Source organism: Juglans regia, chromosome 10, assembly GCF_001411555.2.
Source record: "Juglans regia cultivar Chandler chromosome 10, Walnut 2.0, whole genome shotgun sequence".
Classification (NCBI taxonomy): Eukaryota; Viridiplantae; Streptophyta; class Magnoliopsida; order Fagales; family Juglandaceae; genus Juglans; species Juglans regia.
The window spans coordinates 15,322,112-15,394,200 of NC_049910.1; the positions used below are offsets into that span (position 1 = coordinate 15,322,112).

Here is a 72,089-nt window from a genome sequence, read left to right on the forward strand (position 1 = left end):
CTTGAGTTACTAATATTGTGTCGACTCCTCTTCAACACCTACTAAAGCCACTTCCTCCAAACCAAAATGAGACTAGGACCTATACTCTCCGAAATCCATAAACACTCACCACTACTATGCATCGATCACATGCACCCTTAGCCCAAAACCAAAAATGCTCCAAATGTGCAAGTGGTCCATCACTACCATTTCCATCATCTAAACCTATATCCTCGAAATCAACAAGAATTATTTCCTATATTCGCACCATCTATTATCCTTAAAATTGATATGGATTAAATCCTTAACCTGTCACTATAACCTCGAGCTACAAATAATCATTAACCGAACTAGATCAACATCTTCCATCTCCAAAGAAATTCTCCCCTGAAAAAAATTTCTCACATCAGTAACTCAACTCTCATCAATCCTATTTTAATTCAGCCCTTCAACTCTGCAATTCTAAAATCTAAATCCAGATAAAAATCATTTTCCAAAATCTTCAAAGTCAATGACCTTAAATCTAAAACATTCACCTTATAAAACTTGTAAATTCTAAAACCCCAAATATTATCAAATTGCTTATCAAGGTCGACAAGATCGAAAACTTCTAATCTAAGTAATCCCTTAATTGCTTGTTGAACCTACCACCTTAAATCCTATAAACTTATTTCCTAAAAACTATGGAGCCTCAAACCTTAGATGAACTCCTCATAAATCTAACCTTGAAGTTCGTTGAACTTACGACCTCCTACCCCACAGACTCATTACATAAATTCTACGGAATCTAAAACATCAATTATCCTAGGCAATTTAAAACTATTCCCCTCCTTAGCAGCAACTTGAGTTCCTACTCCTAAAGAGTTCCCCCTGACCATGATGTTCGAGTCTTGATATTAAAACAAACCAATCACCAAGAGTTCAGGCCAACTACACCAAATGTTCAAGCCTAACAATGGCCTTCTCAGTCGTACCATCTTCCTGTCATAGCACAACCCTTAACCCGCCCTTTAATTTCGAACAAAACAAAACAAAACAAAATAAAATGAAATTTCATAAATAAAATAACATACGACAAAATGAATAAAACCAATGAAGTAGTTCACAATAAAATAATTGAAACAATAAAATAACTTACCATAAAATAAAGCAATAAAATACATAACAAACAATTAGTATACAATAAACTAATTAAAACCGATAAAAACCACATACTTTAAATTAAATAATTTCAATTTACAACTTTTAAAACTTTCTGGTACTGCACCTATGGGACATGTGGTTTTACCCAGAGCCGAACTACTCTGATACCACCTGTGGCGCCCCCAACCCCCATGTAAGGAAACACAGGAATCGAGATGCCAGGATGATGACAACACGGTCACGCATCCCAATGATATTGTCATGTGTGTGTACATGCAACAGTGTACAATAAAAACGAGCGGATTAGTCGACTAAGTACTAGAATTTAAATACAATCTAAACATCAGTAAAAGGGTTTAAATATTAATTATATAGTCATCCCAAAATAAAGTTTAACACATGTCCCAAAATACAAATGAGTGATCTCAAATCACTCCTCGGGCGGAGCCAACTCCTCAGGCTCACCCTCATCTTCATCTTCATTTGCATCAAAATCTACGTTACCATAAAACGGTACCGCAGGTAAGTATAAACCAAGCAATCCTTAGGAATAAAATGCATTTAACGCAACCAACATGCATGCATATGAAGAAATATGTATTTTTCTCAAAACATCATTTTCTCCGAAAATGATTATTTTCCAACACACGCCAAAATCCCAGTTGGCCCAAAAATAATCCGTAAAACATTTTCACAGAAAATGGTTTACAAAAAATCCAACACAAGCTATTTTCCTAGAAAATAGTCCATTTTTAACGTATGCACCATGATCTCCCCTATGGGTCATCCGCACACCCTGGCTTCGTAGCGATGCCCACTTCCTCGCCCAACACATTCGTGGTAAAAGATCAACTACACAACGAGCGATGCCCAGTTCCGCACCCAGCGCGTATGTAGCCAAGCATCCTCTAGTCCCCGCCAGCAGAAGGACCACGGAGTCGGCACGACTCTCTCGTCTGATCCCATTGTCGCCCGACGACAATCCAGGGGACGTCACTCAGTATATTACGCTCCCGAGTAACCAGAGGAGCTCCACCGAGATAATACCCCATCTTGGCTTGGGGTTCGTGATACACACGCACCCAACAAATCATTTCACATGAAAACCCAGTTTTCAATAAACACATGAACATGAATGCAATCCACGAAAACCCAATTTCCTTTACAAACATGATCATGCATGAAATCATGAAATGTACATGTACCAACTCTAATCCACAACCATCAATAACCAACCCAATCAAATCCAACCAAACAACTTCAATCACCAATCCATCCAACCCCCGTACTCCTCGGACTCAATCTGGCAAAACCAATCAACAGTTCAAATACAGTGAAATGTGTTAGTGCAAAAATACATTAAATTCACAAGAATTCTTTGGAAAATACTTACAGTGTAATATAGCAATTTCCAAAGGATCACGAAGCTGCAAGAGGTAGAAAAATAGCTGCAGAACAGTGTAAAATACACTGTGGATGTGGGTCATAGATACCCACTTTTCAACGGAGACAAACGAAGACCCAAAAATGATAGGGTAGGGCCTAGGGATGTCGGTGAAGTTAGTGGTGGTGAAGGTTGGCCGTGTGTGGCGGCGTGAGCGGCAGTAGAAGACCAAAAACACCCAAATCGGAAATGGGGTTGGTTGTGCTTCACCGGTGAAGGATCGAAGCTGGGGTTGGGTCCAATGGGTTGCCAAGAGGTCGAGGATGAAGTGGTGAGAGATGGTGGCCAATGGTGGTGCGACGGCGGCGCAGCGGTGGAAAGAGTGCTGCGGCTTGGAGAGGCTCGTGGTGGCTAACGGCGGCGCAAAAGGAGCTGAGATCGTAGGGGTAGCGTCGCCGCTGGCTGGGGAAGCTGGGGAGCCGGGCGGTGTCGACCACCACCGGCGCACGACGGCGGGCTGGGGGAGAGGGGCGACGCACGGGAAGAGAGAGGGAGGGAGTGCGCGTGCGGGAAAGGAAGAACCAGGAAAAGAAAAAGAAAAGAAAGAAGAAAAAGAAAAGAGGAACGAGAAAATGTAGGGAAAGAAATGAGATTCAATCCTCACATCTTGGGTCACAAAAATGATCAAACGGAAATGATTTTAAAACAACAAGTTAAATAAAATAATTTAAACGTAATGGTAAAGTGAAATTGAAATAATTAAATCCAACAGTAATTAATTGAGAATAAAGAAATTTTAAACGCATAACAATAATTAATAATTAAGAAACACTTCAAAATAATTTTCACAAAATTCAAAAATCATAAAATAAACCCACTAAAAAATCCAACAATTTTAAAATAAGAGAATCAATTTTTGAGTAAAATAAAAATAATCATTCAGTAAAAATACACTAAAATACGGGGTGTTACACATGTGTTCTTTGTTGAATCTGGCCAAGTACGCGTTCAGGCTTTTGTCCTCTTGCCGCTTGACAGTCAGGAGGTAGGCAGTCGGGTGCCTTCTCTTCCTACTAGCCATGAACTTCGTGATGAAGAGGCGAGCCACGTTCTCGAAGCTGTAGATTGAGTTCGATAACAACGACACAAACCACGCCCTTGCTGCACCCTTTAGAATCAAAGGGAAGGCCCTGCAAGCAATCTCCTCGGAGAATCCATGCAGGGTCATATGGGCCTTAAAAGTGTCTAGATGCTCCAAGGGATCCTTGGATTTGTCATACAAGTCTATCTGAGGAACTCTAAACTTTGGTAGCAGTGGCATGGTCATCACTTCTGCACCGTAAGGCAGGTTTGTGCTGGTAAGCATATGGTCTACCGAGGATGATGCTCCCACCTTCTTAGTCATCTCCTCTTACTTGCCCATGAGGTCGCATAACTTGTGCTGCATCTTCCTTTTCTCGTCATCATCTATATCCATCCCTCCTACGCCTCACAACTCGCCCTGTCTATTATGACTGGGTTCAGTATCTTCAGGTAGTTTGTCAGCGTCTACCCATAAAGCTTCATTTTCTCTTTGAAACGTCTCTACTTGTGCTATTAGCGTCTTCACCAATTGTTCTATCCCCACAAAACATGCTTCCATGTCTTCTGGTAAGGCTTCTGGTCCTCAAGTTGTTCGAGAGTGGGTAGTCGTCGACATACGAAGGACAAGCTATGTCTATAGAAATGCCACAGACAGCGCTCCTGTTAACATCATATTTTGTATGCCTAAATAAGATTCTAGCAACTTGGGCTGCTATCTTCACCTTCAAACACAAGGACGAAGGTGGGCTTAGGGAACCTCCGATGCTTAAGTTAGTCTCTCATGGATAGAGTAATGGCTAGAGAATAATTGAGTTCAAGGAGAGTTATTCGTACTTGAGATGCAATTTTTATATGAGGTTTTTTTTTTTGGGGGGGGGGGGGCATTCCATACCTCGTGTCAGGGGGTTCACATCACCCCTCCACAATAACCCCAATCGGGGCCTTCAGTGTGGCGCAGAATCGAGGGTGACGTCATTAATGCGACATGGGATTTGAGATGGTGCCATTAATGTGGTGCGACTCCCAGAGTGGCATCTCAACTGGATGGTGTTGTCACTTTCCAAGCCCATCTTTAGAGAATGGAGGGTTGTCCATTCTCCCTATTTACTTGCCGGCGTAGATCCTTTTAATGTTAGGTATCACAGGGGATGTCATGGTTGGCGTGTCCTGTCTGTCCCCCTCACAATCTGGTTTCCCACGTGAAGTGTCTTCTTTTGGTTGGCACACTTCGTGAGCCGGGCTCCTTTAATGATCCTAGGGTCGTAGGAATATGAGATATGAAACGAGATGAGCCTCTATGCCTTGCACAGGCCCAGCCCATGGGCTGGAAGGAAAATACCCCCTCCATTATGTATAAGTTCAAAAATTAAAATATTTTCTTTAGATTTAAAAAATAATATTTTATTACTATAAGATATCATTTAAAAAAACCATTGTCTTCGTATTATTTCTCATAATAATGAACCATATTGAGTAATACTTTTTAAATTAATATTATTTTCATTCAGAAAATATTATTTTTTTTAAATATAAAATTAATATTCTGTTTAAAATTTTATCATTCCAATAACAATTATATCATAGTTTTCTAAACAATTCAAAATAATAATATTATTTTTCATTTATAAGGAAACTATTATTATTATTATTATTATTATTATTTGAGGAATTCTTTGCATCAATAACTACTCATTTTCACACCTCACACCTATAATTTGTTTTTCATAGAGTGTGAGGTGTGAAGTAGTAAATAATAGCTGATGAGAATAACTTTATTTATTATTTATATGTCTAATTGATCTTATAACGAGTGGAGTAATGTCTATCCTATTATGATTTCAATATAATGAGTTCTAAATATTTGATTTGTTATGTGTTCAATAATTTTACATTTTTTGTTTCATTCATTTTTTTTTCAAATATAATTATAATCATTTGTAAAAATTTTACATAGATTTATGACTATCTTCATAATTATAATATTTTTTGTTTTAATTGATAGCCATTTTAAAATACATATTTACTATTAAAAAAAATGCAGTAGAAATACGTACCTTAGAGCACTCTCATTGGATTAGCTAAAAGCTAAATCCAATGAGAACTTAGCTATTGAACCATAAAATGTATCACATTGAAATAGTTATATTCCAAATATTTGGAATATAGTTACAGTAACTTCTAAAGTTATTTTCAAATTTGAAAGATACTGTTTATTCATCAAATCCATTTTATATCATTTGTTTCTCTCTCCCGAGGTCTCCATCAATGTCTTTCTAGTTGCTATTTTTAATCCATAATTTAATTAGAATAGCATTACTAATTAATATATAATATTATGAATAGTAAAATATGATAAAATAAAATAATTTCATAATTAAAAAAATTAAAATATTTTTGAAATTGATATATTAATTTGAGTTAGTGATATATTAATTTAATAAGAATATGATTATTAATTAATATATAATAGGAAGAATAGTAAAATATGATAAAATAAAATAAATTAATAATTAAAAAAATTAAATATTTTTGAAATTATTAGTTATTCATTACTATAGAATAAATAAATGTATAATCTAATGTAGAGATTTGATGTGAATAATTAAAATTAAATTCATTTTATATTATTTTATTATTATATAATGAAAAAATAGCTATTCCAATATAGAAATTTATGTAAATGAAATAACTATAAGTCAAATTTTTTTTACATTCATAAAAAATATTTTTTAATTTTAACTAATCTAATAAGAGTGCTCTTACACGTAAGCTGCTACCTAATAAATTAAAACATGGACAAGCAACCTGACCAAAGAGATTTGGGTTTGTGTTTACCCGAGCAAAGAATACAATTATCAAGGACGAGTGGACAAACAAATAGCTGTAGCCAAACGGTGGGATTAAAAGAAATCAGGAGGGTAGGCCGCTAGGGCTTCGAGTTAAAGCACATCCCCTATAAAATCTTCACTTTCTGCACCCTCGAGCTCGTCCCCTCTTCCCTTCTCTCACCCTCTCTTTATTTTCTCACCTCTGCTCTCTGATTTTCTATCATATTTCCTCTCTGTATCTCACTGAGCGTTCGTAGATTTATGAACGTGATGAAAGTAATGGACGGGTGATGATCAATTTCATATGATCAACAACTCCTCGCTACGTTCTTTCTGATTCTTGGTCTGTTAAACGATCTACAGTTATTTCTCTCTTGGATTTACTTTTTTGCAATGTTTTGAAGCTGTTTTTGTTAGCATCATCAAGATGATGAATTCAGAAAAAATCTTAGGACACCTTCTGAAACAGCACGAGCGTGCTGTTTATGAGAAAGATTTTTATGTTTTCTGATAATTTGATGCTGATAATCAATCGTCTTGATTAATTTTTTGTTTGTTTTATTTTGTTTTCGCTATTTTCTAGCTGATTTTTCTTCTTGTTTCGGGAATCAAAAAAGTTGTGCATGTTTTCTTTAAGATTTCTCCATTTTGTAAATTATTTATAAATCCTTCCGATGGAACTCGCTAATTATCTGTATTTTGGGGTGAAACTTGATTATACTTCATTGATAAAGATGTCTCTTTGGATCTGGCTATGGAGTTTGTGTATTTTTGTTAAAATTGGGCTAATGAGCCAATTTAGTTTGGATACTGAAGGTCTCTGTGTTAACAATGTTTATTTGGTTAAGACGTGCTTGGCAACTAGAGAACATGTGGTTTCGCTCTTGCCAAAAAAAATCATTCTTGCATTTGTATTATTTCAACTTCCTTTTTACACAAATCATTCAGCAAACATAGTTCACAGTTCACACGCGCATCATTCTCTGTATCAAAATGTGCTAATATTAGAAGTGAAATTCGAAAGGAATGCGTTATTCTTCTATGTCACGCAAAATGTTAATATGTTGTTAACCATAGACATTGGACGTTAATTATTCAAATGGACGTGTTATTAACCATAGACATTAGGGAAAAAGAGAATAAAATGATTCAAATCTAAAATGATTCAAATAAAAAATGGCTTAAAACTTGTAAAATATTGCCAAATAGCTATCGGATTAAAGAAAAAATTTGTTTCTAGCAGTGGCGGAACTGCCTAATTGCTCCAAAATATTTTTTTAATTAATAAATTTCACCCTTTTTCTCATCATATGTATTAATACAAAAAATTAATTAAACTAGTAAAATTAAAATTAAGTGAGCTTTTTAATATGGATTATTTAACTAATTCATTATAAAAATAATTAATTATAGTTATAGTTATGATGTTAATAGTTATTAACTTAGTACTTTAGTAAGAGTATGTATCTACATATAATAATATATATTATCATATGATTTATTGTATGATATATTAATTAATTGATAACATATATTATTTTATATTTTTTATAATAAATGGTGATAGATTAGAGAAAATTATATAATTAACTCATACAACTACTATATAAATAATATATCATATATATATATAATATATATTTAAAAAAATTATATGTTAGTGATTCGATCGGTTTTGGTCCAGTCTGATCCAAAAAAACCACATCCTGATATCGGACCAAAAATCAAATTTTGGAGACACCTTGAATCGAGAACGAATAGGGTGAATTAAGTTCGGTTCGGATCGAAAAAGTTTCAACCCTTTATATGGCCCAAACATTTTATTTACTTTTTTTTATATCATATAGTTTTTATGATGTGGCCCCTTCAAAACTAACTTTTTTGCTTCCAAGAGTTCTTTCAATTTGATGAGTAAATTCTAAAAAACTTTTAAATCTTAGATTTATGAGAATAATAAATTTATTAATATAGACCTAAATGTTCTTGATTATATGATATTAAGCTTTTTAATACGAATCTAAAGTGAAATAAACACTAGAAAGATCATTTAAAGTTCACATTTTGCTTGAAAAAATAGTTGATAACTTTTATTTTTTAGATTTCAATAAAAAAAATATTTGAGATCTCAATTGTAGCATTATATTCTTAGCCAAAATATCCATATTTTATTTGAAACTTGTATAAATAGCTTGCGTGGTTGAATAGCCTACGATGGTTGTTTGGGCATTGATACGATACGTGAATGCTCATCCATAAATAAATAATAAATAAAGCATACAAAATATAAATAAAAAGGAAAACAAATAAAGATTTTTGTGGTTCGACATAAAAATTGACATCCACGAGCCATTTTGTGGGCAAAATCTTCTATATTTGGTGATTGTACAATTTCTCATTTTCTAAAAACTATATAAGCAACTAGCCAGGGGAACCGCATCCCACGTGGCAAATTAAAATGACGTCGTTTTCATTTTTTCTAAAATTCCCTCCGTTTTATCTCCGTATTCTTTCTTTCCATTGAAATCCCCCTTTCTCCTTCATCTTCCTGAGCTCACATGAAATCCCCATTTCCTCCTTCATCTTCCACCTTCCCCACTCGTATCTACCACACAAAACCGACGATAAAACCCTTGATAGTACTGCATAGGTGATTGTGACGATGATGATTATACCCAAGTTGATGAGATGAAGATTAGGATCCGAGGTTCCTCTCAGCGCAATTAGTGAGTCAACTCAACCTTGATAATAAAACTAATAGGCTGATCTTTTGCTTCTAACATGATCGCTCCGAGCAAGCTCCTCTCAACTTTGCTTCAATGAAATATCTTGCTCTTTTTTATTTTTATTTATTTTTTCAGACTATGCTTTTGAAACTCCACCCCACTGTAATCATAAAATTCACTAAAACACAAAAGTAATAAACAAAAACTTAAGTAACCAGCAATGACCTAGATAAGATGACTAAAAAGGAAGGAGACAAATGGAAAATGATTTTTGGTTAGATTAGAGAAGTGACAGAAGACCCGATGTTTCCCGGATCATTCCAACCACTAATATTGGTTGCATTCCAATAGAGGGAAGGATCCAATAGGCTAATTTGCTTCATTTGGTTATGGCAAGAACCATTCCAATTCAGCCTGTTTTGGCCTTTTCTACTTTCACTTCTTTCATGGCAATCTAATGAGCTTCACTATTACTCACTATTTGCAAGCCTTCAAATGGCATTGGGCTTTGGAAATGATTGGGTGCGCGAGTGTCTTTGATACCATCATTGAAGAAATTTTGTTGCTGAAAGCTATAGAGGAGGCAAGCAGGGAATCGATGGTTGGAGTAGTGGTTAGTAGTAGAAGCTGAGGAGCCGAAGATGGAATAACTTGAGAGGAGCTGTATTAATGGAGCTGTACCAAAAGAATTCTGGAATTTTCTCTATGACTCGTTTGGATTCGTAAGTGATCTCAGCTCATCTCAACTCATCTCAGCTCATCTCAACTCATCTCACTACTATTCAGCAACTTTAACTCATAAATCTCACTACTATTCACAACTCATCTCATTACTATTCACAATCCATCTCAGCTCATCTCAAATCATCTTAAGTCATCTTAAGGGTTTTGTCTAGGAATGGAGCAGTGGTGGGTCCCCTCTCTTTTTGGTGGGTCCCCTCTTTTTCTTATTCCAATAAATGAAATAAACAACCGATTGCATTGCGGTTCTGCAGGCTGGTTGTATCTAGCAGAGCTGCTCATTTTCTCATAGTCTCATATTGATATAACTCTCAAGATGGAGAAAATAGAGTTTAGCAGAGAGGTGAAGAAGAAGTCATCCTTGTAGAAATCTAGAGAGTGAGTATGAAGATAATGAATCAGTCCTTTTAGTTTGTAGAGAAGTCTCTTTGAGAGTTGTTATATCCCCTCCTTTTATAGAGGTCGCCTTCCTCATTTGGAGTAGCTAAGTCATACATGTCTTATGTCGCTTTCACCTTTTTGTATGTCTATCAATCATTTTTGGCTTTATTTCTTCATTGTCTCATGTCTTCCTTTTATTATTTGCACTTTTGGATTTTCCCTTCTCTCTCTTTTTTTCTACTAGAGTGTGGCGAGGGCTGGAGGTGCTCAAGTGATGGCGATCCTACCTTGGCAATATGAAGATCCGGTGTGCCTGAGCAAGTGATCTAGGACGGCCTGGTATGGTGAAGATAGGGAACTAAGGTACCTGAGGGCGACCCCGCAACCGGTGCTCCAGATTAGGTGGCCAGGTTTCCAAGTTTTTTGTTTGGCGGGGATTGATCATTGTTGTGTGTCTTCTTTGTTTCGTCTATTTGCCCTAAGGTCTTCTTTGGGACCTGGATTGCATGAACTTGTTTTTGGTTAAGACCAACGAACAAAGTGTGTTGCTTATCCATTTTTGTGTTCCTGCTTATTCACTGCTTAGGGATCTCGTGGAGACCTAAGAAATCTTATGGGTAAACCTTGGCATTTAGCTACTACTGGAAATTTTAAAACTCAACTGATGCTTCAGGTGGAGGGTGGGTGGGGGGGAATGCTTACTCGGCATGGCCCTTCTTTATTGCTCAAGGGCGAGCATGGTTGCTTAGCACAGTCCTTTGTTGCTCGCCCACGATCCTTTGTTGTTGCTTAGATTGAGCATTGTTACTCAACCTGATCTTTTGTTACTCAGGGCGAGCATCGTTGCTCGCCCACCTTCCTTTGTTGTTGCTCGGGGCGAGTGTGATTGCTAGCCTGAAGTCTCCTCGTGTTCGAACGAACGCGATTACTCGCTCGAAGTCTACTCGTTCTCAAGTGAACACAATTGCTCACCTTAAGACTGCGTTTGAGTGCTAAGGCGATCTCATATTATCTGAGTTGATATATGAATAATAGTATTTTGTGAGTCCCATTGAAATGTGTTTGAATATATGAAGTAAGTTGAGATATATGTTTGAGTATATAAAGTAGGTTGAGATATGTTTAACTTTTTATGGGAAGTTGAAAAAGTAGTGAGTTTCATCAATAATTAGTTTGAGATTGCCTTTTTTAATTGTATTCATTTCTTGTCTGTCGTTCAGGCCAAGTGTTAAGATAACTTCAGAATCCAGTTCCTCACAAGACTTTTCTAGCTTATGAATAGAAGCTTATCTTCAGTTTTAGTTTTGTTATCTTTATCTTTAATAACAGATTGTATTTATCTTACTCATATAGCTTATCGTGTAAATAGATAACTCTTGTAACAAACATTATCTGTAAACATCTTTATATAGAGATCAATACAACAAGAGCAATCATTCTAGCCTTTCTCCAAATCTATCTATATTTTACATGGCATCAGAGCCCCTAGGTTCACACCACCCATCCATAGCCGAATCATCAACTGCTTCCACAAACTCCTTTTCAATTCCAAATATTGCTTATCTTGTTTCCACCAAACTTGATGACAATAACTATTAGATATGGGTCTATTAGTTTCTTCCCATCTTGCGCACCAATGGTTTCTTGAACATTGTAGATGGCTCAGAAATTTGTCCCCCAAAATACTTATCAACCTCAGATAAAAAGTATCCAATTGTTAACCCTGCATATATCACCTGGGAACGAAAGGATCAATATATACTGAGTTGGATTATCTCAACACTTTCTGAGAAAGTGGTATCTACTGTTTATGGTCTCAACACCTCACATCAGGTGTGGACTGTACTGGCCAACAAGTTTGCATCACCCTCAAGGTCTCGGATTAATCACCTACGTCGCCAGCTGCAAAATCTAAGGCAAGGTAACAAGGGTTGTTCTGACTTTCTTCATTATGTAACCACATTATGTAATTCTTGCCAAATAAGCAAAAGTAGGCATTTGCCCTTTCCAATGTCAACTCATGCAACAAACTCACCTTTAGAGTTAGTTCATAGTTTTATTTGGACCTCACCAATCATGCCAATAAATGGATTCAAGTATTATGTTGTGTTTGTGGATGACTATTCGAGATATACATGGTTGTTTCCTTTGAAATTGAAATCATATTTCTTTATCTATTTTGCTAGGTTTAAATGCCTCATTGAGAACCAACTTTCCACTAAGATTCGCCAACTCCAAACTGATGGAGGAGGGGAATACTTATCTCATAAGTTTACTGAATTTCTACCTTCTCATGGAATTCATCATAAAATCTCATGTCCACATACACCTCAGCAAAATGGTGTTGCCGAGAGAAAACATAGACACATTAGAGAAATAAGTCTCACTCTCTTAGATCAATCCAAACTTCCTACAAGTTACTGGGTTGAAGCCTGTCAAACTGCTGTTTATCTAATAAACAGATTACCCTCTTCATCCATCAAATTCTCCATTCCATATACCAAACTGTTTAAACTTAGAATAGACTACACTCACTTGAGAGCTTTTGGTTGTGCATGTTACCCTTATCCCATGTCATATACCAAGCAGAAACTTGAATTTCGCAGCAAGCAATGCATTTTCCTTGGCTACAGCTCCAGTCACAAAGGATAAAGATGCCTTGATCCAACCTCAAGCAAGATATTCATCTCAAGACATGTGATATTTGATGAGCTTCTGTTTCCTTCACTGGACAAGACCATTCCTGGATCTTCTACTAGTAGTCATCCTCCTCAAGGTACATTTCTTGTCAATAACTCTCCACTCCCTATTGATCAATCTATTGATGATTCTTCTGGTGTTACTATAAATGATAGCATACCTTCTTCAAGTCATTCACTAGAGAGCACTTCACGATCAATACACTTCCTGAACAACAATCTTACTCTGCATCACAAGCTCAACCACCAATAAATACCACCTCTCTGAGCCAAATCCTACCTCCTGAACAACCATCATCTCATATAGTCACTATGTCCCAAACTGGCAATCTCAAACCCAAAGATTTTTCAGATTTTCAGTTATATTATTCAACCAAATATCCATTAAAAGCCCTTACTGCAATCTCATTACCCAGTGAGCCCACTAACTTTCTTCAGGCTTCTTCAAATTCCCTTTGGATGGCTGCTATGGAGAGTGAATTCAATGCCTTGCTGGAGAACAAAACTTGATCTCTCTGTCCATGACCCCCCAACAGAAATATCATTAGCAACAAATGGGTTTACAAACTGAAAACCAAACCTGATGGGACCATAGACAGATACAAGGCAAGGCTAGTTGCCAAAGGATTTGAGCAAAGAGATGGAATTGATTTTACAGAAACTTTCAGCCCTGTTATAAAGCTAGCAACTATTAGACTTCTCTTAGCAGTAGTTTTTCAGTTCAAGTGGCCACTTAAACAACTGGATGTTTCAAATGCCTTTCTGCATGGGCAACTTGCTGAGGAAGCATGGAGCAACCAAAAGGTTTTGTAGACTCTACTTATCCACATCATGTGTGCAGACTTCACAAGGCCTCTATGGCCTTAAACAGGCTCCAAGAGCCTGATTTCAGAGGCTGTCTCAAGCCTTGCTAGCTCTCGGGTTCACAGCTTCTTGGTGGACACCTCCCTCTTCAAGTTGCACAAACCACTAGTTCATTTATTTATACTAGTTTATGTCGATGACATTATTGTCACAGACACTCATCTGACTCATATAAATCAGCTCATTCAGCAGTTACAGATTGAATTTAAGTTGAAGGATCTTGGGAATCTCTCATACTTGTTAGGTATACATGTACATAGGACTGATCAAGGCCTTCACCTTAATCAATCCAAGTACATTGTAGACCTTCTTCATCGGGTTGGTATGGTTGGAGCCAAACCCTATGCAACACCTTGCACTTCAGGTAAGCGATTGACAAAGTTTGATAGTGATCCCCTTGAGGATATCTCTCTTTACAGACATATTGTAGGGTCACTACAATATTGCACACTTACTAGGCTTGACATTGCCTTCACTGTGAATCAACTTTGTCAATTCTTGCACTGCCCTACAATAGCTCATTTCACTGCAGCAAAAAGGATTCTCAGATACTTAAAAGGGACAATAGATCATGGTCTATGGTTTACTTCTGGTCCTTTGACTCTCCAAGCCTATTGTGATTCAGATTGGGCTGGGGATCCTATTGATTGAAAATCTACAAGTGGTTTTGGGATTTTTCTTGGTAATTGCTTGATCTCTTGGCAATCTAAGAAGCAACCAGTTGTCTCAAGGTCAAGTACTGAGTTAGAATATCGTTCAATGGCTATTGCTACAACAGAATTATATTGGTTAAGAATGCTATTCAAAGAACTTCAGCTACCACTCTCTTCTCCACCAACACTATGGTGTGACAACTTAGGAGCTATTTCACTTGCCTCCAATCCCATCTTTCATGCAGGGACAAAGCATATAGAAATCGGCTATCATTTTATTAGAGAGAAAATTCTGCATAAGGATATTGAGCCCCAGTACATCTCCACATCTGACCAATGTGCAGACATCTTCACTAAAAGACTAGCATCTGCTCGATTCCTATTTATTAGAGACAAACTCATGATCACTCCACTTCCCATGAGTTTGAGAGGGGCTGTTAAGAAAACTTCAGAATCCAGTTCATCACAGGACTCTTCTAGCTTATGAATAGAAGCTTATCTTCAATTTTAGTTTTGTTATCTTTATCTTTAATAACAGATTGTATTTATCTTACTCATATAGCTTATCGTGTAAATAGATAACTCTTGTAACAAATATTATCTGTAAACATCTTTATATAGAGATCAATACAACAAGAGCAATCATTCTGGCCTTTCTCCAAATCTATCTATATTTTACACCAAGTTTCGAATGGCTCACTAGTGGGCCATGTTTGTTGCTCAGGGCGAGCTTCATTGATACAGGCGCATTGAGTGCCCCTATAGCTCGTTGATTTTTCAGTCGTGCCTTTATCCGATAGCTCTTTACTTCGTACATTCATTTGTAGATGATTCTCGATAGTGTAAATGATTCTCGAAATTGAGCGAGTAGCAGGTATTCAAGTTATGTTTGTTTAATTTTTAATTGAAGACAAGTCAAGTCTAACCTTTTTACCAAGTTACACTTGTGTTCACCAACAACTCAGTTATTTTTCAAAGAGCGCTCCATTTGATCGCTTGGTCAATTTGCCTTTTTTTTTTTTTTTTTTACATTTTAAAATATTTTAAAAATATATAAAAACAATATCAATAAACTAATAGTCACTTCTTTAACTATTAAGTAAAAATAAAATTTAAAATAAAATAAAATATATAAAATGTCAAAATGAAGAGACAAATTGAGTAGACAATATTATTTTTCTTTTTTAAAAGCCAAGGCAAAAGGAAGGCTTCTTCCATCTCCTGTCTGGGAGTCAGAAAAACCTTGCCTTCTGGATACTAGTAATTACATCCATAAAGATTCAAACAGGTATAGTATTAGAAATATTATTTTCTCTTATCCTTCTAAATATTCGAGATATTCTATAAAAAAATACTATACAAAATAACAGATTTAAAGTTGTTTGATTTTTTGAATTAATACGAATCCGAGCCAAACTATAACTGAATAGACAACTTATAAAGCCACACTATACCTATTTTAATTTTTTTTTTCCTATAACAAGTATTTGGTGTATAAATAATAGGTAGAACATCTCAATTAGTTTAATAATAATAAAATAAAATAAATAATAGTAAAAATAATAAAAAATAAAAAATAATTTTAAATTATGTAAAATATGTGGTGTAGAATGATGAGTAGCTCCCTCACTTATAAAATAGCCCAAACCTCGAGACAATCCATCGTGTCTCAAAACCATCTGTTTTTGGTGTTCCTACCTTTGGGTCTGAAGTCAGGCTACAAACACAATCAAGGATACAAAGAGAGATCTATAAACTAGCAGCCCAGGTTTGGGCTGAAAGCAACTATCACGCTCTCTGTGCCAAGAGCCACAGCAATGCAAGTCGAGGAAGAAAAAGACCGTCTGTTACAACATTATCTAACAAACATCCGGTATAATGCCAACCGAGCATCGTTCTGGCCATTATCCTCACCAAAAGAAAGACAGAAAGTTACACCTTCGGGCTCAAGCGTATAAACCAAACAACAAAAAATTCTAGCACGTCTTCATATATACAAATTGTAATATCCACCCCAAAATACTGGGTCCTATCGACCTTCCAATATTATTCAACACTTGAAGAGAAACAAACACAATCATCATCGGCATTCTTCGTCAACATCGCCACAAATCGTCCCTATATTAACCACCACCACCAGATCCATATTTCTTGCCAAATACAATTAACTGCAACTTGTCATAACCAGCAAGAACACCAGCACCTGCAACAGCACGCAAAATGTTTGCACCAGCACCCTTGAAGAGTGATTTAGAACCCTCTTTCTTGACTATTTGCCTAAATGCATCCAAAGAGCTCTTATACTTGACAGCTTCTCCAGAGGTCATCATCATCCTTCTACGAACGGTATCAATGGGGTAAGAAGCCAATCCAGCATTTATGGTGATTCCCCATCCCAACAAGAAACTAGCAAGGAAACTATCCTGCAAACAACAAACATGGGCAGTGAACATAAAATATTACAGAAACTAAAACAATGAGATTGGACAAATGCAGAAAAAAATATGCATAAGTCCAAAAGTTTGACAACGGTAATTATGACACTCGCTCAGTCTGAGTTGGAATAGTGTGGGCATGGAAGACTAATTGGAGAATTCATAGGTGTGCCTACTTCCAGTAATTAAAACATGATCAATCCCGAGAAAAGAGAAAACAATAAGAGATTAGTTAGATCCCACAGAACCAGAAGAATGCTTAGAATGAGAATCCAACTCAGCACCTTTTGTGGACAAGAGTGCAAACTGAAACCCTTTTTTTTTTTTAAGTTAAGAGGCAGGCACCAGTGCAAACTGCAACTTGAAAAGTGTAACGTACCTGTAATCCACCAACAAGAACCACGGGTTTCAGAGAGTCATAGAGTCCAAAATAGAGCCCACGGTAAACTATAATTCCTACGCATGAGATTGTAAATCCGCGATAAAGCCCAGCAAGGCCATCAGATGCAAGGGTTTTCTTGTAAACATCAATCAAACCATTAAACTGCCTCTCACCACCACCCTTCTTCACAGACTTTGCATCATTAGCCAGACGTGTTCGGGCATAGTCCAGGGAATAGACGAATAAAAGAGAGGAAGCACCAGCAGCACCTCCTGATGCCAAATTACCAGCAAACCACTTCCAGTATCCATCTTTGTCTTTCTTGAAGTTGAAGAGCTTCTTGAAGTAGTCCTTGAAAGCAAAGTTCAAGGCCTGGTATATGTGGAGGTTCACTATAAATTTCAAGCGAAGAGAATGAAAACAAAACAAAAGAGAAATAGTGAAACCTACAATCAACACTAAGTCACTAACATGAAAAAATGCAAGAAAAACATTTCGAGCAAAAAAAACCAAGAGAGAAAAAAATGACCTGAGTGGGGAAGTATCTGATAACATTTGCAGTGTTTCCTCTCCAAAGTGAAAGGACACCTTCTTCCCTAACAGTTCGGCCAAAGCAGTCCATAATTCCCTTATATGGTTCGCTTAATCGACCAGTCTTGATCATCTCATCCTGATTCTGAATTAGTAGTTTAACACGTTCAATAGGAGCAGCTGCTGTTTTGGAAACAGCAGCAGAAACTCCTCCCATGAGAAAATCTATAAGAAAACCTTTTGCTCCTTCCTCTTTAGGGGCTGGTACAAACACCGGAGACAAGGATGAGAAATGTGCCAAGCCAGTGCCCCTACAAACCAGCTGCAGAGAACTCTGCAAACCCCCATTGACATACACATCACAAGCACCATAAGTCCGAGAGTGCATGTTGGGGGAGAACCTAGAACTGAGGTAAGACTTCCCATGTATCTTTTGAAAAATTGACGGATGCTGCAATCCATCTGCCATGTTTGAGATTCAGTATGGTGACCTGCAAAGGAATAACATTATATATACACTGAAGAATGAATAACTAAATAGCTCCTTTAATTTACCATTATCAGCATCATTTTCTAATCACTCACAAACCTTTAATTAAATGTAGCTCCTTGGATCTCGTATTGGGTGAAGAAATAATCTAATAATTGCAATTTTGTTCTATGAATTCAATTAGGGGTGTAATCAGTCCGGTCTAGTTGGTCTTGGAGGAGAATTTCGGTCCAATCCGACGTTTTGGTCCACCAAAAGTCTGGACCGGACCAATAAGGACTTTGGACCGGACATGACCGTTTTGGTTCGGTCCGGTCGGTTTTATAGGGGTATTTTGGTCCAGACCATATTTTCTTTTCTTTTTTTCAAGATTTTGACAAAAGATTATATAAAATGAAAAAAAAAAAAATCAAGTGAATGATATAATCTAAGTTGTCTAACTAAATATATGCTGAATTACTCAAATATTTTAATTAAGTATAATAAATTAATAATGCTAATAGTAAGTGTACTACCAATAATTAATAGTTAATACTGTCTTAAAATTCTTAACCTAAAATATAATCTAAGCATAAATAATTAGGTTAGAAGAGAATCAAATAATTAGTTAGAAGAAAATTACACAAGTACTTGCTTTTAATTTATATAACTACTTGAAAAAATTATAAATATCATATGAAAAATTATTTAAAAACTTATATATTAAATTCGATCCGGTCCGGTCAGGGGTGAAAAAACCCCACCTCAAGACTGGACCGAAAACTCAATTTCTTCACTTTCTTGGACCGAGACCGACCGGTCTCTTAATCAGTCCGGTTCGGTTGGTTTTCTCAGTCCAAAGGAAAATCTTTATACCCCTAAATTCTATGCCTTTAATAGTTGGAGTCGGGCTTTATAATGATTCTAAGGGACTCCAATTGTAACTTTTACTAGTAATTTAGACTATAAATGCAATGTGGTCAGCACTTTCTTTGAGTTGTTATAGCTGAATTGGTAACACCATATGACAAAGTACTGTTTGATGCTGACCTTGACGATTACATCGGAAATTCGAGTGTGTGAGATTGTAATGAACCCGATCCCACATTAGGTGAGTGAATTATGAGAAGGGTTACAACTATCACATCCTGCTTTAGTTATTTACTAGGTAGAACCAAGCTTTATAATAATTCCCAAGAACTTCAATTGTAACCTTGATTAGTGAGTTAGAGAGTTAAGAAGTAATATGAGTGTAAAGTCTCAAATTAGTTCCTTACTGGGTGGAACTAGGCTTATAATAATATCAAAAAACTCTAGTTGCAACCTTGACTGGTCCTTTTAGACTATAAGCACAAACCGCTAGCGTTTTCCTTTGATATTCCCCTCAGAGAAATAAGGTGAAATCCCTATTCTATTCCTATGCTATAAAAGGAAAACCCATTACTTAAAAGATCAATTTTCTTTAAAATGTATTCAAAGAAAAAAACTCTTTCTTATGCAAATATATGAACAGCATACAAAAAAAAAATTGAAAACCATAATCAGGTGCATCCACAAAATGTAACTTAAAAAATATGTGAAGATTATGATCCTTAGCAATTATTCCAAGATGTCAGTCACAAACAATTATCTATACAAAGGCAACCAACAAACCCAGCACAAGAAATATGTAACATAAATATGTAACAAGAGAAAGGTGAAAAAGATCGAGCGGGAGAAAGGTGCTGGTTTTGTGCAAAGCCTTTGCCGCAGGAAGATATATTTATCATTTGAAAGGAAATGGCCTTTTGAAAGAGTTCCAAACCTGTGCAACCTGATTAAAAGGCACTCCCACCCCCAGTAGTAGAGACTGAAAAACCAAAAGTTTGTCAGAAATACACCTGAAGATGAGAGAGACTGTTCATTCTGTTAAGGGAGGGGAGGCAAAATTGTAAAATGGTGGACCAAATAGGGGAGTAAACCAAAAGGCTCAGCTTTGCTGACAGTAGGTTGTAGAATGGACTAGAGATTTATGTTGTGTACTGCCAACAACTGCAATTACAAGCTAGGAGCCAGATATAAAGAGAGGAGGGCTGAAATTTACCCATCATTTCCTTTTTTCAATTTATAGTAAAATGTATGCATATTAAAAGAATCAATATCAAAAGTCTTTCCTTGATGTTTTCAATAAGGGGTGCTAACTAGAAAGAAAAAATATGCACAAGGATATGGTTTCCCGAACAGAGACACAAATCACAAGCAAGATCTTCCCATGCCCTTTTGCCTATGAAGGAATCATTCGTTCTTGCTGCCTAAGCAGGATGGAATTGGTGTTGGTTAGGTTGTGGTGGCATGGTAAAGAGAGCTGGTGCAGGCATTGGTTGATGGTTGACAAGGATTAGGACGGGTTGGTTGAGTGCAAACTTTTTGTTCTATATGTTTCCATTATAGCAAAGGCTACTAGAGTCTTCACTGGGCTAGATTTAGAGTGCCACAGCTGGAATTGGGACCATTAAAAGGTGAATTTTTGTCCATTTGATGTGCCGTTCACTACCTCACATCATAATTACAAATGGCCCAGTTAGAGTTCTAAATAATATAGCTACAACCTATCTCCTGTTGGGCATAAAGGTACACCCTGCCCTTTGGCTTCCCATGGCTCAAACCAACTCAGTCAAGCCACTGCTTATAGCCTCCTATAGTATAAGGACCTCACTGCCACTCACAGCTTGCTACCATATATAAGTGGTAAAGCTCAAAACACTTTGAAGCCTGATTTGCATTGCAAGGATAAAATGAAAACTACATTATCTGCTACAAGTTTTATCAGATAGTGTTTCTGCCTCTATAGCAATGCTGTACAAGAGCAATACTGCATAAACTTACAAATACCAAAAACCCATTGCATAACAAATTGGCCAACATCGTTCAATTACTTTCAATAGTTCCCCTCCCATGAAATCAAACACCACAAATAATTACATAGTACATGTTGAAAGAAGATAAACCACAATCTGAATCACACATTAAAAAAGAGATAACTCCAAAACTGAGAAAAATAAAACAATAGGTCCCATATTCCATAAACCTGAGCTTAATTAAGTATTTCATTTAATGATGATGGATTCTCACTTTTAAAGCATTCAAAAACACATACAATGTCAAGACCCAAATTTCCTTTTCTTTCTTCTCTTTCGCAGCAGCCAAGCATATGGTACACAAAAAGGGTACATATTTTAAGTCTCAAGCAAACCAAAAGGCATATATTGTATGATATAAAGCATCAGAAACCAATACAAATGAAAATGAAACCAACCGCAATCAATTCCAATTAAAATCATCAAAAAGCAAAAGGGGAAAAAAAAACATCAGCTAGGAAGTTTCTTCTTCTTTCTGTCGCTCGGTTTCCACAGTAAACAAACAGTCTACAAAGGAAAATGAGAGCAAAATCAAAACGATCCCACACAAGCACAACATAAAACACAATTTTCATTCAATAAATCTAACTGGATTTTCGCATAATATCCGCTTCGACCACAACACAAAACAAATTTCACAACCACATAAGGCCGAAAGTCACATCTCATAGAAAGTGAAAGCAACACGACAAAGATCACCTCTAAAGAAATACACAAAAATAGACAGGTACACAAGGTGGAAACGTTTCGTTTCCATTCCTTGGCTCAACTTTCTAGGCAGCCAAACGGTCTCAGCGAAGATGAAAGAGTCAAAGAAAGTGAAAGTATAGATCAGTGGAAGAAATCCTAACCCGAAGAGATCGCCGACGCAGAGAGATAGTTGTAGGCAAAGATCTATCACAGACACAGTACCTACTGAGAGGGTGGGAAAATGGTAGGCGACAGAGATGAATGTATAAATGGGGGAGCTCAAAGCAGCCATAGGGTTTGTCAAAGAATGAGGGATTTGACCTTGACTTAAGGTTGAAATCACACACGTGCCACTGAAACAGTGAAAGTACACCGGGGAGTAGGGGAAGGTCCTGAAAGAGTGGAGAGACAGGGTGATACCGTGAGCAAGAGGAAACAGAGCCCCAGCAAATGTAAAATTATTGAGCATTACTCGTAAGTTTCATATTCTGCACAATCATTTAAAAATGTATTATTTTATTATTTTATTCTATTTTACTTATAAATATGTTTGTAATTATTTTCATTATATGAATAAAAAAATAAAATAATATATTTTTAAATAAATATATAGAGTGTGAGACTTACGTTTAGAATTTTTCAAAATTATTTATCAAAATGTTTTTATATAAGATAATACATATGACTCCTTAAATTATTTCATCTTTCAAATTATTCATTGTGACGACGTTCTTTTAAAAATTTCAAAGAATAAAAAAGTGAAATAAATAAAAAAGAAAAAATCTACAACAGAACGTGAAATCATCTATTATTCCAAAATATTAAATTGATAAAAAGAGATAAATTTTATTATTTACTTAAAATTTTAAAACATCTCTTCAAGTGTGGGCTAGACTCACCTCAATAAGTGGACCCAATACGTGAAATATTTAATTAAATCCTGTGAAAATTTGGGCTAAGCAAAAACTCAACTCTGAATCCGACTCCGACTCCGACAAACCAAAGTGAGAGTTTGAGGTGTTGTTAGACCGACTCCAACTCTGATTTGATCCGACTTTGACTTTATGTTCCCACTCCGAATCCGACTTTTCCCTCCGACACAGACTTTGATATTGTACATTTGTTAAAAAAAATATGTATTTATCTTCATATTAATCATATATACTAGTATAGTTATATAGTTATATAACTAAAACTTATATAATTAAATTTAATAATATAATAGTATGGGCTAATTATTATAAAATAATATACTTATACACTATAATATAAATTGACTAATAATAGTTTAGTATATTTAAACATTATAATATTACTACCGTACATAATCAAGTATAAAAATAAGTTAGATGCTAAAATTGAAATAAGCCTAGTATAGTAAGTTAATAACACATAATATTAATTTATTAAAATATAATAACATGTAATTAGATACTAGAAAGTCTAGTATATAATTAAGTTAGAAATAAGTTAGACACTAGTATAACATGTAATACTAATGTATAATAACACGTAATTAGACACTATAATATCAATCTAGTATATAAATAAACTAGACACTAGTATAGAAATAACTAATAAGTTAATAACACATAATATTAACTTACTAAAGTATAATAACATGTAATTAAACATTAGAAATAAGTTAAACACTAGCAACTGATATGGCATACATGGTAGTATCTGAATTTTAAACCTATGATTTTTTTACTTTGTTGTTTTGCTTCTACTATATTTATAGTTAATACTTTTTATAATTAAATATTTATTGTAAATACTGATGTGGAATGACTATTAACAGGGGCATCTTGTTGATCTTGTTTAAAGAATTTTGGTTATGTTTTTAGTAAACTTGAAATTGAAAGCCCATAAAAAAGTCTTGTTTAAAAATGGGCTAAATATAAAGGTTAAAAAAAGTCTAAATCCAAATCCGCTCCAACAAGTTAGAATTGGAGTCAGATTGAAGCTTGCATAAGTAAAAGTCAAAGTTTAGATTCAAACTCTGACAAAGTTGGAGTTGGATTTAGGGGATCCGACCCCCTTAATCTGACTCCAACTGGGTTGATGCTCACCCCTATGTAAAATCACTATTTATCTCAAACACTTAAGTTGAAGAGAAGAGGTCAAATTTATTATTAATTTATATCCTTAAAGCAGCGTGACAGCCACGAGGAATTGGGTAATATTGTGTTTTTTATTTTCTTATTTAATCAGATTATATTGTGTTTCTAAGAAATTATAAGATTAGTTTGACTTTTTTTAGAGAAATGATATTTACAGTCATGGTGTGCAAGTCTTGCACATTCTCTTTGAAAAAAATAGATAAATCTGAAACTCACATGAAAAAATATTTTTTTAATCATGAATTTCATTTTCTTTTCAAAGAAAGTGCGCATGACTTGCACTACTAAGACTATATCTAATATTACACACATATACATTACAATTTTTTTGATAATTTGGAGGTAATTGCTAAAATTGCTACAGTCGAAACCAATATTCCTTTGGCTAGAAAGTGTGTTGGTCTTATTGGGCCCACGAATCTCTAAAGTCACCTTGAAATTGATCAAATTGAATAGCATTTGAGAGGTTCAGCCCACGATTTAGAGATAAGGAAAAATTGGGTTGAAGCTCAAGAATTTTATAATACAACACCCAAGATCTAAATTTTTAAGGTCGAAAATGGATTTTTATATGAGAGAACCCACAAAATCATGAATTTTTACAGCCATTTTAGTTTTCAACTTATTGTTAGGGGTGCTATCCCCACCCATGCGGGGGCGGGGTAGCCCCTTCCCCTTCCTCGCCCCCTCATGGGCAGGAGGTGGGGTTTTCAGCCCTGCACCCCGCCCAGGTGCATATGGCAAGTGTCTCAGTTAAATAATGGTGGACCACTCATCTGTCCAACTCCTCGCTTGCTCCAATTGTAAGGTTGTGCATCTGGATCGGATTTTTATCCGATCCGGTCCGAAAATCAGATATCCGGCAGGATCCGAGCTGTTAACCACCCCAATTATTACTATGCAGTTAATATAAATTTGTAATCGCCCAAATTCGGACACGGATCCGGTTTGGCCATGCGGTTACTCGTGACCGCACTATTTAAACAAAATTATGATTAGGTCAAGCAAAAACGTCCCAACCTCCAGGTGATATCCTCACTCTCTCCCTTTCTCTCTCTAGCCAAAACTCTAAGCCATTTTCTCCCGCTCTTCAGTCTCGATCATCTCTCCCTCTCTTTAGAGTCATCAGCACAAACCCATCATGGCACAATGTCCAGGTTCGTCGATGAGCAACTCATAAAGATGAAGGTTGGAGGGGTTCACGATTGCAAGGGTTCTCAGAATAGCGCCGAGATCGACAGCCTTGCATGCTTCGCCGTCCTAGAGCACAACAAGAAAGAGTCTATCTTCTCCACTTTCTTTTCTCCATCTTATTTGATTTATTTATCCTGAACCTCTAATTTCTTGTCTAGGTTTTGTTTGTGCCGTCAGATTTAGTGGGTATTTCCTATGTTTCCCACTTTGGCTAGATATGAGTTTTTATGCTTGTAGATCTAAGTTTCTATGTTTATAGATCTACTTTTTGGGTTTTTTCTTTTAAATCTTCTAGCAAAAATGTATGTTTGTATATCTACAAGTTTGCAACACTATCGGTCTCTCTCAAATGTTGCGACATTCGATCGGTAAGGTGATCTCTTTTTTATTGTTTGCTTGATGAGAATAATTATATATATATATATATATATATAAATGAGCAGAAAAATTAAATATCGGGATGTTGTTTTGGATGAGTGTTGGATGGATTCTCATTTTCATTTTTCATTGTTTGGTTATGGAAAATGAATGAAGACATTTAACCAAAAATGGGTTTTCATTTTCTTTTTTAAGTTTCTGTTTGCCTTCATATCCCAGATAAGCGTTCATCAAGAGTTTCTGAAGTTGCTATCATTTTTTATCTCTCTATGTTGTGGGGTGTTTGTGTGTTAAATTTGGGCAAAAAAAAAAAATGTAAGGTGTGTTGTTGTTGCAGTTAAACAGAGTTGCTCACAACGTGTTTGACAAAAGGTTGAAGAGAAAAACCAACTAACCTAAGTTTGCCAATGTCTAAAATATCAACTTGATGCTTTGTTATTGAAAAAATTTGAAAATGTTTTCATAACATTTCCTGCTGTGTTATCTTTTACCTAATCTTTTAATTAAAAGTTATCCTATGTTCTAAGGCTGAAATGACAGCTGTATAATGCAATGTACTTTCTTTTTGTATTTATTATGAAAAATGAGATGAAAACAAAAAAAAAATAATAATAAAAAAAAGGGGATGGGTTACTTTCTTTTTTTCTTTTCTTTTTCTTTTTTGAAAGTCTCTCTAATATTGCCTATTTTGTATGCAAAAATCTGTTTAGAATTTGGTGAGCCACTCGCCACCAAACTAAGGTAATAGTAGAAACACAAAACTGCTTTCAACAAGAAATTTGCTACTGTGTTCTTTATGTTTGTTGTTGTATTTATATTTAATAAGCAGTATATGTATCTAGCTTGTTGCTAAGGGTTTTAGTAGTTTTGTCAAGCTACCAAAACATATATCCTATTAATATATCTACATGCTGGTAATTATTTGTCATGTTTCCTGTCATCAGGTTGCTGGAGGATGCTGGTATGTCCCTTGTGCAGCTTCTCCCAATTCCAGATTCTAGATTTGAAGAGTAGTAGCATTGTATTATTTTAATTAGTTGTTATATATTATTATTCATTTTGTTCTTTGTAAATTTATGTTTTGCATTGTGATGTAACAATAATACTATCTATTTTGTATTTTTATTTATTTTTTTCTTTAATTTATTTTAAAAAAACTTTTAAAAAGTGTTTAAATTATTTTTTATTCCTGGCAATTTAAACATGATATCATTTTTTTTTTTTAAAAAGTGTTATAATTTTTTTTAAAGTTTTAAAGTCCTTTAAAAATAAAAAATAAAAAACCCGGATTAAATTTGGATATAACCCAGATATCCAGGTTTTAAGTGAAAAATGCAAAAAATTCGGATATTCGATTACAATTCGAATATCAGGACAGAATATGGTTATCTGCCAGGATTTAATCCGGATTAATTCGAGCGGATAACTGCCCCAGTTTTGGTTTTGACATCCGGATCCGATTATGGCCGGATATCCGGATCCGGATCCAGTTGCACACCCCTATCTAATTGTGTCTATGGCTCACTGGGTCCAAAAATTATTCATGGGCCCAAAAGTGATCAAAAAAAGTTTTTTTTTTTTTTTACCAAAATTGTAAATTTAAATTTGTAAATATGACCATAATTTAAAAACTAATAACATAGTTATCAAATTTTATAGTGCACCATATGACAAGGCAATACAAGAGTCTCACAGTGCTTAAGTGAGACACTTGTATTGTTTTGACTTCCTATATAAAGGCTACATTATGCCACACTATAACTTGCACAAAGTATTAAGTAAAAATTATACTTAATACATATTACTATATTTATATATAGTAAAACTATTCACATATATTTATAATATGTATAAATATATATTTATATAAAATATATGTAAGTAGGCGGAGCAGGGGGTGGGACAGGATGGGATCTCGCTGGGGCCAGCTTGCCCCCCACCCCCGCAAGGTTTCCTCCTTGTGAGGGTGGGACAGACAAGGGGCGAGGTAGCAGGATGCAGGCCCCGCTGCCCACCCCTACTTATTGGAGAGTGCTAGATAGGCCACGACCAATGTTAAAGCCTATTGAAAATTTAGTTGAGAAGCGGGCCTTTCATCAAAGTGAACAACCTCGACAACCTTATAGGCATATGTAGAATCTTTCAAACTCTTCGCAAAGTACACTCTCCTACATTAGCAACAATTATATAGTCCTCTCATTCTCAAAATTTCTTACTCATCGCATCAAAATTTCTCTATAAAATAATCACATACTAACCCTTTGACCTTCTCTATATATATACATATATACATATATATCTATCTTTATTATATAAGTGTCTATCTAACTGCTACGGTGATTTTTTCTTATCTTTCCGTTAATTTTCATTCTCTTTCCGTTAACGTTAACAATTTTATTATCTACCACTCATGATTCCACTGGCCCTAATTCTCTCTCTCTCTCTGATTCTTCCTGTTTGAAAAGTAAGAAACCAAGCTAATCAGAAAATTGACAACAGAAGAAGAAAAGAAGTAGATTGCGAACGCTAGAAGTAACTAGAAAAAAAAGCAGTTTTGAAATTTCTTTGGACACATCTGTCCACGGTATTCTCACTGATTAAGGTACGGATGGAGAGACTTTCTTCGTTTTTCTCTTGTTTTTCGATTCTGATCTGGGTGTTGAAATTTTTGTCTTCATTGGCCTTTATGTGATTTACGAGAAAGTAGAGGTAATGGGGAGGGGATGAAGGTTTATATTTTTAATGTCGCGTTGTTGTTTTTGCTGGGATTTTAGAAAATGAGAGATCTGAGTTTCAAATTTCAAACCTCTAAATTTATTTTCTCGGCAGCCAAACACGGCGTCAAGATGGGGATTATTAGCATGATTTTATTGTACATTGCAACTTAATGTGTTTCCATATATTTTAACAAGATGAGATGAAATGGTTTGGATTTCGCTTTTGGTGTTTTATCGTTTTCGGGGTCAGATCTGGTATGCTTTTGTTGCATATTTAGGAACAGTTATGCATCAGTTAATGTCAATAATCGTGCGTTTCAAGTTGTGTGGTTTTCTCTTTTCAAAAGAATTTCCCTTTTGCGGTTTTCTCTTTCCCATGGTTTTCATTAGTAAGAAATTTTTAAGTTTATTTGAAAACGTCCATTAGTTTTTTTTTTTTGGTTTCGTTTAGTTTTCGGAAAGCTTAGAGAAGGAAACAAAAATGGGCCAATGCTAAACTTTGAGCGCCGGTCTCTTTCTCCATTCAAATCCTTTCTTTCTGGAAATAGTCGTGGACAAAGTGTTATACTTACCTTTTATTAGCATAACTACGGGTCAGGGCATACAGTTTGCAGGATAGTGTTTTGTGGGAGAAGTGCATAATATATATGTAATTGAAGTCATTGGCCATTTTTACCCAATTATATTGTGTAATGGTGGACGAGTCTCAGGGTCTATAGAACACTTATAAAACGTACCGATAAAAAAAATGAATTTGTACGAGTGTGCTAAACAGTTAAAGGTTCAATTTTCATATGATGGTCGTTACACTCTGCTGGGTTTAGTTGATTATTATAATGCATAGTAGTAGTTTGCATTGAAATGAAGCACTCTTGATATTTTTTGGGTAACTGGTATGTTGATATAATGAATTTTTGGAATTCAATTTTTCGCACTAATCAAGTAGGTTTCGTAGTGAAGTATGTTTTTTGAAGGAGTTTTATACTCTATACTCTTTGAAAAATTCTCTTGTATTTTCTATAAACTACAGGAACATATAAAATCAACAATTGCAGAGGAGATTAGTTATTTTCTATGTTCGTTTACTTTTATCTATTTTTTTCTTTCCCGTCAATTTCCTTCTATTACAAATATCGTCATTCTTTTTATGTGGAATCAAATTCCTTTGGTCTTGTTCTCTTAATGTTATAATTCCAGTAGTTAGTTGATGTTTTGTTGTCTTGAGCAGAAATGAAAACCATTCTATCCAGCAACCTGACATATATTTAACTTTCCTTGTTTCCCTTTTCATATTCTCTGTTGGCACGTGGTTTTCTATTTTTTATATTGTAGTTATTTCGTGATAGCCAGTTGTAGAGCCCAGCAAAACTATCGACTTTTTTATGTGGATGGTTTTTCTTCTCTTACACATGAACTTGGGCAAGGTGCCACCTGAGAGCTGTTGACAGTGTTGCTGGATCATCATCTTGAATAACTGATTGCTTATGGTTAAATTGAGGCCAATGAAAATCCTCTGGTTTTACTTTGGAAGCTGTTTCTATTGTTCTCCTTAATTCTGTGAAGCAAGCACATAATCTACTAGGGAACTGTTTTGTATCCATGCTGGCAGAGAGCATCTGTGAATATATTGGATTTTTCTTTTCCCACACAAACACTTTAACCTTGAGCCAGTGTTTGTGAATATATTGTAATCTGGGTGTCTTTAAAATGATGGCTGCATTTGGTAGTACCAAACTTTTTTTTAGCCTTTTGAGAGATCTTTCCTGGGGCACAAACTTTTGATGAGTAAAAATGAGTTCAAAATTTTATTTTGTGAATATATGGTAGTTTTCTATAAAACTTGACATAATATTTCTTGTCCAGCAGATAAATATATAAACTATGGGAATACCCTAACTCACATAATTAAATAAAAACCATTCAAAACCAGAAATGAAAAGAATATATAGCTTTATGTTGCCTCTCCCCCTCATTCTGAAAACAAGAAAAAAGGTTTGGAAGTCTCATATAATATATCATTGATCAATAAATAGCATTTCAAAATTTTGAATACACTTTTTATTTGTTATAAGTGACGATTATTTAACAAAAGTTATTGTGATCACATGATTACTGAGTTATCTCTATTATCTTCTTTCAAAGTTAATGTGCTGCATGCAAAATGCACAAAAGTGGCCGGCAATAAACTTATATAAAATTAACATATTTGGAGAACATTGCAACACAGGCTTCACAAAGAGAATGAGTGATTCAACTTGGTGCAGATCTTGATTAACTCAAGCAATATCGTCACAAAAAATTGAATGTGCTCTCAATTAATCCCATAGAAGATTGAATGATCAAATCTTTTTGTTTTCTAATCTATCAAAACATGTAAATAGTAAACTTCACTAACTTATCATTATCCAAATATATTTATTAAAATTTACTTTTTTTTATGCATTAAATTATGCTTTAATTAGTTTTTTTTTTGGGTAAAAAATCATATTTTTTTTTATTAAAAATCTTGTCTCACCCAATTAGACAAGCGTGCTTTGCACGTTGCTCCGTCCTAGTGTATGTATATATATATATATACATATATATATATTCTCTAGGCTTTCTCCGTTATCTCTCAATTCTTCTCTTTCAAGTTCACGTTTACACTCTTCCTCTCATCGTCCTCAAGGCCAACAAGACTATGGGAAGCAAGCATCTAAACATACACATACACCTATACAAAAACATAATTGAAAGATATTTTTGTTCGTAGATATACACAATATATTTGCAATGAGGTTTCTTTAGTGTGCACGTAGGAGAAAACATAAGGAATACAAAGGAGACTATCAAGAGAATGGAAAATATTTTGCTCGTAGTGGGGGGCATGTAACGCTGATCCTTGTCGTGAGTTTTTAAAGTTAGGTTTAGAAAATAAGACGAAAATTACATATCTTTTTATTCATTTACTCCATAGGATATAAAGAATTGATTCCATAATTAAAATTTAAAACCTACTTTGAGAATTGAATAAGAGTTTACAGTGAAATTTATTAAATTAAATAGCTATTTACTATATAGTAGCTTTAAATAGCTATTTACTATATATTAGCTTTAAATAGCTATAGCTTTAACATCTGTGTGTGTTTATATATATATATATATATATATATATATTCTATCTTTTATATGGATAAGTTTGTGTTCGAACGTGACTCTCATTTATCGCAGCGCAGAAGGCGAAAATTGAGATCTGACAGACAGACGCGTGATCTACCATAACTTTTTCCCAATCAATTTTTAAGGATACTCCAGCAATTACTTCATGGACCCAGAATCATCTCAAAGATCTGGGCATTATTCGTTTGACTTAGAAAGAATATTTGAAATTAATAAAATATTTTTAAAAAATATTAAATAATATAAAAAAAAAGATAAATTGATGTATGATATATTAATATAACAGTAAGTAATTAAAATAGAAAAAAATGGGTAGTGATGTATATTATCAAGGAAATATAACAAATCATTGGGTGATGTAATATAGAAGGTGCTTGCAACTTATCATTATAACCGTTAGTGTAAAAGTAATATTTTTTTTATTTATTATTTTTAAATATTTAAAAAAATCTATAAAAAATACATCAATACATTAAAAATTACTTCCTTAATCATTAAGTAAAAAAAAAAAAACAAAATTCACTGAACAGTCAAATTGAGCAATAAATATTGGGCGACATAGTAGTTTTTTTCATCCTAAAAATATGAGTTGTGCTACGCTACCGCTCGGCTTTGACCGCTGGGTGTCCCGCCTAGCATAAATGTGAATTTTTATTTTTTATTTCATATTTTTTAAACATTTTTAAATATTTTTAAAAAATAAAAAAATACACTAATACATTAAAAATCACTTTCTTAATCATTAAATAAAAAAAAATTAAATAGCAAGCAGTCAAAGTGAGTGGACAAAATAAGAGGGCAAACTAACATTTTCTCTAAAGATATAATTTTACAACCTAACGAACCAAGTGAAGTTATATGTGAGATTACTTTGTATAATTGATATAGTGATTTTAGCTCCGCAATGATAATTGGAATTCTAAATGAAAATTTTTTCTTATTAGTCACTATTCACCACCCTACCTCCATATCCTATGAAAAACACCTCCACATTCTGTGAAAAAGTTATAGGTGTTGAGCGTGGAGTGAAAATGTTATAAATCCCTTCTAATATATTCAACCTGTTAACTGCAGCCACGTCCAATCATTCGAGAGAACTGAGAAAAGATGGATGAACTTCCACTAATCCAAACTAGTGTATATGATAAAGCTAGCCAGTTAGGAACTAGTGGATAGCTCAGGCAGTCATTCTCAGCTACCAAAAATATACCTGACCTGCTCAACTCTTCTCATTGGAACTAAACGATTATTTTTCTCCTGAAGTTACATTAAGCAAAATCTAGATCCTAAAGATTGCAGTGATTTGATTTATTCATTAATACCAGGCCAAAATTTAACAGTACATAAATACCATTCATCTCTGTAACTTGTATGAATAAGGATTTCTCCTGACCTCCTTGAGCTACAAAGACTGCTCTTTTATAACAAAAATGAAACCAAAATCTGGGGCACCTAGAAACCATTTGTTTCAAGCTGCTGGATGAATTGTAGGATTCAGTTGTCTTTACAGTTTCTTGCATAACTCGAAGACAATCTGGACGGCGACTGAAAGAAATCGAATGGTGTTCCTGATCCAAAAGACCTTCTAGTATTTGGTGAATCTGATAGTAGAGGCTCAAAAACTGGATTTCTGTTCTTGGGTAGGGTTATAGACAAAGGAGAAACATCTTTCTCTAAAGATCTTGGCTGTGGTTCAATGCTCCCAATAGACAAGATAGGCCCACCCATGCGTTCAGCCTGCTGAAGTGTATTGATTTTACTTGGTCTGTATGTATACCGGAAGTACTTGAGAGCCAGAATTGGACCCATCCCAGCTGCAATTATGAGCTGCAGCAATACAATTGAAGCATCATCAGCATATAACTTTGGAGTACAGAAATGTGGCTTGGCCCGTGTTTGTGGATGCGTGTGCATGTGTTCCTTTCTAAGTCGGAAATTTTGAACAGAAAACCATCTTTTCATTTATTTGGCAGGAGGTGGCAAACCAATGAATCCAAGGAGCATACATTCTCATAACAACCACAATGCTTTGCTAGTCAAATGATGACATTACATCTTTTCCTTTTATTTGGCTACATACCCTCCCCATTTCTGAAAAATCCCAGGGGCAGTCCTTTTACATGAGTAGAGACAAGCTGTAGTGTAGCAGATTTTATTTCAAGCAAATGATGACAATACATCTTTTCCTTTTATTTGGCTACATACTCCCCATTTTTTAAAAGCCCCAGGGGCAGTCCTTTTAACATGAGTAGAGATAAGCTGTAGTTAGCCACCCAAAAAATAAAAAATAAAAACTGGAAAAGAAACTTACGAACACAGTTGTCCAATAAGATGGTTGTCTACACAGCCGAAACATAATGGTATACATCCCAGATGATGGAACAGCACTGAAGATCCAGTTGATTAAATAGAAAGCAACCAAATTCCCCCATATGGCAATATGTTGCAGTGTTGTAAAGGAACTGCATGTAGCGAACAATATTTCAAGCACTTATAGCATAATGAGCAATACTAATCATTTCAATGTGAAGGAGTGGACATTTTTCTGTGATCAAGGAAACACCATCACACCCTTCTTTTCCCTGGTTTGCCTAGACCGACGAAAATCAAGCACAGAAAACATTTTTCGTGAACACACAAACATCAAAAGACTCTGGGCAGCTGGCAGTATAGGGGAAAGGGTAAGAAATGAGGGAAGTGTAGGCTTGGGAGACCAGGTTTGAGAAACCAGAAAGCATCGATAAGATATATTGGAATCGGGCAAGGGTTGACTTAAAAAGAGCAGGGCAGGTTTAGGTGAGGTCAGATAGACTGATCTAGCCTTAGCAAGTCTCAATCAACGATAAAAAGCAGGCAATTTCCAGGTGCAATTTATTGCCGGTGAATTGGAAAAAAGCACCTCCCCCACCCCCAAAAAGAAAGCCTATAAGTGCACAGAAGAAATCTGAAAGGAAGAGGTAAAAAGGGATATATGGTGGTGGTGGATGCGTGAAGGAAATAAGAGCTTAGTGATTAGTGAATTTGAGAGGGGAGAGAGATATGAAAGAGCTGGAAGACGGAAATTGAAGAGACAGAAGAAAGACAAACATAGAAGAAAGAAAGAAGAGAGGGTGGTGCACTACCACTCGCAAGGGTGCCTGTAATATTTTGGGACTAATTTTCTGCTGACTACCAAAGTATTTTACATTGACTAGCAGATATTGGTAGCATCATACACTGGATTGCGAGAAAAACTATTTCTAGAAATTTTTTTACACCAAACAACCTTAAATTTTCTATTGAGATAAAAAACAAAGATTATTAATGCCAGTAGAAAAGGCCGTGTTAAGTTCAGAGGACTAAAGCGACATTGGAATTTGCAACCATGACTAATGAGATTGAAGCTTACTTGGTTTCCAATATCACAACAAAGACCTGTAACCAAATACATCCAGAGAGTGCCACCATCGAAACCTCCTCCATTTCGCTTTTTTCATAGGCATAGGCATTTATGCTGATTACAAACACAACAAGTGCCTGCAGGTCATAGCCAGTGTCAATAGGTAAAAGTAACTGGCATTGTTCCTTATCAAGCAAATCAACTCGCCAAGGAAAGAAACTTTTAAGTTGATTTCATATTGGGGAAAAACAACTTACAGACATTACGAAATCATATGAGATGAACTCTTTACTTTCTTTTCTTTTTTGGCTTTTTACCAATATAAGCAATAAAATATAATTAAAAATACTGCCAAGAGGGGGGATGCAAATTCTTGGTGTACAGAAGGTATATTTAGCAAAGAAAATAGGGGGCACAACTTTAGCACATAAGAAATTGACAAGACAAACAACAAAACTGAGAGAATATGCTCAAAAGTAAGCCAACCAACCATGGTGGCAAAAATGATGGTAAAAGAAGAAAAAAATTAACAAACAAGAACTCACATGGAAGAGAGATCGCCCAAACGATCCAGCAAATGTGCTAGGATTTAGAAGCCTGTTTAAAAAATAATAATGACTATTAACCAACAGAAAGCCTAATTTCCATTTGAAATAGAACAGTTTAAAATCCATGGAACATAAACAAATAAGGATAAGTAGTGAAGGCAAACCTCCCCGCTTGGCAGTAAAATAAGATTTGTGGATGCTGCATCACAGTTTCTTCACCAAGATCTTTGTCAAGGACACTGACTAGAACCGGAATACTAGTGTAGAAAACATTATAAGCCATCAAGCTGACAGAATTGAAAAGACTGGTTCCAGAGACACCTGAAATAAAAGAGAAACTAAATGTTTTTCCAATATCAGTACAACAAGGAAGAGAGAGAGAGAGAGAGATTCAAAGGAAGAAAGTCAAATGAATGATGCAGTAGAACAAAATTGGAAAAAGAATAAAAACAAAGGACACTGACAACTTACAAGATCTGGATGAAACATATTAGTAGGGATTTATAAAAGGAGTACTGGGACAGAAATGCTGTACGGTTGTATGAGTACCGCCCATGGACTAGTATTAACCTTTTCAGAAACCTGAACTCTGCCAAACCAAGAGAAGTAGTTTTGAGTCTCAACATTTATGATCTCCAACTCGAGACAGTAAATAATTAAATAAAGTAAAAATAAGTTAATATTTGTTGACAATATTAAATTTTAAGATAATTGTAATATGACTAAAAAAAATCTAACATCAACTGAGATGTGTACATTACATAATTAGGCCAAAGAAACAAGTAACAAAACTTGAAGGACATTATTTAAAACACCGAAAGCATGAAATATGCCCAAAAGAGAAGATTTGACGTGCATGATCTTAATTGAATTATTAGTTATTAACATGCATGGTAGATTCACGATCCACTTTGAGGGGCTTAACATATTGGTTGAGCAACTCCTGTTGATTCCTGAACTCTTGCCAACTGATTCTAAGTAGCTTGATTTGGAACAGTGATGTTATCTATGCCCGTCACAACTCACAATCTAAAATTCCTTAAAAGCTGATATTTGAGGCTCAATCGACAAATAGTTCTAGGGATAGGATCATTTTTATTTTCAATTATGGATAGAAGTGCAGGATATATGTGAAATTAAGTCTCTTTTAAACTTTCTCACTGTACAAACTTCAATAGTTTCTCTAATGCTATGTAGTCTTTCAATGTCAAATAAGTGTCGACGCATTAGAAGAGCTATGGAGACCTGAGTTTGAAGTCACAGAGATATTTAATGTCAGAAAATAAGCATCAAAACTCCAATGTAGCATCAAGGGTCTCCATATACAAAACTGATAAGAATGTCAGCTAACATTTTGAGTTCCCTGCAGAAATATAACATCTCAAGTGTTGTTGAAAAAAATTTGCATGTACAAATGAAAAAGAATAAAATTTATCCAAGTTTAGCTGTGACTCACGACCAAAGACAAAAACCAAATCCAACAGTAAATACCTACAACTTTCTAACATAACTGTCTCATCTAGACATGAATGCACAGCACAAGCATACATGCATGGACATATATATATTGACTTACTCCCAATACTATAGTCAGCTGCCCTTGCTGCCTGCAGACCTTCTCTCCCACTAATGCCAACACCTATATCAGCTTGTTGTATCATCCTGACATCATTCCCACCATCCCCAATGGCTAATGTTCTATAGTCACATGATTTTAGGAGCTCCACAAGCTGCAAAAAATAATTATAAGAAAGATTAAACGTCCTCTTTACTGGACCGAAATGGTAGCCTTCACAATTAGTGTTTAAGTAAAAAGGACTACACTTAACTGGCTTTTGTCCATTACAAAAGTAGTCATAGCATAACCCAGCACAATTCAAAAGTCTTCAAGACCACATAGAAAAACTTAGTTATATATCTGGTAAGACTGATATAGAGTTTTCTGTAGCTGGGAATTCAGAACATGTTGATAGAACGAGTCTTGAAAATATTCATAATTTTTTTTCTTTTTGGTATATGACTAATAGAAGAGAAAAACAAAGAAAATATAGAGAACCTAACACCTGAAATTTAGGAGTTTTAAGAAACCAAGCAAAGAAGTACAAGTGAATTAATATGTAGCAGATGCCACTCAAAACTCCTTAATATTCTGTCATCAATTATTCAATAAAAATTCGCAGCCACTCTTAGCATTAGCTCTCCGAACTTCCAATGATACATTGGTGGTGCATCCAGAATTTCAAAAAGAATAAAAGAAAAAAAAAAATCATCCATGCTCTTTCTTCACTTCAGACTTCGCATCTCTAGTGAAGTCCACAAAGCAATAATTGTGCCTAAACAGCAGAAAATGAATTTATCCATGACATAATCAAGTGGTCTAAAATTAGGTTCATTCTTCATCTCTGCTTTAGGTTATGCTGATCATCACTAGACATTATATACATCAAAGAACTATTAGATTAAAATATCTCATGGCATCAAAATTATCTTACTTAAAAAAAAAAAATCTCTTGGCATCGGTGGAATTTGTTGCAGTAGGGATTTGGTGAGGTGGGTCCAAAACTAGAAGTACCGGAGATTCCTTTTGCAGGATTTTATGAAGACTATAAACCCTTCAAAACCGCGTTAGTTCATAATTCATTAACCATTCAAAGCTTAGTGCATCTTATATCCACAATAGTACAGCCGTTAACCTCATTAGTGAAGGAGGGTAAAAGAAAAAAGAGAATATAAACTATATAAGCAAGAGAAAAGAATAAATCCAAGAATGTGAATCCTACAACAATGGAGTACTCAATTGTGTGCAGATATTAAATGAGATTAAAAAGCAAAAGTATGTAGGAGGAAAATGAATATGAAGATAACAAAAAAAGTTAGGCATGGCCACCTGTGCTTTTTGAGATGGTGTCACACGACAACAAATAGCAGTCCTTGACAATATTGCTAATTCCGTAAAGGCTTTCCGATAGTATTTCAGTGCAATTTCTAGAGCCCAGCCATCAACAACAAATGCCATATCCTGCTAGAAAAGATAAAACTATGAGAAAACAATTATGTTGAACAAGCCATTGCTTGCTTAAATTTAATACAAGAATACCTAGGCAGGGCCCTTTAGACCCACCTCCCATTTTTTTATCAATAAACAAAAATTTTATTGATCATGAAATAGACAAAATCCCGAGTATACGGGACATATACACATACACCGTGGACTCAATTACATTCATTGTTTCAGAATTCAAATGTTTATTAGATACAGACTCAAGTTCATATAGCAATCCACTAAGACAATACAGAAACATCATTTAATCATTTCACTTTATGAATTACTTTAAATTTTAATTAAGTAGCTCTGGGAATGTGAATGGAAGCAAAGAACTAGAGACAAAATAAAGTTCATGACTGACAGGGTGCATAAGCTATACCTTAGGTTCTGACATTGTTATCCTCATTGTAAGTAAAACTCTCTCTAAACTTCTATGAACTTCATCTTCAGTTCTGCCATCAATTGAAAGAAGCTGACCTTTTGGCTCTGTCAAGTAGTCAAAAAACAAAAAAGAGTTTAGTGGTGATAATGTTGTAAGCATTTCATATCCGATGAGGGGATTCCGTCAATCACAACAAATCTTTCATAATCCACACACATAAATGTAATATATGGGAAACCCAAGTGCCACAGTACCAACTAGAACACGTAATTCACATGCACAGGAAGAAAGAAGGCTGGCAGGATGCAAAAGACTACTTGTCTGAGGGGGGGGCAGAACCACTCTTTCAAAAGCACACTTTCTAACCTCCCAGCATATTTTCTCTCTCTCTCTTATCCTTCAACTGCAGGTATGACATCTCGTATCAATAAATTTTGATGTGCTTCTTAGGGAGGAATTGAGGGTGAAGTCAAGTTCCATCTTATCATTTGGGACAAAGTTTGTTCTCCAATCGCTTGTAGTGGTTGGGGGTTAGAAATTAGAAGATCTTTGATAAGGCTCTTTTTGGGAAGTGATTATGGAGGTATCATAGGGAGGAGAAGGCTTTGTGGAGAGGAGTTGTTGATTCTAAGTATGGGAGATGGTGTTCTAATGAAGTTAGGGGTGCTTATGGAGTTGGGGTGTGGAAATATATTCGAAAAGGGATGGGGGGAGTTTTCCAGGTTCTTTAGGCTCAAGGTTGGAAGGGGCTGTTGTGTTAGTTTTTGGCATGATGTTTGGTGTGGTGTAAGGGCCCTATAGAGTGTTTTCCCCTCTCTTTTGGTTAGCGAGGCTAGGGTGGCTGAATTGAGGGATAGTTCTAATAGTTCGACCTGTGGAACATTTGTTTCAACAGAGCGGTTCAAGATTGGCAACTTGGCATCATTGCTGATTTTTCAATTTATTGTATGCTTTGATAATTGATACTGCAGTGGAGGATAGGTTGATTTGGATTCCAAATAGGAGTAGAAAATATACAGTTCGATCCTTTTATGAGACTCTTGAGGGTCATCATAGTAATCACTTTCCTTGGAAGAACATTTGGAAGTGTACAGTACCTCCCAAGATTGCTTTCTATGGTTGGACTGCTTCCCTTGGGAAAATTCTCAACATTGCTAACTTGAGGAAATGTGGTATTATTATGTTGGATTGGTGCTAAATGTGTAAGAAAAATGGGGATAACTGTGGATCATCTTTTGTTACATTCTGAGGTGGCCAGGTTTTTGTGGGATGATATCTTCTACCGGACTGGTGTGGCATGGGTATTGCCTAGAAGGGTAATGGATATTTTCAGGTGTTGGAGTGGTCTTAGGGATAAAGTTCATATTGCTGCGGTGTGGAAAATGATTCCTCATTGTATTATGTGGTGTCTTTGGATGAAGAATAGTGGTAGGTGGAGCGCTCCTCAGACAAGTTGGAGAGATTCTTCTTCGACACCTTATTTTCTTGGGCTTCTGTTATCATTTGTAATGGGACTAGTTTTCATAATTTGCTTGTATCCTTATCTCTAGTTCCTAGTGGTTTCTAGGCGTTTTCAATCTATACTTCCTATGTACTTGGGCTATGCCTATTGTAATTTCAATAAAAAAATTTCTTACAAATAAAATGAAAAAAAAAACAAAACTAACATAATTTGGGCATGTGTCAAATAGGTAGCTGGATGGACATAAGTCAAGACACCCAATTATTTAAAGTCAGCAGGTCAAGCCATGAAACAAGAGAATCACACAGTGCTTGATACTTTAGATCACAGCTTCTCCCATTCCAACACATATACCTCAAAATTCCAAAGAAAACAACTCTAACGTTGCTAACAAAAAGGGATAATAAATTAGACAGTAAAAGAATACATATGACAACAACTACCTGGGGAAATAAAATTGCATGAGAGAGCAATCTGTATGGCAGTATTCTGCTTGTCACCAGTTAACATCCAAAAGTTTATTCCTGCTTTCCTTAGTGTTTCTATTGTTTCTGGGACACCATCCTGAATTAGTAAATAAACAGAGTCAGCATTTAAATAAGGATAAAATTAGCATTTGGACATAAGTAGATTTTCCCCCTGTTTTCCTTTTTTTGGTTGCTGTGGAGAATCAGCAGAAAAGACCCACCCCCACAAAGGATCAGATTAGGAAAGTGACTTCTCCTGAAAGTTAAACTACTACAGCCCAACTATAGATATTCACCTGTAGACGGTCTTCTATTGCAGTAACTCCAAGAATTTCCAAATCATGTTCTAACCTTTGGCAGACCTCAGCAATTCTCCACTGCAAAATTTAGCAGATTGAGGGTACCACATCTGTTGATGCAAGTAAATAATCTTTCTATATGTCAACACAAACACATATACACGCACAATATATGAGTCTACACTCACACATGCACAATACTTTTTTTTTTTCTGACAGGGGAACCACCCATGGCAGAGCCCTTGGGACTCACCCATGGAAACTAAACCCCCGGGGAGACTAGCACAGCAACCCACCGCCATGGCCTCCCACTTAAATTGCAGTTTGATCCCAGGGAGAATCGAACTTGTGAGATGGGGTTCATGCACACATGTTCGCCATCACCACTTGGGCTACCCACACGGGTGGGTTACATGCACACAATACTTAGTTTATTGAGATGTACAATTTACCTCCCTATCAACTAAGGTGCTGCTAGCCTCTTTCAACAACAAAGACCATTCTCGATATTCATCTTCTTTCAACTCACGCCAAGCCAAACACAGCGTACGCAGCCCCAATTGAGTATATTGTTCCACAGCTTCAAGAAAAGCCCTTGTTTGCTGTCCTGAAGGGAATAGGGTTATCACACTAAGTAATATGGCATTAATTGATATTTTCGATATAACTGGTACAAATAGCAAAGTATCTCAGCAAAATAACCAACAAACACTTACAAAAATAATCAATAAGCCACTATTCAGAATCGACATTTATAATCATCACACAATAGTCATGCCTGGCAAAACTTAATAAGGTACCACTTTATTTGTTCAGTTCTCGTCAAGTCAGCAAAGGAGCTGTAGTATTGTAGCAGCAAATAATATGTACTAGTCAACATAACTCACTCCATTGCTAAAGAATAAGGCATATGCAAATGAATGGCATGCATCTTCTGATTAAACGAATAAAAGTAGACTAAAGAACATGTGGTAGCCTTATCCTCCCAATCCTTTCTCTTCCATGGGTGAATCCTTTAGCTTTGGCAAACAACCACACATATTCAGTCCGAGAAAAAGAAAAAAAAAAAGCCAGAAAAGCCAAAAAAGTTTGTACGCTGACTGAGGTGGCTGTGGCATGTGTGCCAGTGATTAATACATAATGATTTCAAATTAAGTATTTGGATACCATTTAATAGTCAATGGGTCCACTAATCATACAAGAATCACAGCCTCTTTATTTCAGAGGTTCCCTGTAATGTAACTCCTGTGTACCATGATTGCACCCTATCAGCACTTTCTTATTATACTAAGTTACTCAACCAAAAAAAAAATTGAAGGGAAAAATTGAATGACAGAAGCTAGTAATTGTAATTCCCTCTGCCATCTCCTGCTGTAACCAAATAATTTCTCCACCATCACAAGCAACAGGCCCAACTGAGATGCCAGTAATCAACCACAATGGCCCATCTCCAACAAGAAATGTAACATACAAAAAATCAAATTAGGACAGAAGATTACCACACAGGCAACAGAACCTGTGCAGGGGCATGAAACTAAAATGCCCAAGCAACAACAACAGAGTTCTAAACATGTAGAAAACTAAGACACACTGATATATCCATATTTTAAGTTTTAAGAGTCATTCATTCCCTTTCCTGGGAAGAATAAACACCCGCAAAATTGCTGCTTACCATAAATTTCAGAACCCAATATAGTCAGCTGAGAGGATTTTTTTAGATAAAATTAGCATCGGATGTAAAAGAGTTTACCAACATCAAGGGAGGAGAGAGAGAGAATCCAGGTTTGATGATTTCAATCCCCATAAATTAGAATACGACCTTTACTAATCACTCCCTACATTAGAATACAGCCTTTATAAATTATAACGATTGATTCAATAGACCGAACCATTCATGTTTCTCTCATTCGAAAATAATTAAGTAAATTCTGTTTCCCATATGGAACAAGAATTTAGGGGAAAAGAGCTTCCTAACTATGCATCGTATACTGTCTTCCTAGAAGACTTCAGGAAGAGAAATGCAAAGCACCAATAGGTAGGGGTTACCAGCACATGCATAAGGAATAATAGCTTCATCTGCTCCTTTTGACAAAAGGAGGATCCTTCCGTTCTGGCAATTTTTCACAACCACTGACATTCTTTTCCTATCAGATGTGAACTCAAGAGTCTCCAAGACTTCATATTGAATTGTTGAAGCATTGAACTTGATCTCTGCAATATATTAATCCCAACTACATCATCAGCAACATTGTCAGCATCGTGACTTCTGTGACAGCCAAAAGCAAATGATGTTTACCAAGAATATTTGCATTCCTATTGACAAAAACCATATGCAACTGAACAGCAGCACGAACAAGAGCATCCTCATCCTGAGACTGTGCCTTGTACAAGATATCTCCGCTTTTGCTATTGGCAGCAGACAAAACAGATATGAGAGATTTCAAATCTATGAGATACATACGTGTAAGTCTAAAGCATACTGATGCAAATGTTCCCTGATCTGAATGTGGGATAAACCACAAAATACCAGCAAGAATTAAACCCATAAAATGAAGCTATGCAGCACCTTTTCACTGGTATAACTGTATTACATATTGCCATAACTGTAAGAAAACGCACAACATCCGCAGAGTCATTTGAAACAGCATCGATCAGCTCTGCATCTGGGTATCAAAGTATGGAACTGATAAGAAAATGAAGCATTGCAATCTAAAAGAGCTCCTAGATGTATCGGATGAAAAAAATAAAAGAGAACCAAGATATACAGCAGCAAATAAACAAGTTCACTTGATAAATTCATGCATTAGCAAAACAATCGTGAATATTCATTTAAAAATTTGCTTCTGTCAGCTATTTTAGTTGGACTGACAAAACTACATTGTAAAGTGACAATTTCAGGCTCATAATCCAGAGAAGTGAACAAGTTCATGTGAAGCAGGCGCCAAGTGACCAATCCTACATAAAAATTGATTGAAATTTGCTCGAAACTAGGAAAGGAATCCGATGGAGCAAATAATTAAAGAGCAATATGAAAAGCTTAATTAGGGCTGAAATGAACAAAGCAGTTTGAGCCCGGCTCATATATACTTGGTTTGAACTTGGGTTCATTTAATACATGAGATATTCAAAAACACTAATATTGATTCGAATGTTAAACGAGCAAAACTCGTATAAACTTGGCTCGACTCGGTTTAGGCTCATGAACAAACTCGTATAAGCTCGACTTGACTCGTTTGAGCTCCCTTTGAAGCTCGTAATATGTGTTATATAAGTATGTGTTATATTTATTACATGTTAGTTATATTTTATATACTTAGTTATATATTATTAGTTTATCTATAGTTTATCTTATTTAATATATTTATTATGCTCCCAAAGTGTACATAGGATAATGTCTATAATATATCATACAACTAGAACTTTTGATTTATGCACTAAATAGTTTAGTTTATTACATTTATCTTATGTATTATTTTTTTAATTTATAAATATAAGTTAATTTATTTTATACCATAAGAACTTTTTAATCAAAACTATTTGGTTGAATAGTTAAATGGTTAGAGTTTTATATAAAATTTTAATTTTTTTTTATCAAAAGATAAGAATCAGAATTAAAAAAAAAAAAAGGAGTTCGAGCTCGAGTTGTTCATTTATTTTTAGTCGAGCTTGAGCCGAGTTCAAACAAGGATATTTGAGTTTTATTCGAATTCAAACGAGTAAACATGCTAATCGAGCACGAAGCACCCTTGTTTCAATTTGACTCGACTCGGTTCGTTTGCAGCCCTAAACGTAATCATAATGATCAACTGCAGTATTAGACAAAAACAGAAATGCTATACTTAAATTAGCACCCAGGCTAGGTTTGAAAAAATAAGGGAAAAAAGATCCACCTTTGTGCATAGACTCTCTACTTGGCACATAAGAAATGGCTGTAATTTGAATCAAGAGAAACCTCTGCTTTGTTACTTTCTGCAGCAGTATTGACCTCTTCCAGACAGGACTCCACACAAATGACTCATTATAAGGCCTCTATAAATAGTTTAGCTTAAAAAATAAAGCATATCCAAGAATAAGATTGAATTAGCTGCGTCCTAAAATTACATTATGATTTCTGTACGCATTACAACACATGTTGAAACAATTTTCCCAAGCAACAAGTACATTGTGACTGACAAGAAGGAAGATCTCCATGTTGCATAGTTAAAAACCAAACCTTTCAATGCATCCCCACTCTCATTTCCGTAGAAAACACCATTGATACAACACCTTCTAAAGATCATTTTGTTTTCAGTTAGGGTACCAGTCTTGTCAGTTAAAATGTACTCAACTTGTCCCAGATCCTCGCTTATTGCTGTACTGCCACATACAACAAACACCATTTAAGAAATATGAAACATGACTACATTTTTCATATAACGAGTTTATTGGAACTTTTTACCCCAAATCACTCACTTGGTTGCGTGGGATGGAGTACCAGTTTCTTGGTCAATCATCTTGTTGTCCCAATCAATAAATTTAGCATATAAGCTCTTCACAAGATCCAGAGAGACCTTCCAGAAATAAACATTTCAGTTTTTCATATAACTAGTAATGGCTGTAATTGACATCAATGCCAAACCTTATAATGATCCAGAAAATAATCACTAAATCAGCCATAAATACCTAGAGCACCATATTAAATGACAATTTGCAAGTTAGTATCATGGTCTTCTTTTATTTATCGAGCACCAGCAACTAAACATGCAATGCTGAGGCTATTCTAAATGGAAATTCTACCACTTAGCTAAGAGAGCGTCTTTAGCGTTATTGATATTTCTCTGAGACCATAAAATTGAAATACTTTTTCCCTTAGTTCTCTCTCTCTCTCTCTCTCATCTCTCTCTAGCTTTGTACACTCTTTCCAAAGTCCTAAGAACTACTTTTTTTATAAGAAAAAAAAGTAGTTCTTAGGACTTTGGAAAGAGTGTATAAATCAAGAGAGGGTTTTTCAATTTTGTGTTAAAATATTGAAAATTATTAGGAAACACGAAAAAAATAATAATCTTGTTATAGAAAATCTAAGATGGTTACAATTATGTTTAACAGCTTACCTTAATTGATATGGGGATCATTATAGAACAAAGAAGCTCAAAGCGAAGAGGAATAACCAATAGTTCAAACCATGGACCTTCCATCGGATAATGAACGTACCATTGCTACAAAAAATGAATACAAAAAGGTTGGCATATGTTTGAAAATAACACTTCTACACATGAAAACAGTAAATATCAAAACTCATCTAGAAAGTCAGAATCAAGTAGAGAAGGAAAATGTGCTTCTGGATAATGAAATTAATCCACAGTCAAATACGGAGTAAAGGAATTAAATTGACCAAATAAAAGAAGAATTGAAAGAAATTATGGACCAAGCAAACAAAAAAAAAAATGATAGATGAATATCTACAAAAAATATATATTTATCAACATTCCATCAACATGCGCAGGACAAACCACTTCACTTTGATTCAATATATATGGACTTGGGATTGTGCTAGGTGCAGGCATGCATCTAGGTGTCTTCAAACTTGGGACATGGGGGGCAAAAATACAAAAATGGGTACGGATACTGAGACATTCCATTCTTAATATAGCTCAAATTTCACTTCTTTAAATTTTATCAGTTGAACTAGGGTATAAAGTATATTATTTACCTTTTTTGATAAGTAAAAGTAAACTCATATTGATAGGAATAGGCATAGCCCAAGTACACAGGAAGTATACACAGAAAATGCCGAAGTTCATACATTATTTTTACACAGGAAGCATATTTTTTTTATTTTCTGGAAAATTTTTCTTTTTGGTTAAAATGTTTTTGCTTGGCATGGTGGGAATGAATTTTAAATCGCTTTACTTGAATATTTGAAATCGTTCAATTTTTAATCATCTCAGCTTAGGTTTAAATAATTTTTTATTTAGTTAGGACATGTCAGATTTTAAATAGGCACAACACCCAAACTTTTTACAGAGATAGATGGTAAAGAAGCAAAAAAGATTGTGGAGGAATAAGGCGCCCCCCAAAGCTCTTTTCTTCACTTGGACAGCGGCTTTGGATAAGATCTTGACAACCGATAATCTGCGAAAGCGCCGGGTAATTATTTCAGATTGGTGTGGCACATGCAAGAAAGCTGGCAAGACAGTGGATCATCTGTTGTTACACTGTGAGACAACTAGAGCCGTGTGGAGCGAAGTGTTCATTTGATTAGAGTTAAGCTGGGTGATGCCGGCTACAGTGGCGTAGTTATTGGCCAGCTGGACAATTCCGGGTTGTGCTCCACAAATCAAAGTTGAATGGAAGATGGTACCTATATGCATTATGTGGTGCATATGGAGTAAACGTAATGAGTGGACTTTCGAAGATAAGGAGCGGACACTAGAGGAGTATAGATCTTTATTTTTCCGAACCTTATTTCATTGGGCTCTAGCTGTAGATTTTAATGGCCTAAATTTTCATGATTTTCTTGTTTCCACTTTTATGACTTTAGATAGGCTTCGCCTTTGTATATCATCTTGTGTAATTGGGCTTTGCCTATCCTTTATTAATACTATTGTTTACTTATAAAAAAAAAAAAAAAAAAAGAAGCAAAAAAGAAATGGAAGAATTACAATATCAACTATATTATTCAATTAAATGCCGAAATATGGAGCATGCCACATTGGATTATCCCTTTTATATGGATAATTCAGTGACCACAATTTTGGGTAAGAACTCATTGCCCTATCCACAATGTTCAGCAGAAATTATGTGAAGCATGAAAGGCAAGAAGACTGGAAATAATACATCAATATCCAGAAAGTATATGCAGTATTGGTATTCCATCCTCCTACTGGAATTTAAGAGGTTAACTTTAAGAGAACCAGAGATTAGATCCTTTCAGAAGGCCAGGAATGACAAGTGTAGGGTTTGCAGAACACCATAACCAGAAGAACAGCTTACTAAAAAGGCTTGTACAACAAGTCACTAATCAATGAGCAGCAGTTATAAGGTGCTAGCTAACAGGGACAAGTCATCAATAGGATAAGGAAAGATCAATGAGATTGTTACACTGGATAATCAAAAAGCTAGCTCCCCAAGAAATACAAATACCACAGATCCTAGAAAGATGTATAAACATTATCCAAGGAAATGCATCAATTGCGCATCAAAAAACTTTAACTGCATATGAAACAAAAGCTTAGTTCTGACATACCTTCCTTGCTTCTGTATCCTTCCAGACATTGCCAGCTATGCCTAGAACAATAACTACCACAATCTGAAAAATAAATATAGCTCCAGTCAACTTGTCAATCATGGCATCCACAGCTGTGAGCTTTGGTTCAGGTATCCCCCTACTCATACCCAGTTTGGTTTCATTGCCTGAAAACATAGAATATATACTAGTTACAAATACATCAATTGCTGCATCTGCTCTGAACAACATCATGGCAACTCAAGGGGTTCAGAAATTGTTCCAAGACACCCACAGTGATTCTCAACTTATCATGTGGTTGCATACATCTAACCTAAACAACCAAAAACTTCAAATATTGAAATTATCACTTAAGTTCCACTTGCATATTACTTGCTTAAAATATGAGAAATTTGAAATGGAAAGAATGTGCATTTGCCGTGTTGGCACTAACTAGAGCCCAAGGTAGGCAAAACATTAAATGTCATACAAGTTTTACTGTTTTAGAAGATCATAAATGTTGCAGAATCCAACAACAGAATATAGCAACCACAAACCTAAGTCCTACTCTCTCTCTTTGGGGCCATCTTGCTCCCTAGTTTTTGTAAGGACTCACATACTAATTTTTTTTTTATAAGTAAAACTCATACTAATTAAACAACATAGAATCACTATCCTTTACACAATTTATTCTTTTACAAGTTACTCGTATTCAAAATTATTTTCCTGATAAGTAAATTGTAAATATAATTTATACATACACATTCTCGTCCAAAACCCAGTACTATCTCCTTCCGCTGTACAATATTCAGAATACAACAAGAATTTGGCAATAATCTCGGGACATATTCAGCATTTCCCCTAAGGTATGATCTGGCAGTAAAACAAAGCTTGTTTACCTAAGTCCTTAATCCACTACAAACTGACTGGAATCAATTCTATCCTCACCCATTGGGCATTATTAATCTAAATGGCTACATACAACCAAGAATAGAAAAATGAGCAACTCCCAGCCAATAATTGAGTTCCTATGACATAACAAAACTACATTTAGTAAACATCAAATTTTCCCCACTTAATCACAAGGGAAAAAAAAAAAAAACAACTGCCTGCCTGTAACGCCCCAATGGAAAACACAAATCACATGACTTATACTCCAAAAGGAAAGTATCACAATTGGCATAATCAGTGAGCTTTTGTATTGCATGATTATTTTTCTCCTATCTTTGTCAAAGGTTGTACATATCAGATGAATGCATTTTGCTGATCAAGTGATCATTTTGAACCTTGTTTTGCTGCTTCTCCACTTTCAGAATTTTCAAAGGATAAAAAAATAAAGGGCACACGAGAACAATCTAGTATGTTGTTAGCTACAACCTTGAGATTTAGGGCTGGTTTGGTTACACAAAACCAAACTATCTCATCTCATCTCCTATAATCATTCCAACTTCTCATACAAAATAATGTTATAACAATATTTTATTCAACTTTCAACAAAATATCTCATTTCATCTCATCTGAACTACGTAACCAAACGAGGCCTTATTGTTCATACCTGTGTAGACGGCTACTCCACAAGCCCACTCCGTGTTCCGCAAGTAACATGACTGAAGAATTGTGTTTGTAATTGTTAAAGGGCACAAATCATTATCAAGAAATGGGGGAAACAACCGAAGATTCGCATCAAATCTTCTAATGTCCTTATCTGGACTATGACACTCAATAACACCCTGCAGAAGAGAGTGGAAGAAAAGAACATTTCAATCACCAACTTTGCCATAGGAAGGTAAACTACCAACAAATCTTCCATCAATATTAAGTTACAAGAAACCTGCCTTGATCTTGTGCAATAATTCATACTCTATTCCCATGCAAGCGGAGGGTATAACCCTCGTCTTCAAATCAGTTTCACCATCTAGGGCAGCAGTCTGTAAAACATGTTACACTATCAGATGGTTGAAATGCTCAAAAGGACATCCCAACCAAAAAGAAACCCCAATGTTAGCATCCCTCACAACACATACAAGGACTCCATCTGATTAGACTCTAAGTTTAGGTATATGAAATTTCCAGAAAATATGAAATGTAGATCAAAAAAAGCGTAACAAAAAAAAGAGGAACCCTAATGGCTGGGCCATAAATTAAAATGAAGAACACCTGCCCCAAGCTTCATTTTGACTTGAATGCCAGAAATTTAATTCAGGCTGACCCTGGATCCGCCCTAGCTCAGCCCAAAGCCCAAATTTCAATACCACCATACTTGTCTATATTTACTTATGACCTTGTCAATCACAGTTCAATTGAAAAGTCATCCCTATAGTTTCTCAGTCAGATTAAAACGAGCAACTATCATGCAAAGAAAAGTGCTAGAGATGTATCAATGCTTAAAGTTACAACAACGACAATGGTAATAATATTGAAAATAAACAGTAGCAAACTGTATCCCTCCATCGATGGAGCATGATGCACTCATGACCCAAGAGCAATAAGTTCATCCCACAACACTTCAAAACTCAAATTAAGTTAAGCATAGTAGGCCATGTTTGGATTTAAAATCACCTTTAAAGTTTTAGAAAACTTTTTGACTTTCAATCCAAACATATTTAAACACTACAAAATCTTCAAAAAATTCATCTTATTTTTTTCTTGGTTTCCATGAAAATGGCATAAAAACTGAAACAACTTTCAGAAAATCCAAGAAAAAATCTCAAAGATTTTCTAACCAAACATCTTTATCATTTCAATGGGTCCAACTAATTTTTTCAAACCACAATAAAATATATCAAAAAACTTTCTCAACCCAAACATATTTTTCTATGGGTGCCACTATTTCACAAAACCATAAAAAACTCCTCTAAAATTTTCTTAAAGATTTAAAAATTTTCACAAAAATCTTAAAATCCAAACAAGCCCTAGATAAATGGAATTCATTAGTGCTTGAATAAAGAATATAAACTGAAACGACCGTGCACGAAAATATACTAGTGAATGGTGAGAGTGCGTTTCTGTCTGATCATCATCAATATTTAAAGTAGGCCCTTGCAGATTACTCTTGCTAGTATCAGTAATCAGATGAAGCAGATCCATTCATATATACGCACCAAGCTAGGAGTTTTTGTTTGAGCAATTTAGCATATGCAAATTCGGACCTAGAATTATGATTGAATATACTGAAGAGTTTTTGCATACAACAAAACATGAAGATATACATCCCATAACTTGCTTAACAGGGACTTCAAGACTCCAAGTTGTAGTCGTTGGTTTAAATACTCTAAAAGAGGCCAAATTGTATGCTAAACAGAGTTCTTGAAACATAACTCACATTCAAGCTAGCCTGAGTTTATGGCGCGACATCCAAGCGCGACTCTATTTCAGATTCTCACTTTGCTTTTTATAATAAAAAAGGCTTTTAATAGTAATTTTTTACTGTTGATTTTAACCAAATAAAAAAGTAAAAATTTGTAGTGCTCGTTGTTATGTATATAATTTAGGTCTTTCTATATTTAGATTGTATAGCAGAGAATTAGGCTAACTATAAATAGACTTAATGTGTATAGACACTTAACGTGTTACAGAGAAATGGGCAGAAGAAATATCTAGCAAGTTGTAACTCTTGTCTACAAATGATGAAAGAAACCTAATGGAAGAGGTATTCAGACCAATATTTACACTCGTGACTTTGACTTAAGCAAACTCTCCATCGTAGTGATATATGGAGCAGCAGATTTACCTCAATATAGCACACGCCCTGTGGATCTGAAGTACCAAGTAAAACAAGATCACATGGTACTTCATCATTCTCTCGAATCCACACAATATTACCTACATGAATATCCTGCGCTTGGACCTACAAGTCAATGAATCAACAACAGATGAACATACAGTTAGAACAGCAAAGTTTAAGAAAAAAAAGAAACAGCATATCTATAATCTGGGAAAGAGCTAAATCAGAAATAATCAACTGGGAAATTAAATCATAGGATCTATGACTTTGTCACCTTCATAATTAATAGTCTAGTTTGTATCCATGAAGCCTTCGTTTATGGGTAAAAACAGTAAACATCAAAGTGGGGCATTAAACTCATTTACATAGGTACCAATGATGATCTACACATGATAATTTGAATTTTGCCCATAAACTCCACAAAAGCATGTATTATAGTAGCAAAAACTTCAAATATCATTAGATAATCAAGTAACTGACTTTTGACGCAACAAATACATTAACCTATTCTTTAATTCCTCCATATTGTGTATTGGTAACCTAGTGGTATCACATGTTAGCTCTAGAGGGTTGAGGCAAGAATCTCATTCCCATCACTCCTACTATTGTTTTGTAATGTATGAGCAACTAGAAAACCAAAAGTGTGCTTTGTGTTCTTCTCAACTACTATCCATTCTCCAATCAATCAATTTTCCTTGGGTCAAAGGTTAGGAGCACATTAACAAACTTACTATTTGTTTTTCTTTTTTTTTTGTGGGCTCCAAAATGAAGAATGAAGCCCACGATATTGACAGCTAACCCCTATTAATTAAGCTTTATTAAGAAAACAGCATTACAAATTTTGCCCCAACCATAACTGCATATGCCACAAGGCCCTGTTTGGATTTAGAGATGGTTTCATCTCATCTTATCTCATCATTACAACTTTTCCAAATTTTCACACAAAATATAATAAAAAATTCAACTTTTTCAAATCTCAAAATAATAATAATATTAAAAAATAATATTTTAACAATATTTTATTCAACTCATCTAAAATCATATTATCTCATCTCACTATCCAAACCAGCTCTAATGATGTTGAGATGGTTTTAGGACAAGATTTTAAAGGCATTACAATTGCACAGAATAGAAGATTCCAAATTGGGAATATGGTAAGAAATACAAGGTCATAGGTGCAGCTAAAGAGAACAAGTTTCTACCCTTGATGGTATTGCAAGGGACAGGGCAAGTGGATTGGCTTCTCTAAACTACCAAGGGGGTTATTCCTAGACTTTTATCAATTAAATCTATGATGCTTTCAAATCATGCTACGGATGGAAGAACTTAAATCTTTCAAAATTTCCCAATGATGTTATTGTGGAAGATAATATTAATTACAACAACTGAGGAATTTGGTCACAGGCTGCTTTCTCAGCATAGCATCCTGCTGAGAAATCTCTATGAAGTTTCTCAATCCAATTTGCCACACTTGCTGGAATTGAGAAAAGAGATTAAAAAAAAATAAGTTGGTAAATTCGACAGAGTACTTTTGATTAAAGTAATTATGCTATTTCGACCAAGTACAGTCTCTTCCAACCTGCCAATCTACGTTCAATCTTCTCAATCACTCTATCCCATATTGGTATAGCCCTTGAGACAGCCCCCAAGAGAAGACCCAGGTAATTCATAAGAAGGGTGGAAACCTTGCATCCAAGAGTGTTAGCTAGCTACCGGATGTTGCGAACATTACCAACTGGCACCAATTCTGATTTGTCAAAGTTCACTTTCAAACCTGATAATGCTACTTCAAAACAGAGTAAAAGTGCCCTTAGTGCCCGCATATGGTTTTGTTTTGCCTCACAGAATATAAGTGTATCATCTACAAACAACAAGTGAGAAATGTTAGTGGTACCCCTATCGGGGTCACCAACCGAGAATCCATCCATAAAACCATTGTGAGCCAAAGCCGAGGTCATTCTGCTAAGCTCCTCCATAACAATGACAAAGAGGAGTGAGGACAATGGATACCCTTGTCTTAGGCCTCAAGAGCCATTAAAGAAACCAACTGGACTACCATTTACTAACATAGAAAATTTTGCCGTAGATATGCACCATATAATCTACGAACACCATCTCTCCCCAAAATCACACCTCCTAAGCAAGTAGAGTAAGAATTCCTAGTTAACAAGATCGTAGGCCTTCTCCATATCTAACTTACATAAGATCCCCAGATTACCAGATTTTTTTCTACTATCTAGGCATTCATTGGCAATGATAACTGAGTTTAGAATTTGCCTATCCTGTACATATACGTTTTGGGGTTTTGTTATGATCTTTCCCAAAACCTACCTTAGGTGGTTTGCAAGCACCTTGGAGATAATCTTATACACCCCATTCACTAGACTAATGGGCTGAAAATCCTTGACCTTCGATGCCCCAATCTTCTTGGGAAATAGTACTATAAAAGTGGCATTGAGGCTCTTCTCAAATTTTCTAACCAAGAAAATCTCCTGGAAAACCTTAATTAAATCCTCTTTCACCACTTCCCAACAAGTTTGGAAGAATCCTATAGAAAATCCATCTAGACCAGGTGCTTTGTCTTTGGCCATTTTCCTAACCACACCATGAGCCTCCGTCTCCTCGAAGGGCCTCTCCAACCAAGAGACTTTATGCGGCTCAATAGAATCAAAACCTAATCCATCAAGCTTTGGCTGCCACCCCACTTGCTTGCTAAGCAAGTGTTCAAAGAAATCAACAGCATGTTCAGGGGCCTCTATACAGGCCACACCATCTATATTCAGCATCTTGATGGTATTGGTTCTCCTATGAGAGTTGGCCACTCTATGAAAAAACTTTGTACTTCAATCCCCTTCTTTCAACCACAATGCTCTAGAATTTTGGCGCCACGAGATAGCTCTTCCAAGGAAAGTACTCGACCCTCCTGTATCCTCTCTAACTCCTGTAGCTCTTCCAACATGGACTTCTTACGTTCACCTATGTCGTCAAAGGATTGTGTATTCCAAAGCTCTTTCAATTTACCTACAAGGATGAAGCTAGGGGTGCCATGAATCTAATATGAGGACCACCGTTGCCTAATACTGTCCACAAAACCTTCAGTTTTCAGCCACATTTTCAAATTTAAAGTACCAACACCCTTTGGAATACCACCACAATCAAGCAAAATAGGAAAATGATCCAAGGCGAAAAAACATCTTTTGACATACATCCGGATAATGAGCTTCCCACTCCGATAAAATTAAAAATCTGTTCAATCTAGACCACGTATGGTTATTAGACCATGTATGGTTATTGGACCACATGAATGCCCCGCCCATGAGAGGGATGTCCACCAAACTCAAGTCGAAAATAAACTCTAAGAATTCTATCATTGCTGGTCGTAGTCTACTTTCTATTGAACGTTCACTTGGGAACCTTATAACATTAAAATCACCACCTATGCACCATGGTAAGTCCCACCAGCTATGTACTCCAGCTTTTTCCCATAACAGACTTCTGTTGCTTCCAAATTCGGCCCGTAAATACTAGCTAAAGCCCACTTAGGACTGGTTTGAATAGTGAGATGAGATGAGATAGTTTTAGATGAGTTGAATAAAATATTGTTAGATTATTATTTTTTAATATTATTATTGTTTTGAGATTTGAAAAAATTGAATTGTTTATTATATTTTGTATGGAAATTTGAAAAAATTGTAATAATGAGATGAGATGGGTTGAAAGTGTTTCTGTATCCAAACGGGGCCTTAAAGTTGTCTTCCACACTCCTAAAGGAGCATGCCACTTTGTACTCCCCTATGAATTCTTCCATTTTCTCCACTACCCTTCTATCCCACATCACTAATACACCTCCCGAAGCCCCATCAGATGCAAGATAAGCTTAATCTACATATGTACAGCTCCATATACTTCGTACAATTCTTCTTGTAATATATTTCAATTTAGTTTCCTGTAAGCATACAATGTCCACCTTCCACTCACGAAGCAAATTTTTTATTCAAAGACGCTTATTTGCCTCGTTAAGCCCTCAGACATTCAAGAAACAATGTTGAGCTTCATAAAGCAAGTGCTAGTCCCTTCCCTTTAGATCTCTCTCGGTTTGCGCTACCCTCATAATTAATAGACCACGTTAGTCTCTTTAACTCCCTTTGTTTTTTGAAATATGATTTCTTAAACTGAGCATGACCAGCTTCAATGGTTGTAAGCAAATCCATAAATTGTTCCTCAAAACCCTCACACTCCATCCCACGCAATGTTGAATTTCCTTCACCTTATGAAGAACCCATTCCGAGACACTAGACTAACTTGGAAGCATACGGGTAAGGGGTATGGGCTCCTCATCCCTGGTTGTAACACTGCCACCACCTGCCTCATAGTTGTCCCTCCTCTGTTTTGACTAATACCTCTCCCATAAGTCACGAACTCCCACAGTGCCTCCACCGACCTCCTTCATCCCTGACCCTCCTTCTCTTAGGGTATGAAGATAAAACTGCGCCTACTACCACCACCATATTTCCACTAGCACCGTGTAGCGACCGCGAGCATTTGAACACCATTGCACTATGAAGCTACGATTTCCTTCCCTTGCCGGGGTGTAGAAGTCCTTTCTTTCTTTCTTTAGGCATTGTTCCAGTGTTTTAGCAACCCACTGCACCATGGTCAACCCCAGCCTTAACTCCTTCACCACCTTCCAGCTTTTCTCAATAATAAGCCTAGAGCTACCCTCCTTCAATATTGAAAAAACTTTGGATTCTATCACTACATGTTTGAAAAGCCCCATTGTGAAGACGCCTAGACACTCTAAACTCAATCACAATCTCGCCGTTGCAAGCACCAAAACGTCACCAGAAAGAAAAATGATCACTTTTCATCATTGGAGTTTTGGGTGTGCGAAGAGGAAAGTTTTGGGTGTACAAGAATAGACTCTGAAAGGTTATATAAAAAAATGAACCAACTAATAATGAAAAGTAACCAACTAGTTGCTGACTCAGGCATCTTAAAGTAACAACAGAGTCGAGCTATAGTTGTTGAGCAAGCCAACCAATTTGATAAATTGAAAAAAAATAAGCAACAAGTCAAACCAATAAATATAGATAGACGATTTTGGAAAAGCTTCCATACATGTTTTCTTATGCCTTGCCTAACAACCCAGACTTCTTTCTCATTTGCCTTCATGTCTGATAGATATCTATTATAATCATCCCATGCCTCTTTTGTCGCAGAGACTGCAAAAATAAAGATAAGGGGGCCCCATGTACTGGCAGGATTCACTGGAGTAATAAGCGGCCATAATTGAAGGCAAGCAATTAATAAAAAGTATTGGTTCATGAACCGGCTGAAAACAAAAGAAACCAAATTGATTAGAGAAGGGAGAAAAAGAAGAAGAGGAACATTTAATTTCAGAAAATTAGACAAGATAAATCATTTCCAAAACACAAAAGCAATATGGACTTCTACTCCTCCAAAATATATCTGACTTGTGAAATAAAAAATAGTATTATCAACATCAATAAACTTCAAAAGAAGGTGATAAGCAACATTGCAGAAAATCACCGAAAAAATCCCAAGTGCCAGTCCACATTGACTGCAGCATAAGATGAAAAAAGCATGAAATGAACAAGTGTTCATAATGGGTCAATTTAACATGTGTAGCTCATGCTCCAAAGAAATTGTTTAAAACAGTAAGTCATAGTCAGTCACAAGTGATGCTTGGCACTAGGCACATGACTTCTAAAGAACGTTCACGTCTTTGCCCAAGCAAATTACCATTCAAGCCAGGATGAGAACCAACAAAAAACCCACAGCACGAATTGAAAAATCACCTGAACTGTTCCCATAAGTTCTTCGGGAGAAAGTTCAATAAAGTATATTTTCTGTTTGATATGCGGTTGTCACAGTAAAGGTCATGGGATGTTTCATCATCATTGATGTAGACGTAACGCTTCATTGTTATAAGCATCTGATCATGTTTAACTGTTGCTTGCAAGTTCACTATAGACAATGCCACAAGAATTAAAGTTGCTTCATATCCTGCAAAATAAATTAAAACTTTTGAGTAGCACAAATTGCTATTTTCATCCAGATAACACATAGCAGGGCAAAACCCACCCAAGAAACAAAACAAAGGAGCCCTCAATCAAAGGCTATAATCCAAGTACAAAAATTCATGTTGAACAGATAAAGAAACAAGATATGTTATAAAGAAACCTTGGGAATTGTGCAGTGAAAACCACCAAGATTTCTAAGACAAACAAGTCAAAACACATCCAAGCATACAAAGAATGACTTGCCGTGACCGGACAGTCGCACATACTGTCCAGACAGTAAAACACAAACAACCCTTGGGCTCAAAATAAGCCACATCTATCCTGACCTGGGTACCATCAAACGAGACCAAAGCTTGTTCTAATGAGACAGAGATAGGATCTCCATGTGCCATGTGGCATTGAGCCACTTGATGTGATGTTTATTTGACATGTTCTAACACAATACCATTCAGATGGTAGTGTTTTGGCATCTGGACAGCTTGCATCTCCACGTGCCATATGGGCCATGGTGCGATGCACAAAAGTGATAATGACTCGAGGTGCATTTAATGTGACATTACCGTCAGAATGGTACCATTTTGGCATCCAGATGAGTAGCAACTTTCACCCCAAATATTGCTCCTTCAATCTAAAAAGATGCTACAGAGGAATTATTGAGTATGTTAGGGAGGATTTTGGTGATTATAGTGCCCAAAGAATGCACTAGCATCTGAAACGAAGTTCTTGGAGGAGTAAGCTTTCATGTGCGAGCATACGCTCTTTGAACCACATTTTGGCTGTTTAAGACCATTCCTAGGAATTTTTCGTAGAGTATCTGTCTGTTGCTCTAAGGCAATCGAGGTTATATTGATGTTACCATCATCATTACTAGCGTCTTATGAGAAAACCCTAGCTTTCTCCATATTATCGAAATCCCATTTAGACAATCAATCTGTCTTATATGAAATGTCCACCAAAATGCAATAGTAAACTAAAACTGAACTTTAAGAACCAATCTTTTTTTAATTTTGATAAGTAACTAATCTTATACGTAGAATTCTTTAAGAACCAATCTTGAATTTCTTAAATGTCAAATCCGTAGAAAAATGATCCAAATCCCCATTTTTATACGTAATCAAGAAATTTTATTAATAAGCCAATAGGCAAGAAAAATAATCCAAATATTTCTGAATATCTCAGCCAATATTACAATTACCAATCTTCCACACCATCCACATACATAATTCTGAACTATCCAGAGGAACTATGTCATAAAGGGCTTAAAATAACTACCAAAACTTTCTTCTTCTTTTTTTATTAACGCAAATTATGATATCCGATTTCCTAAGACTTCGAGCTAATATGCAAACTGGGAAAGAAAAACCAAATGCCCATAATTTCAACCTAGAAAAGCCATTAATGGAAATTAATGGGTGATCGAAATTTGAAACTCACCACCACCCCCCCCCCAAAAAAAAAAAAGGCGGCCCAAATGCAATCCAATTCGATCCAAATATAGGACATGTAAAAGAATCCCTCCCTTGAGTACCAACCATACCTCGGGAGCTAAAATTGAAATACTATTCAGAGAGATTTAGGAAACAGTCAATAGCATACCTCTTTTCTTCTTCTGAGTGCCGCCGGTTCGGATCTTTGTTCCCTCTCTCTCCCTCCTAACTATTACCTCACTTGTTTGAAGAAAAGGTAGGAAACGCTTATTTGTGTCGGTTTCTATCGATGGACTTTTAAAAGGGCGCTATGCCGAATTGCCGAGTCTGATGCAGTGGAAAATGGTAGAGCATGGTGTCATAGAAGAATAAAGTCTTTTAATCCGAATTGTTGAGATGAAAACAGGGGCTTGAGTTTGTTTTACATCTCTTTTCAATTCATTTCATCTTATCTTATCTTATTTAATTACTATAATTTTTTTTAAACTTTTACTCAAAATAAAATAAAAAATCAAACTTTTTCAAATTTCAAAACAAAAATAATATTAAAAAAATATATTCTAACAATATTTTATTCAACTTTTAACTCTTATCTTAATTTATCTCATTTTATCTGCAAAAACAATATGTGATACATATTCTAAAAAATATATGATGCATATTCTATTTTTTTTTATTTATAATCAGGCTGTAAAGCCCCGGTCCCGCACGGGTGGGAGAGTTACTTCCTAACACTTAAACTCACATTTCAACAATATAAAAATAAACTCCAAATTCCCAATATCATATAGAAAATTTGATTCAATCTAATTTCTTCAATATAATTAATTTTTCAAAATACCAAGTCATCATAACACAATAAAATTTCTTAATAAAAATCGACAATACTCATAAAAACTTTGTATGCTTAATCCACTATACTTAAATCATCTCACACAATGCCTCATAATCTTGATTCTCAGCTGAACCATCAAAATATCTGAAAAATATTGTGGAGATAAGGAGTGAGTTATCAACAACTCAGTAAGTAGATAACAAATATTAGCATGTAAACATGAGCATTTATAAAGTTCGGTATGCAGAACAAAACATTTACTTTCAAAATGCAGAAACAACATATTTACTTTCGGAATGCATAAACAAAACTTGGTACAAAACATCAGAGCGAAATTTTCAGGAAAACAAACTTGTTCCCAAAAAGAAAATCCTTTGGCATATCCAAACTAAAACATTTTATTCATATCATCTCATAGCATCATATCGGGATAAATATCATATTTAACTCTTGTAGTAAGGTTATAAACCACCATTATACCCGTGGCTAGGCCTTAACAGAAACAGAACGAAACATCATCGGAACTAGATCACATTCAGATACAGAATCAGATCTTTATGCCAAAGTTTTCAGATGACACATCATATCAAAACAAAATACTGAATAGTTTCAGATCATTTCACATGTTCAAAATAAACAGAATCAAAACATTTTCATTTATTCATAGCAAAAACTTTTAAGTTTTCATATTCGCTCTTTTTGTATAGTTCAGAAACAAAATGCACAAAATTAACTCATGTCTACACCAGTCATGACAGAAAATACTTTCTCTTATATAGAATTTATACATATGCAGAATAAACATTTGAGGCCGTTTTCAGATTTCTTTTCAAAGTCAACCTCATTTCATTTCTTTTATGCAAAACTAGTATATAAACCCTGCTTACTTGAACTTCTTAAGTACTATATAGAATCTTTCCACAATCATGCTGAATGAATATCAATCGTCACCTGTACAAAACACTAAGCGTTACTAAACGTCTAAAAGGACTTGCTAAAACTCTCTGTTTACTTAAATTCGTACTACGGAAATAGTTTTGATAACTAACTAGTTATCAAAAATTTAATAAATATATTATCATTAAAAAAATAGTCTTAACTTATCATAAAATAATTTTATCAAAATTGGCAAAACAACTTAAATTCATTTCGAAAATTAACTTAATTATATTTAAAACTCATCTTTCTATAAATTATTATTAAAACGACAATTTAATACTGCGAACAAATAATATAGTAGGACATCATAAATTTCTTAAGCAATAGTAATTCATAAAATATCCTTAATAATACTTATACTAAAGATCATGTAAACTACTAATCATATTTAAATTAAACCATCAAAGATTTATTTCTATATAATAGGCTTAAAGTGTTTTAAAATAAAAAATTGAACACTTACTATATACTACCAAACCAATTATAAAATTAATACTAGATAATTTTATTAAAGTCTTTAAATATTTTCTGAAAAATCAAGATTATGGCTAATATTTTTTATTCGAATAAGCTCATGCCTAATTTAACAATACTAAACACAACACAAATTAAAAAAATACGTTAATCCCTTAATACAATAAAATAAAGTTCATTAAAAAAATCGTTAACATTGTTTTTGTAAAATACAACAAATCTAATTTAAACATAAACAATTCAACTCATTTAAAAACTAACCATCCTAAAGTAAGAAGAATTTCAAATAAATCCATGCAAAAGCCCATACTACTAAAATTATAAAAGCACTTTGGTAATATCATGAGAGCACGTGGGCTTGTGGCCCACGACCCACCCATCACAAGTGTAGAAGCACTGCGTACCAAAGTTGCAAGAAAGAGGGACCTACCGCACGAGAGAAGGGAGAAGGCAGTGCAACGTGGGTGGCTGAGTTGTGCTCGACGGTGGCATGCACGACAATCTGGGTGTGACAGAAGAGCACAAAGAGAGAGAGTGAGTGAGAGAAAGACGTGAGTGAGAGAGAGAGAGAGGGAGTGATGAGAGAGGAGTTTACATATCATGCGGCGTGCATGGGGGCTTTGGGTAGTGGTGTTGGACATCACTCGACGGTGGATGCTTGATTTCCAGCGTTGTCTGTTACTGTTGATGGTGGTGTCGCTACCCAACTATGGCAATGCATGGTTCTCAGTTTGGGTGACGATGCTCTGTTTCCATGGTTCCAAAACAGAGTAGCTCTGGTTTTTGCTTTCGACGAACGATGGTGATGGTGGCGTTTATGTGTTGAACGGCTCAGGAGTATGGGTCAACGGGCAGGTCTGGCAGCTTGTGGTGGCGTTGCCGTGTGAGTGGAGTTGGTTCCCGTTTGATGACAAGGAGAGGTTGGGCCGTGGGGGCTGTCCCACGGTGCTGCAATTAGGCTCAGCTGGTTGTTTCTGTCGTGCGACCTGCATGGTTTGGAGGTGGACTGTGGTTCGCAGAGGAGATTCACAGAGAAGAAAAGAGAGGGAGAGGGAGAAAATTGGGTGCGAGGTGGGTGCACGTTTGAAACGGGATGTGAGTAGTGATAAAGAAAAATAAACTGACGGTGAAGATCAGCGAGATAGAGAACATTTACAAGGTATAGTTTATGAGAGAAAACGAAATGGCATTGAAGGCGCACGGGATAGGGAAAAAAAATAAAAGAATGAGGGAGAACGGTTGTTGAGAGCAATTCGGACGTGGGTAACGAGGAAGGAAAACTATCGAGGAAAACCGTCAGGAGGGGGAGAGAAGAGAGGGAGAAAAATTAAATAATAAAAATAATAATGAAGAAGATAAAAAATAATAGTAATAATAATAAAATAAATAAATAAAATAAGAGTGTATACACTACTCATAAATGGAGCGGTTTTCCTTAGCAACAGAACTTCTCTATGGGTCTGGGCTAAGATTGGGCCCGGGTGTTACATAGGCCTTGTTTGGATTGAGAGAACTTCTAAACTCATATTATCTCATCTCATATAATCATTAGATGAATTTTTTCAAACTCTCACAAAAATATAATAAACAATTCAATTTTTCTAAATCTCAAAGCAAAAATAATATTAAAAAATAATATTCTAACAATACTTTATTCAAATTTCATCTCATCTCAACTCACTATTCAAACATTCTTTTAATCTTATAGGAGGTTGAGTTTAAGTTTTTATAAAATGAAAAAAAAAAATCATAATAAAATATTTCTACATAGGAAAAATTTACTTATAATTCTTTTTATCATCATTTTCTCAATATTTCTTAATATGATATTAAATAATAGATTTCTACGTAAAATATAATAAATAATCTATAATCATTTAATATCAATTATAAAAATATAATCTATTTCTACTTATATTTAAAAGAGCCTATCGCTCTATAAACAGTGACATCAACAGTAATGAACAGTGACTTAATTTACGATTTCTCCCCCGCTCGCGTCGCTCTCTACCTCGCAATTCAACACATAAATCACAAACCAACAGATAACGTCCCTCTCTGCAAATTCACCATAAAATAACCACACAAATAACGTCCCTCTCTACCTCACAACAAATTCACAATTTCCCCTTCGTCCCTCTTTGCAAATTCACCACAAAATAACCTCACAAATCACAAAATTACCAAATAAATTTTCACACAATTCACAATTCACCACAAAATCACAAAATTACCGAACAAATTTCTATTCAAATCACAAAATCAACACACAAATCACAAACCAACAGATCTGTGAAGAGAGAAGGCAGGAGCTGGGGCTTCGGCTGGAGGAAAGGAGGAAGAGGAGGGGTCGTCGGCGAAGGACGAGGTTGCTACTGGTGGTGCAGTGGCGTAGGAGTGGTCAACGACGGTGCTACGGGGAGAAACCCTTGCGTCGAGACCCATTTCGGGTTGGTCGCGTGCGGCTGAGGGAGGAGCGAAGGGGACTTCAATGGTAGGGTTTCCTCGCCGGCGTGAGGAGAAGCTGGTGACGTAGTCGGTTACGTCGGATGGTGGCGCACGGCGGCTTTGGGCTGCTTGAGGGAGGAGATCGGGTGAGAGAGAGAGGGAAGACACGCGGGGAGGAAATGCCAAGGGACTTCGACGGTGGGTTTTGATCGCTGACATGAGGGGAAGCCGGTGATGCGGTCGGTGACACCGCACGGTGGCACATGGTGGCTTGAGGGAGCAGATCGCGTGAGAGAGGGAGGACGCGAGGACGCGGCTGAGCGGAAGGAGAGAGAGAGGGAGTAATAGAAAGTGAAGAGAAAAAGAAGATTTTTGGATTTAAATCCAACCGTTTATCATAATCTCTAAATTTGATCCAATGGTAAAAATTTAAACATTGATTAAATTAATTTAAAATAAATAAATAATATATAAATATTATATCATAAATAAATTATTAAATTTAATTTATAAAATATTAAAATTTCTTAGATTTAAATCTAATTCTTCATTATAAATTTCTAAATTTGATCTAATAATAAAAATTTAAATATTGATTTAAATTAATTAATTAACATATAAATATCATATCATAAATAAATTATCAAATTTAATTTATAAAATATTAAAATTTTTAAGATTTAAATCAACCCTTCATTTTACCACTTCTTATTTTTTTCTCTTCAGTTGGATTGCTTCGATTTATGCAGTGAAGTACTATTACCATCACATAAATTCATCGCATCTCTTTTCACTTGTTAGGTGCAAAAATTGAGTTCATAAAAAATTCTCTATAACTTTTTTTTTCTTCGCATGTTTTTTCACATATTCTATTACTGTTCATCAACAGTATGATGAACAGTATGAACAATATATTTTTTTTCCTCTTTTTTTTTTTTGTTTGTCCATGTGAATGCCAATGTGTGACGTAATATTGCAATCGTGTGTAGGAAATGAGAGAGGAAGAAAGGAAAAGTGGGAAAAAAATATTGATTTTTGAGTTTTAAATGAACAATAAAGAAGCTATTTTTTTCTTCACATGTTCTTTTCGCATATCCTATTACTGTTTATTATATCATACACTAAAAATCAACTTTAATTTATAAAATACTAATTTTTCATTATTAAATAAATGATGAAATTTTACTGTATATTTTTAAGAGAAAAAATTATCTAATTAATTTGAATTTTTAATATAATTTAAATTTCATAATAAATGATGAACATAAATAAATAATAATTTTATTCTTATACATTAGACTATTTTAATATTCAAAATTACACTTTATTTTTTTCTTCAATCATTGCTGACCTTACTATACTAGGATGCCAATTAACCTTTTATATATGTGTGCATATATATATCTCATTATATTTAAAAGTGTGTATCGTCTGATTAATAGTAAGATAAACAGTAATGAACAATGATAAATAGTATTCTTATTTTACGCTTCCCTTCTTTATCCATCTCTACATCCTCACAGCAATCCTCTTTACAAAATCACCACAAAATATTACAAAAATTATTACAAGAGAACTGCTATATAAAAAGTAGTCCGAAAATATGTCCTGAATGTATATTTCATTTTTTTTAATTTTTTTTCATGTATTTTTTTAATCATCATAAATATTTAAAAAAAAATAAAAAATTCACAACATCATTAAAAAACAATTCCTTAATCACTAGGTAAAAAAAAAAAAAAGGTGAAAGAGGGAGAGAGAAAGCGAGACAAAAATGAAATTTTTTAAGATTTAAATCTAACCATTCATCATAACTTTCCAAATTTGATTAAATGGTAAAAATTTAAATACTGATTTAAATTATTTTAAAATAGATAATTAACATATAAATATCATATCATAAATAAATTATCAAATTTAATTTATAAAATACTAATATTTCATCATTAAATAAATGATGAAATTTTGTTAAATATTTTTAAAAAAGTATAACTATATAAATAATTAGAGTTTTAACATAATTTAAATATGATAATATTCTTAATTAACTAAAGAGAACTGCTACAACTAACGAAAAAGTAGTCCGAAAATATGTCCTGAATGTGTATTTCATTTTTTTATTTTTCTGTTCTTTTTTTTCATATATTTTTTTAATCATCATAAACATTTTTAAAAAAATAAAAAATTTACAACATTATTAAAAAAATACTTCCTCAATCACTAGATAAAAAAAATATTTTGCTTATGATTATGTTTTTTTTTTAACACAAAACATATTTATATTTTACAAAATAACTTATTTTTCATTCAACCGGGCAAATGTGCCTCGCACATTGCCCAACCGCTAGTAATTATATAAACAAAAATGCTGCTCGTACACGGGAGGGGCACCCCCCGCGTACCCCGGAGTCCACGTGAGATTATTAAAACGGTGCGGTTTCGTTTTAATAATCGCTCACGTTCGTTCAAATTGGCAAGACACTCGAAACGACGAAGCCTTTTCAAACCCGAAGTTCACCTTCCCTTAGTTTCAGTTCAGCCACGAAGACCATGGAATCCCGCACGGAACATGGGAACCTTCTCAAGCAAGCAACGAAGACGACGATTCACGGAGGGTGGTCATCTTCTTCAGCTCAGTTGAGCGACGTCCCCACCGACGTGCAGGAAGACGATACACAAAGGGAGGTACTCTCTTTGTCATCTTGATTGTATCTATCGATTCGCATGACCACAACCGAATCTCCCATTGGGTTTCTTTATCGAATAGATGATTTCGATTTTTCCAAAATCACCAAATCGGCAGAGTACACATTCATCTTGAATAACTGAAAACCCTAACCCTAACCCGAACCCTAATCCTAACCATTTCCCTAACCCGAACCCTAACCCTAACCATAATGGGAGATCTCGAAATTCTTGTGGATTTTGAAATAGCACTTGATTTAGACTCGAAATTGCAAATTATTTCGAAATACTTGTAGATTCGAAACCCTAGCCTTAATAGATAAGAAAAATATAAATACTCTGTTTTTTTTTTCGTTTATCAATTCTTGATTGTTCATTTACCGTGGTTGTTTCTTTGTCTCCTTCAGTTTGAGTAGCAGTAGGCATGATTGATCTAAAAAAAAAAAAACTAAAATGAAGGCATTTTCACTTAGGTATGATCTTTATTTTGGTAGGAAAATCAAAAAGGAAAAAAATGTTCTGGATCCCAAAAACATTGCATTGGGGGATTGAAAAAGGAGTAGGTGAAGGATTGTGCGTGCTGTTTCTGGATGATAAGTAATAGATGTACGAGCATAATTTTTCTGTCTCCTTCATCTGTTCTTAGATTGAGACTTTTATCTTGACTAATCATTTCTTTATTTGTACATGTGTTACAATGTTATTAGGATTGTTTTTCTGGATGATAAGTAATAGATGTTATGTCATATCTTTATTATGGTTTTAAATTATACATCAGCTTTTCAAACTTAGATTGAGGAGTATCAAGGAAGAATTTAATTCCGTCATCTGTTCTTAGTTGTGTTTTATCTTGACTATATAATTTCTTTTGCAAGACATGTGTTACAATGTTACTAGGATGGGTTTGTGTGATGTTTTCATAAGCATTGTGTGTTTGATATTCATAAGCATCATGTCACAGATTTTGAACATGCCTATGTTTGTCTCGTCTCACATATAGGAGCAAATGATACCAAATTAAATCTAGGTTTTGGTGGTTAAGGAATCTAGGTTATGATGGGAAGATGAAGACTTTAATTATTTGTAAGGTCCAACATGTAGAATATCTTATTAAATGTTTGGAGAGTAAGATTTGTTTAGTTTAAATGTGTGGAGACTTTAAATTGTCTTGATAGTTGATAGTCTTTTAAAGAAGATGCTGAAAGTTTAGTTTTGTTCTTGATTGTCCATTTTCCTTTTGTTTTTTATTCGCCTTAAGTTTAAGAATATCTCATCATCCACAACGGACTCTTCTTCATCTTCTGGTAAACGAAGTCTGGGTCAACTATTATGCTTCTGTGAAATTGAAGCCCAACTAAGATACTCATCTACTACAAGAAATCTAGGACGACCCTTCTTAGGGTGTCCTAACTACAACACAAAGGTAACTACATTCATGTTTAATAAAAAATTTAAATATTATGTGCATCTAACATGTTTCTAAAATATGTTTAAAATAATTAGGGATTACCATATTGTAAGTATTTCAAGTGGGTAGAGGAGGCTCAATACAGAAAGTCCGATCTAAGAGAAACTCACAATGAACTGTTAAGAGCCAAGAAAGAGTTGGAGAAGATACTTGACGATATCGAAAAGAGCAAGATTGATCTCCGTAGGAGAGCGGATGATATCGAGATGAGAGAGATGGCGCTATCCAATAGAAATGAAGAGGTTGTGAAGAAGGAGTTGGCGCTTATTGTACGCGAAGCTGAAATCAGACGCTCACGCACACTACTCCGGGTGTATTGGGCTGCCGCATTTGTTGTAGCATGTTACTTGTCTTGTAAATAAGTGATAAACTTACAAATAGTGTTAGAAGTTAGTTGCTATGTATATTTAAGTTGTTTATATGTTGGTTGGTGATGTTAGAACTTAGTCTGATTGTATAGTCTAATTGCATTTTTTTTTATGTTAATGACTTGTGGAGTATTTTAGTCTGATTGTATATAGTGTATATTTAATTTGTTTTTATTTATTTTTTGGATAATTGGACAAAGTTGAAAGCTGCACACAAAAGGGATGAGCCAACCAAATAACACTCCAGTCACAAATAAATTGCCCCACAAACTGAGTGGTCCAATTGCAGCGTATAGTCACAAATATATGTCCAATTCCATACGTGACTAATACCCAAACTGAGTGGCCTCTTCAGAGTCCTGCGCCCAAAATGAAATTCTAAGGTTTTTCACTGTATCCACAGAATCCCCATTCTCACTCGAAACCATACTTTTTCTCAAATTATTAATTAGAGTAATAGCTTGCAAATCACTTATGTAATATGAAACAATACATAATAGAAATAGAAAATCTTACGACTGGTTTGAAGACAACAAAAATGAGAAAGTAGGCAATTCTATTAGAGAACTTATTGACAGCTTCCAGTAGACATCTCATCCAGGAGAGCATCTAGGATGTAGTACGACCAGCACGGTTGTTCTTGTGAAAGGTAGGGTTCCAAACCTTCAGCCCATTAGCAAAAATACTCGAACAACTAGATCATAATGAATGGTGGTATCTGGTTCCCACGGGATTGCCGTAGCTTTGGCTTTGATAGGTACTAAAATAGCATACCAGTAGGTACTAAAATAATCAATCCAGTAAATAATTCAACCATGCGCATTCTTGGAAGAAAAACTATCATAACAAATCAAAATAATGTTATGATTTGTTCCAACTACACAAAAAACCATTGCCAACAATCTTGTATCTTTTGTCAAGATTTCCAAAAAAATTACATTTACAACTTACAAAAAAACAACCAACATAAGATCTTACATGCCATATCACCACTAAGTAGAACATGATAAACTTACAAAAATCACTAATGTTTCTACCAAGAAACAAAAAATGACTAATCCATCATAGTGTTTCAGCTCTTGAAAATCCTTCACCAATGTTTCTACCAATAAACCCCAATGTTTCCTGCATGTGAAGTAAGATAAAAATAAAGGAATTAATATAAGTGATATAGAAGTTTGTTCCCAATGTAAAACATTACATTCAAATTTAATGTACAAAGGAATTAATATAATCGAGCCACTTCGAGCGAAGTCCTCAACACTTGTATCAAATATAAAAACTCCAAAACAAAAAACCAGGATTTTAAGCTCAAGGGTGGGTTCCCTATCCATTTATTCAAAGCAATAAGATGCTCAAATTACAATATCAAATCCTGACTTGGGACAGTAAAAGATGCTCCAATAAAAAAAAATATATAAGCACCTTTATATGTTAGCCTAGAGAGTCAAGTTAATAAACTTATTTCATTCATGCTATGAAATTCTATTGTGAGTAGTACTGCAACTACCGCCACTAAAACTGCCACCAGTAGAGCTATTGTCATCTACCAAGTTTGATCAAAGACAACCCCCACAATAATGTATCCCGACAATAAAAAGAAATAATAAAGAAATGAATGTATCAAACAATATAAAATTCCACATTAATATGGTTATGGTCATATGTTATAATTAGTGAAAAAGTTCAAAGCAAGCTAGAATTCTTTGCATACGATAACAAAACAAATTCCATATGAGGTTGTAACACGGATCATTTATCACTTTATCTATATCCTTAGCTCGTAGTACCTGGAATTAGTTCCTTGGGCTCGCCAACCACGGTTGAACCAATTGTGAATCATCCAATCCAAGTTGTTCAGGTTGTGATCCATCCAACCCAAATTGCACCTGTAAGGATTAATAAGCATAGATTAGAATAATGTCAATATTACTATTGACATATGAAAAGTTAAGAAATATTACACTTTCTTGACTCCCACCCACTGTTCGTCCAATTTGGGTTCCATCAATGACAATAGCTGATTTGTTTTGAACAAGCTGGAGATAAAAAAAAAAAAACGTGAAAATCAAATAAAAACATAAATATAACATTTCAAGTATAAATATAACAAAAGTAATATAATTGCACATAACCAACATTGGAAATATCTAACACTGATGGGCCAAATAAATTCCTGCACGTGTCTGGCACTGGTGTATCTCCTCCATCTCTCTAATAAACGTAAGTAGCATTGGCAAGAACGTAAGTTTTTGCATTAATAAAATAGCCCCTTTACAAATATATTTTTAAAGCTAAAATAATGTTCACCTGTTTACGTTTCCGGTTTACTGGTGCTTTCTTTGTCTTTCCTTTAAGTTTCCGCATCTCTTTCTCCATTCTGGATGCTCTCCGAAGAGATGGGGGTCTGCCTTTCCCTCTGACAACTAATGGATTGAGTACTTGTTTTGAACTACCCAAAGTGATTGTGTCATTTTGAGTACAACCAACATTAGAACCAGTGAGGGTAATTGATGGAGGTTCTTGATTCTCACTATATAATTCAATCATTGCATGTAACTTATGTGTGGCATCCTCAGTATGTTTTTTTGAACCCGCTGCATAAGTAATCATTTGATAACAGACTTTTAATAGACTAGAATATCTGCAAGCATCTGGCCGCTGATCCCCTGCATCATAGCTGCTATCGATTAACGTGTATCTCCTTTTGATATCCTTCCTCCATCTGTCTAAAATGTACTTCTCTGGTAGGGATTTTCTCCCGTTACACTTAAATACAGCAAGAATGTGCCGACACAGTATACCCCTCATCTGAAATAAACCACATGAACACTTAACATCTGCATCTTCATCATTGAAGTCCATAGAAAACGTAACCAACTTACTGAACTCTTCCACACGAACTTCGTCCTCTACCAGATAGGTCTTTACTGCACCATCCCTTTTAAGTAACTCTGGATCCAAATCAATAATGTCGGTAAGTTGCATCTGAACTTCCCTAAATTTAGCATTTGTTTACAACTCTTGAAATCTCTTTTCGATAGGAGATCTAGATATGCAAGGAATGGTAACGCTAAATGAGTGGAAGTCCGCGTTATTTTCACTCTCAATTTTTTTTTTCAACGCACTATCAAACTGATCGACAAAATCTTTCAAGTTTTTCTTAGCATAAACGTAACCATTGAAAAAAGCATTCATGCTCTCACTGCGCTGCGTTGTACTCATCCCAGCCCAAAAACAGTCCTTCAAGAATGCCGGCACCCAATACTCACGCTCAGTGTATAAACTTTTCAGCCAGACATTATCATGCAAGTGGTAAGTATCAATTAACTCATCCCAAGATTTCTCAAACTCGTCAATAGTATGCGTGTCATACACACATTTCATCAATGCATTATTCATCCCACTTTTGTACGAAGCATAGGAGGACAGCTTCT

General features: G+C 35.2%; 3 protein-coding genes and 2 non-coding genes across 8 annotated transcripts in view; 2 read left to right on the plus strand and 3 right to left on the minus strand.

Moving 5' to 3' along the window:
- The first annotated feature begins 6,676 nt into the window (after positions 1 to 6,676).
- LOC118349762 lies at positions 6,677 to 6,761 on the plus strand. Its single transcript, XR_004802680.1, has one exon. It is a non-coding gene; the product is annotated as a small nucleolar RNA R32/R81/Z41 (small nucleolar RNA).
- A 74-nt stretch (positions 6,762 to 6,835) lies between these two features.
- On the plus strand, positions 6,836 to 6,932 carry LOC118349761. Its single transcript, XR_004802679.1, has one exon. It is a non-coding gene; the product is annotated as a small nucleolar RNA snoR31/Z110/Z27 (small nucleolar RNA).
- A 9,282-nt stretch (positions 6,933 to 16,214) lies between these two features.
- LOC109000576 (ADP,ATP carrier protein 3, mitochondrial-like) lies at positions 16,215 to 22,336 on the minus strand. 3 transcript variants are annotated; one of them, XM_035694562.1, is made up of 6 exons: positions 22,044 to 22,117; positions 20,240 to 20,326; positions 20,100 to 20,144; positions 17,825 to 18,317; positions 17,293 to 17,667; positions 16,267 to 16,901 (listed from the first exon to the last, which is right to left on the minus strand). In XM_035694562.1, the coding sequence occupies exons 4-6, from the start codon at positions 18,293 to 18,295 to the stop codon at positions 16,602 to 16,604; spliced, it is 1,146 nt and encodes a 381-aa protein (XP_035550455.1). In that variant the 5' UTR covers positions 18,296 to 18,317; positions 20,100 to 20,144; positions 20,240 to 20,326; positions 22,044 to 22,117; the 3' UTR covers positions 16,267 to 16,601. The 3 variants fall into 3 exon arrangements, with proteins under 3 accessions (XP_018833037.2, XP_035550455.1, XP_018833038.2); XM_018977493.2 differs by lacking the exon at positions 20,240 to 20,326 and having other exon boundaries at positions 22,044 to 22,300; XM_018977492.2 differs by lacking the exons at positions 20,100 to 20,144; positions 20,240 to 20,326 and having other exon boundaries at positions 16,215 to 16,901; positions 22,044 to 22,336.
- A 10,322-nt stretch (positions 22,337 to 32,658) lies between these two features.
- Positions 32,659 to 59,790, minus strand: LOC109000577 (phospholipid-transporting ATPase 2). 2 transcript variants are annotated; one of them, XM_018977497.2, is made up of 25 exons: positions 59,605 to 59,788; positions 57,784 to 57,991; positions 57,083 to 57,296; positions 51,971 to 52,087; positions 50,076 to 50,168; positions 49,796 to 49,970; positions 48,262 to 48,428; positions 46,127 to 46,231; positions 45,489 to 45,586; positions 45,250 to 45,392; positions 43,603 to 43,699; positions 43,333 to 43,442; positions 43,083 to 43,247; positions 41,489 to 41,643; positions 41,034 to 41,114; positions 40,714 to 40,834; positions 38,806 to 38,912; positions 38,268 to 38,399; positions 36,957 to 37,110; positions 35,852 to 35,969; positions 35,545 to 35,718; positions 35,378 to 35,429; positions 34,842 to 34,969; positions 33,765 to 33,915; positions 32,659 to 33,280 (listed from the first exon to the last, which is right to left on the minus strand). In XM_018977497.2, exons 2-25 carry the CDS (start codon positions 57,918 to 57,920, stop codon positions 32,948 to 32,950), a joined length of 3,327 nt encoding a protein of 1,108 aa, XP_018833042.1. In that variant the 5' UTR covers positions 57,921 to 57,991; positions 59,605 to 59,788; the 3' UTR covers positions 32,659 to 32,947. The 2 variants fall into 2 exon arrangements, with proteins under 2 accessions (XP_018833042.1, XP_035550704.1); XM_035694811.1 differs by lacking the exons at positions 32,659 to 33,280; positions 33,765 to 33,915; positions 34,842 to 34,969; positions 35,378 to 35,429 and having other exon boundaries at positions 35,550 to 35,701; positions 59,605 to 59,790.
- A 9,924-nt stretch (positions 59,791 to 69,714) lies between these two features.
- Positions 69,715 to 72,089, minus strand: part of LOC109007953 (protein FAR1-RELATED SEQUENCE 2-like) — a 2,952-nt gene continuing 577 nt past the window's right edge. The window contains exons 2-5 of the mRNA XM_035695154.1: positions 70,963 to 71,650; positions 70,638 to 70,691; positions 70,482 to 70,541; positions 69,715 to 69,777 (exon numbers count right to left, since the gene is read on the minus strand). Of these exons, the coding sequence (XP_035551047.1) occupies positions 69,715 to 69,777; positions 70,482 to 70,541; positions 70,638 to 70,691; positions 70,963 to 71,650 (865 nt within the window). The remainder of the gene's footprint in view (positions 69,778 to 70,481; positions 70,542 to 70,637; positions 70,692 to 70,962; positions 71,651 to 72,089) is intronic.

What these genes read in the sequence shown, in the direction of transcription:
- LOC109000576 (XM_018977492.2), bottom strand. Translation starts at nt 18,295, where the DNA reads ATGGCAGATGGATTGCAGCATCCGTCAATTTTTCAAAAGATACATGGG. An exon ending in TCAGATACTTCCCCACTCAG is followed by an intron (nt 17,668 to 17,824) that starts GTCATTTTTTTC and finishes CACATATACCAG; the next exon opens with GCCTTGAACTTTGCTTTCAA. An exon ending in TTCTTGTTGGTGGATTACAG is followed by an intron (nt 16,902 to 17,292) that starts GTACGTTACACT and finishes TGTTGTTTGCAG; the next exon opens with GATAGTTTCCTTGCTAGTTT.
- LOC109000577 (XM_018977497.2), bottom strand. Translation starts at nt 57,920, where the DNA reads ATGCTTATAACAATGAAGCGTTACGTCTACATCAATGATGATGAAACA. An exon ending in AACTTATGGGAACAGTTCAG is followed by an intron (nt 57,297 to 57,783) that starts GTGATTTTTCAA and finishes TTTTGTTTTCAG; the next exon opens with CCGGTTCATGAACCAATACT. An exon ending in GTTGTGATATTGGAAACCAA is followed by an intron (nt 33,916 to 34,841) that starts GTAAGCTTCAAT and finishes CGCTACATGCAG; the next exon opens with TTCCTTTACAACACTGCAAC.